This window comes from Melanostigma gelatinosum, assembly GCF_949748355.1.
Source record: "Melanostigma gelatinosum genome assembly, chromosome: 12".
Lineage (NCBI taxonomy): Eukaryota > Metazoa > Chordata > Actinopteri > Perciformes > Zoarcidae > Melanostigma > Melanostigma gelatinosum.
Window position 1 is genome coordinate 10,770,556 of NC_136645.1, and position 70,366 is coordinate 10,840,921.

At 41.7% G+C, this 70,366-nt stretch overlaps 7 protein-coding genes across 9 annotated transcripts; 5 read left to right on the forward strand and 2 right to left on the reverse strand.

Annotated features, from left to right (window-relative positions):
• Positions 1–6,378: 6,378 nt before the first annotated feature.
• Positions 6,379–7,345, forward strand: LOC306785808 (DNA damage-inducible transcript 4 protein-like; the record flags this gene model as incomplete). Its single annotated transcript, XM_079280312.1, has 2 exons — positions 6,379–6,642; positions 6,840–7,345. Exons 1-2 carry the CDS (start codon positions 6,483–6,485, stop codon positions 7,343–7,345), a joined length of 666 nt encoding a protein of 221 aa, XP_079136438.1. The 5' UTR covers positions 6,379–6,482.
• Positions 7,346–8,214: 869 nt separating this feature from the next.
• dnajb12a (DnaJ heat shock protein family (Hsp40) member B12a) lies at positions 8,215–12,803 on the reverse strand (the record flags this gene model as incomplete). 2 transcript variants are annotated; one of them, XM_079279825.1, is made up of 9 exons in its annotated part: positions 8,215–8,795; positions 10,238–10,380; positions 10,697–10,872; positions 10,963–11,072; positions 11,179–11,258; positions 11,499–11,669; positions 11,763–11,908; positions 12,145–12,322; positions 12,671–12,803. In XM_079279825.1, the coding sequence occupies 8 exons, from the start codon at positions 12,801–12,803 to the stop codon at positions 10,259–10,261; spliced, it is 1,116 nt and encodes a 371-aa protein (XP_079135951.1). In that variant the 3' UTR covers positions 8,215–8,795; positions 10,238–10,258. The 2 variants fall into 2 exon arrangements, with proteins under 2 accessions (XP_079135951.1, XP_079135952.1); XM_079279826.1 differs by having other exon boundaries at positions 10,963–11,068; positions 11,175–11,258.
• Positions 12,804–13,194: 391 nt separating this feature from the next.
• trmt2b (tRNA methyltransferase 2 homolog B) lies at positions 13,195–15,578 on the forward strand. Its single transcript, XM_079279911.1, has 2 exons — positions 13,195–13,947; positions 14,862–15,578. Exons 1-2 carry the CDS (start codon positions 13,312–13,314, stop codon positions 15,483–15,485), a joined length of 1,260 nt encoding a protein of 419 aa, XP_079136037.1. The 5' UTR covers positions 13,195–13,311; the 3' UTR covers positions 15,486–15,578.
• Positions 15,579–17,388: 1,810 nt separating this feature from the next.
• Positions 17,389–23,704, forward strand: scdb (stearoyl-CoA desaturase b). The gene is made up of 6 exons (XM_079279597.1): positions 17,389–17,481; positions 18,422–18,662; positions 19,474–19,604; positions 20,235–20,440; positions 21,051–21,283; positions 22,494–23,704. The coding sequence occupies exons 2-6, from the start codon at positions 18,428–18,430 to the stop codon at positions 22,691–22,693; spliced, it is 1,005 nt and encodes a 334-aa protein (XP_079135723.1). The 5' UTR covers positions 17,389–17,481; positions 18,422–18,427; the 3' UTR covers positions 22,694–23,704.
• A 4,144-nt stretch (positions 23,705–27,848) lies between these two features.
• Positions 27,849–32,955, forward strand: wnt8b (wingless-type MMTV integration site family, member 8b; the record flags this gene model as incomplete). The annotated part of the gene is made up of 6 exons (XM_079279986.1): positions 27,849–27,919; positions 28,964–28,997; positions 30,074–30,212; positions 30,810–30,935; positions 31,027–31,169; positions 32,386–32,955. 6 exons carry the CDS (start codon positions 27,849–27,851, stop codon positions 32,953–32,955), a joined length of 1,083 nt encoding a protein of 360 aa, XP_079136112.1.
• A 5,087-nt stretch (positions 32,956–38,042) lies between these two features.
• On the forward strand, positions 38,043–45,184 carry hif1an (hypoxia inducible factor 1 subunit alpha inhibitor). The gene is made up of 8 exons (XM_079280632.1): positions 38,043–38,396; positions 40,876–41,126; positions 41,711–41,859; positions 41,977–42,122; positions 42,599–42,705; positions 42,806–42,869; positions 42,960–43,070; positions 43,377–45,184. Exons 1-8 carry the CDS (start codon positions 38,217–38,219, stop codon positions 43,431–43,433), a joined length of 1,065 nt encoding a protein of 354 aa, XP_079136758.1. The 5' UTR covers positions 38,043–38,216; the 3' UTR covers positions 43,434–45,184.
• Positions 45,185–45,369: 185 nt separating this feature from the next.
• On the reverse strand, positions 45,370–49,001 carry cuedc2 (CUE domain containing 2). Of its 2 annotated transcripts, none has more exons than XM_079280640.1 (9): positions 48,897–49,001; positions 48,461–48,543; positions 48,211–48,354; positions 48,058–48,119; positions 47,734–47,855; positions 47,411–47,578; positions 47,263–47,327; positions 47,114–47,174; positions 45,370–46,989 (listed from the first exon to the last, which is right to left on the reverse strand). In XM_079280640.1, exons 2-9 carry the CDS (start codon positions 48,532–48,534, stop codon positions 46,843–46,845), a joined length of 843 nt encoding a protein of 280 aa, XP_079136766.1. In that variant the 5' UTR covers positions 48,535–48,543; positions 48,897–49,001; the 3' UTR covers positions 45,370–46,842. The 2 variants fall into 2 exon arrangements, with proteins under 2 accessions (XP_079136766.1, XP_079136765.1); XM_079280639.1 differs by having other exon boundaries at positions 48,461–48,546; positions 48,897–48,937.
• Positions 49,002–70,366: the final 21,365 nt, after the last annotated feature.

The window sequence follows — 70,366 nt, forward strand, 5'->3', positions numbered from 1 at the left end:
CAGATCTATTTCAATTTTATTGTGGGGGGTTGGTGTTTACACGCTGCACCTTCAAAAGTCACGTGACGCCCTGCACCCCCACTCATGGTTGCTCAGGTGGGACAGTTCGTTTGGTATGTGGGGCAGTCTGAATTATGGGCTTTTTCCTTTTTCTAGGATTAATTATTTGGTCTTTGAGATGTCAGGAAATTGTGAAAAATACCAAACAGTCTCTCCAGTAAAAAAAGAGACCCATATCATATAAGACAAAGAAAAAATTGACTAATATAATAATGTTGATTATTCATTTTCTGATAATCAACCAATCTACTCTGAATTTAAAAAACAGCAATATATTCCATCATGTTGTTTTGCGTTGTTTATCTGTAACATTTATTTTTAATTACAATATTTTACTCAATAATTAACGGTCCCTTACGAGCTTATTCCAGGCCTTTCAACCACAACACTTGGTCTTCATCGTTGGATGGAATTCACTCAGTCGTCATGGAGACGGTCGTGTCGACACTGCCGTTCAGATTTCATCCACAGCATTTAAATCATTTTATGTGAATCAATACATGCAGATTCAACTCAGAACAACTGCGTTTACGTTTTAATTTTAAAGTTGTCCGTGAATACCAGACGTAATATGTAAAACGTGTTGATTTATTTATTGTAACTTTATCTGGAGAGCTTTATGTTTGGATGTGTATAATTCACAGTCCCTGACTCTTTTGATGAGGCCAGACCAGTTCAAAATCCTTGTTTTATGAATGGCCTCTGAAATAGTCCTTTCCCCAGCAGACGTAGCAGGAGAAGCACAGGTGCAACTAATAACATTAACGAGGCCTTTGTCCCAGTAAGCCCTGACAAGGAGCTTGTGCCGTAATACCAGGGCCTTGGAAGTGGAACACCTAAATGCAATGTTATTAACGAGCTAAATCAACATCTCTAGCACACATCGCAACAGAAATTGAACCTTTGATAACTCACAAATTAATTAGCAGGACTATTGTATTGACGTGTGATTTTACTGTGAACTGGTGGTCTGGAATAAACTAAATTGATTCATTGCATTAGGCTACATTTTATTGCAGTATGTCCACCCCTGCATGAAGAGAGAATAACTTGACAAACGTTTGCCCGAGCTGCCACTATAACAGCGACACATATCTGAATTGTGGAGCAAGACCTCATAAAACTGGTGAAGTCTGTGCTGCCGCTCTGCCTCTTGTAACTTGGAATGACAAAGAGACGACACAAAGAGGAGGTTAGTAGATTAGTTTGCTGTTGAGCTCTGTTCTGCTGTGTTCAGATTGCCCACAGATCGTGGCAGTGCTTTCTGATTTACAATACCGAGCAGCAGGGCTCTTTATATCGTGCCACGCTACAGTATCTGACTGTATCTGCCCTGCCTGCTGTATCTCTCCCTGCTACAGTCGCAGTCGGTCCCCAGAGACACAGTAAATCACAGCTTGTAATTGAAATGCTGGATTAACTGATGCCATCTTTATTTCATCCTGGAGAGAGTGTCGTTGAGGCCCTCTTAATAAAGGCGTGCGTGCAGGAAACAGGGAGTCATCTAATCTCTCAGCAGAAAGCAATCAAATGTACGCGCAAAGTAGGAAGTTGTTGAAGTCGAACACAATGCAGAGATTGTGACGTGATAAAATCTGTGTTTTTAATCCATGCACATAGTATGCGATACATTCCGCAAGTGTGACGCTCATTTTCTGCAACACAGCTATGCACTGAGATTGGTAAAAATATCATAGTGACGTTCATACTGGTGCATTTTAACACGTCGCTCTGCAGCTGCTGCAATCAGCCTGCTTCATCCTCAGTGACATTAATCAAACTAAAAGCGATGAGTTAAATTCAGCAAAATGGCCTTGGTGATTAACATTACGCGTGCTTTAAGGCACATACTAGGGGAAAACCTTGATGTGGCTGCACTGGGAGTCAGGCACAGGCCCGGTCGAGGCCACAGACAGATGTGATGTGACAGTCACAGAGCAGGCATCCAGAGAGAGGAGGGCAGACAGAACATGGCAGGCCAACAATGTGCATCTCATTTATTGGAGCAAGTTAAAGAAAAGGGCTGGGTAATCCTAGTCACCGAGCCATCGGGGGTTTCAGGTAATCCCTTTATGAAAGCTAGGGAAAATACGTCCCTGTCAGTCATGCGAGTGTGGTGGCCTCCAGGTCTGATGCTTTGTGAAGCAAAGACAGGGAATCTAACTGTGTTGGCAAGAAATGTAAAGATCAGATGATGCTCAATGAGAAAAGATGGTGACTACTGTCATCAAGAACAGGCGCCTTGCGTGCTTAGAAATAAGATGATGCTTGGTAGCCACGGGCCACTCATTGAGTCGAAGTCAATGGTGGACTGTAGACGCTGCTGAGATTATGAAGTCGTTGCCTTGTGTTTCATGTTTAGGAACCCTAAGGAGAAATAGCTACTGTCATATTAACAAGGGTTCATCTTTTCAGGTGCTAGTAGGTGGATTATGTTGCACAGAGCCAGGCTAGCTGTTTTTTCCTGTTTCCAGTCTTTGTGCTAAACTAAGCCAACTGGCTATCGCGCTAACTTCATATTCATCTTACAAATAGTGGGATTAATCTTCTCACAACACTCTGCAAAGAAATCCTAAATGTCAAACTATTGTTTTAAGGTAGAATAATAGAAACTGTAACGCACATTTAATATTAGTCTCATAAACATATGAATGATATCCAGAATACTTGAAGAATCACAGAGCAGTCACAACGAGCCCTACGAGTTTAATTCCAAACCAAACACAAAAAGCAAAACATTGGCAGCATTGCTAAATAATGCACATCGTTCTAAAATGAGAGATAGCTTCACTCAGGGACAAGTCACGGTAAGAGTACTTATAAATAATGATCTGGATCCTTTTCTCTGTCTGATGTCATGTGTTTCATCATATATGCATGGCCTTTCTCACTCCTGCACCTATCAAAGCAGCTGCTGTGTGACATTCAATCAATGACGAGGCATGATAACACAAACTGGAAACGGCAAATAATCCAGTTCCTTTGGGTGTTTTATGTCAAATCGCATTATTTTAAAATGCTCTCAAAAAAAGTACAACTTCTACGTTTCCTTCAAAATGGCAAAATTAAATTGCTGTTATTCTACATGAGCTTTGTCAGCATGTAGCTTGCACACCTTTATTGTTTTCCACTAATCAGTGAAGTGGGAGTGCGGTTCCCTGTCAATGTGCAAGTTTATTGATCCAAAGCTAGGAAGTGATACGTCATCGAAAAGAGAGGAGAAAAGGGGAGGGGCAAGAGGAGGTGCGTGCGTGCTGTGCGTTCCAATACCAATACTACCATAATATGTAGTCTGCACAATACTTAGTAAGTACGTCCCAATACATATGTCATATGCAGTACGCCAAAAATACCACAATGTCCTCCTACATCTGATCGTATTTTGCAGTATGCAAGCCTGCAGGATCTTCTGGCAATTTTGACCCACAGTATTCTGCAAGGCGGATATATGAGCAAGAGGGTCAAAGTTCAATGTTATGACGAATATGTCCCAATTGCATACTGCATGCAACAGTACACACTTTGTAAAGGCAGCTGCAGTACTCAAAGTAAAACGAAATAGAATGTGATTAGGAAGGCAGCTTTGTGTCAAAGGGCTTTTTCAGTTGGTTTAATCTTAGCTCATGAACAAAAACCTCACACTCATTATTTCTAATTCAAGGTCAACCAAAAAATGAAGTCCTAACTCTCCATTAAGCTAATATCCTAAAAAGTGTTGGCTATTTTGAAGTTGGTGTGTAAATCCTTACTGCTTACTCGCCAAACATCACAGTTTCTCTTATCTCCCTCAAGAGTGCGGTCTGTTTCTGCTTCCTCCAGCAATAAATCAAAACCTAAATGGAACGCTGTACAAGCTCCAAGTTCAGGTGACGCAGTGAGTCCTGCACTCAGAGCTGAAGGATTTCCAGATGAACACAGGGCTCGGGTGACACAGGAATTAGATGCTACATGCTGGAATATTTATCATGGAGATGTAATGATACTTGATTTCTTCTTTTGTTCGATTCATATTGCCAGCGTGGCCGACAACCGCCCCACTTTTCACGTCATGAGCGATGATAAAAACACAAGGCAACCAAGATTATCACACAACAGCTTGGACCTGGCTCACAAACAGCATGTTGTTGCTATAGCTACACAATCCAGGGACCCTTTTACCCCCTCCTGAATTAATTAACAATGTGAGCATATTTAAGAGTCTGGAGGAGAGGGCTGTATCTGAGCGAAATCAGGTGTAAATATATTGCATTCTCCATTTAAGTGGCTCATAATGGCTCCCGTTCCTTTCACAACAACTGGAACAAATAGTTCTTAATATAGGAAGCAACGGGTTTTCTTTGTGATGCACTACAGTAGAGCACCTCAGATAAAGCAACTTATTCCCAAAAAAAATCCATTCTTGAGAATCCATTTGGTAACTGATTTATTATATATGAATTACATAGCCCGAGGCTGGCTCGCCGAACAGCCCTCTCAGGCCTATTTGAACTGTAAAACACAATGCCTGTCAAGCTCTATTTCCTCTTGTCCATTTGACTTTTTTCCACATGACATCATGCAAATAATGTTTTGCCCCCAAAATAGTGTAGGCACAGAAGCTTAAGCACAGTTAAAAGACACATTTTTCTTTTCATATGCAGTGACACAGTCAAGAAGCAGGATAAACACAGTTGTGACTGTCAAAGTGCACATGCGTGTAGACGGATGCATGTCAGAGATCGTGTGTTCAGGCGCATTCACTCATAACAACAGGTGCACTCAGGCACAAACATTTTACATGCAGTCATGCACACACAGATGCGTTTTGATTAAAGCTTCTTCATTGTCTGTTTTACAGGTGGTGCAAATGCGCCCCCATCTGGATGGGCAGTGTATTACATCAAGGAGGACAGACCCAACTGGACTAAACGCGGTCCTGCTTTTCCACCTTTGGTTTCCACCCGATGTAGCTTCAGAGTAAAAATACTGACACAATAAAATCCTGACTCCATCTATACATATTCTAGATGTCATATATCCTACAATGTATAGCCAGTTTGTGTTCATTGGGACTGGGGCTGAGCCATAGTGTGCGGAAGCAAGTCGTTTATTTGTATACCACCTGCGTTTGCCCTGCAGAACCCCATTAAAGTCCACACAGTAGGCCGTATGCTCTCATCTCTATCAGACCTGGAACACAAAGCAATAATTCAGCTTTCGAAGACCACAAGAGACCGTATCAACTATTGATTTTTGTGGAAAAACAAAAAAACACATACTGTAAACTCGTTGACCAACTGATGATGATAATGTTAATGTCGATCCTAGACAAGAGGATTGTTTTAAAGGGGCGAGGGAGGGTCCACGTGTGTGTGTGTGTGTGTGTGTGTGTGTGTGTGTGTGTGTGTGTGTGTGTGTGTGTGTGTGTGTGTGTACGTGTGTGTTTGCATGTGTTTAGGTCTATGTGTTCAAAGTCTGGAGTCAGAGGAGTTGATCCTGAAAATGTAGGATTGGGTAGCCTCTGTTTCTCTAACAATTTTTGGAAATCCTGAAAAATATTCTCCCACATAAAATAAACTGAAGCATACATTTAACAAAAGTATTGATTCTATGTTCAATAATCTATAGAACTACTATAACCTTTTCCACGAAAATGTAGATCTTAATTCTTTTTTTTTTAGTTATTTACGAGGTTACCCTTCCCGTAAATAAATCCTTCTGACATTCAGGGTTTTACCCTAAAAGTTACCCTAAATAAACAAGTATTACAATAGTATATTGTGACCCTAACTTCACTGGTCTGCAACCTAAAGGGACTATATTGAGTATGCTTCTCTTTGAGAGACTCATCAAGTGACTCCTACGCATTGATTTAAAAATAAAAGGTCAGCACTCACGTTCCCGAGCAGCTACAGAGAACACGAGACATACGTGTCAGTTTAAGCTGCCATGGACAGAACTGTATCTTTCCACAGCTCTTTCATCATATCTTTTGTCCCAAAACGGAGAGGGTGTGTCGTAATATCATTTCATTGCATTTCGACGAAGGGTGCTGACTGGTCTGTCGGGTTGGACGTTTAACCTTACATTTAAGTCAAACTATTGTAGAAAAACATAAAGTTATAAATACAAGTTCGGTTGGGGGGTCAGATGCCTGCAGGGTCAGACGGCTTAGCCTTTGCCTCACCCAAGGGACCAAAAATGTTACCAGGCTGGATGGAGAGCAGAATACGTGAGCTGAAACCTCATTGGTTGATAAATACAGTGGGAGGGGCATCCTGGCTTGTGTATATAGCGCTTTGTTCCATTGTTGCAGAGTGTCTTTTCTACTTGGTCTGGCTCTGGGGGGGGACCCACCGTTGGAGGACACCATAGCACTTTTTTATTTTTATTTATTTTTTACAATTGGATCCTTTTTTTGTTTTGTTTGTTTGTTTGTAAAGATGTCTTTTCCTTGCAATCACTTCCTGGACGGCAGCTTTCCTCCTCCTCCAGTAGAGGACAGGGGGCCAAAGCGACTGTCCTGGGGCAGTCTGCTGCAGAGGCTGAAGGGGATCAATCAGAGGATCACAGCTGACCTTCAGTTGAGCAGAAGTGAAACCAGTGAGTGTTGCAGGCTTTTGTACGAGGAGGCTCCATTGTGTTCATTCAAAGATGTAATCTAGTTTGATTTCAGTTGACTTGAACTTGTTAGAGGGAGCGTGAACTGACAACGAACAAAAGGGTTAAAGGAGGCAGAGGCCTCTTTTTAGTGAGTCCTGCAAAACCAGACGACTTTAACCTGTATTCTTTTGTTTTAGGATCTGTGGCCGACCTGTCCCTGTCAGAATCAAACAGCAGTTTCTTCTGTTATCCCCTGGAGGAAGCCCTGGCTACTGAGGCCGTAACAACAATGACACAAAGTCTCAATGACGCCTCAAACATCCTGGGCTGCTCCAAACTCATCTTACCTGACTATCTACTGCACAATATCAGCCAACAGCTGCTGCACCTGGCTGTCAGCGAGCCATGCGGCCTCAGGGGAGCGCTCATTGACCTGTGTGTTGACAGGGGGGGCCAGGGCGCCCCATGTACTGTGGACCAAATAGCAGTGGATGCCACCCTGGTCCCAACCTTCCACGTGACCCTGGTGCTGAGGCCCGAGTCCAGTGGACTATGGTCAAAGGTTCAGAAGCTCTTCAAGGGTAGAAGGTCACCAGAGACATCTGCAAGGCACCAAGAAACTCTGAGGTTCAGTACCAGCTTTAGGGCCATCAAGAGGAAACTGTATTGTTCAGGGGCGCTGCTGATTGAGGAGTGCTGCTGACCAAGCACTCCTGTCCCTGATTAGCTGAAGTGAATTCACATGTCGGCCGACTGTAGGAGGCTGGTGGGTTAAAGCTTAAATCAGTGAAGACTCATGTCTGAACATGGGTCAGTGTCTTTCTATTAATGTAAAGTCACCCAGGAACAACTTGTGTATTTGATAGTCAAATATGACCTGAAACGTGTGTTTTGTATATTCAACCGAAAGAACATAAACAAATAAATTATTTTTTTATGAAAAAATGACTCGTCATATATCAAAATGAGTGTGTAACCAGCGGTGTGGCATTAGGGATGGCAACATCAATCGGTTGGTCCACCACTCAACAACAATTATATGGACTGCACTAAAAGATACTCATGGTTCCCAGAGGATGAACCCTCATGATCTTTGGTGATTCACATTTCATGTAGTGCCATTGTCAGGTCAAATTTAAGGTTGAAAGTGAAATGTCTCTACAATTATTGGTTGATGTGCTATTAAATCTGGTTCTGATGTTCATGGCCCGCACAAAAGAATTGTAATAACCCGTCATCTTTTGCCATTATCAGGTAAAAATGTGTCGAACACTTTGTTTTCTGAACTAATGAACTTCAGCTGTACCTTGTGTTTCGTTCTCTTAGCAAATGTTAGAATTATCACACATTGGACTTTTAATAGTTACATGAAAACCATCACATCTGCAGCAGCAAGTTAGCGTCATCATTATGAGCATGTTTAAATGCTAACGTCACATTTAGCTTAAAGCAACGCTGTGAACAAGTACAGCCTCGCTCGACCGCTAGCGTGGCAGTACACTCGAGAAAATATGCACTAGTTAACCATTGGACAAATTTAATTCAAAGAAACTTTTATACAATTTTAGCATGTTAATTTAATAAATATGGTTTACTTTTATTTGTGCAACGATTTTCAATACTTATGATCCAACAGGCTACAAGCAAATCCACAAAATAACATGATAGTAAATGATATTAACGCCAATAAACCCTGCACTGTTAAAAGGAAAATTAATATTTACATTGGTTAAGAACTATAAAAATTACACACTTTCCTTGTGAGTGGCTCAGACATTTGTCTATGAGAAGGCCATGAGGTTTCTCAAAATGTTTAAGGAAAACAAAAAAAGACTGGGACAGAGAGAGCTAATCTTAGCAGCTTTGTTTACCGTTCAAATAGACAACTATGCTCTTACTTTCCACCGTGACGCCCAGCGGACTCTCACCACACTGACGACACGAGAGTAAGAAAGTGTCAGCAGTCAACTCAAAGCTTCTCACAGTTCTACAGGAAGTCAATCTACACCAAGTTGCAGAGAGGTTCCCTGATGAGGTCTGCTGCCCACTGCACGCAAGGCATTTTTGATTCTCTTGGTTTGCTGCAGAAATATGCTCCAATTTCAGTGGGCTCCAACCGATTTCTTCTAATTAGATTCAAGTACCGACGAAACCTGCGGGGGAAAAACAAAAAAAACTGATTAGATTTCTTTACATGCAAAGACAACCACAAAACATCGACACAGACCATTCATTATCACTACCACTTGTGCAATGCTCAGTAACAGTTTAACAGCTGCAAGAAGAAGTTGAGCACACTGGCATTTTTGCACGTTTTACGCAATTTCAAACCTCGCATAGCTGTGCACCATTTTTTTTCCAAATCATACAATGTGTTTTAAAAACAAGTATGTCCCACCTTCCAGGCAGTCATAGGTCTTTGTTAATTTCAGTGTTAAACCTGCAGACACTTGACCCTTGCTCAAGATAGATAATCCATCAAAGTGACTATTAAGTTGCCTTTATTGATGGCTTTTTTTAAAAGAATCGGTCAAAGTTCTGCTTTCACATGGTAATTCTTCTGTGTGCAGAACCTGTTTTAAAAACCCTTCCTGCTGGTTGCAGTAAAGTTCACAAACAGGACATCTGAGACAACATAGCTGATTCTTAAGCATCGGGTATCAGTCCCTGCTTAGAACCGCATTACCACGCGTCAACAAGTAAACGAACAAAAATAAAGTGGAATAAATGCTGTAATGGATTCCATATTAGAGGCAAGTAGTTCAATTAAATGAATGGCAACAGCAGCCGTGGAAGTTTGGAGTCAATCCAAAAACATTTGGTATGCTTTTGGAAAACTATCAACTGTAATGAAGAGTGTGTAAATAGCGGGGTAAAAAGAAACAGCTAAATACTGGAGTTTTTGCAGTTCATGTACTGTATTCTTGGTTTCATACAAGTCCTTCTAAGGAGGGGCGTTAACATCTTAAACCAGAGGTCTTCACCAGGGGGCCCGCGAAATTTTTGGATGATTAGACTTTTTTTAAATTTTTTTCCCCAAACATAAATCTGTCCATTATTTTAATAGTTCAGTATTGTATGAAATATAACAGGTATGTTTATACATGGCAGTGAAACTAATAGGCAATCACTCATTTACGTTTCCACATAAAATGAAACCGTCAATTTGAATAGCTTGTATGAAGGATTATCATGCAATTGACAGACGATGTTGATGTTGGCATTGGTATCAGCTGACAAGGTATGTTTATAAAAAGCAGTGGCACGGCCTCACTACTCACTGTACCTTGCACATGTTTAAAATAAAAACATGAATATATGAACCTGTGTATTATTTGAATAGCTTAGTATTGAATGCACAATAAAGAGGTATGTTTATACATGGTACTAGGCCCAGTTTAATATAAAACAATATAAATATAGTCGGGGGTCCCTGCTCCATCTCTCTATCAGTTTGGGGGTCCTTGGCCTGAAAAACGTTGAAGATCCCTGTCTTAAACACTGCAATACTTGCATTGGGTAGCTGCTTTCAGTTTGTCTGTGTATACAGTTGCCGTTATACTGTAATGTCACTGTGATGGTTGCGGCAACTTACCCGTATGTGCACAAGTGGTTTCTAGCCATCCAATAAAACCTGAATCTCAGATAGTCTGGAACAGCTGGGAGTCCCCATCCTCTGTGCCCTTTGGTACAACTCAGAATCCCCAAAGTAACGAGCACGGTACAGCAAGCCTTCCTCTGAAAGTACAAGAGAGCATGTCAGCACGCTAGGTCTCAGGCTACATCCAATAACATTCACGAAAAACAATCTCCGTACTCACAAGTGTTCTAGCACCGTTTAAGAAAAAGCAAAAATATGACATATGTTAAGTTAATCATTTTGTATGTATAGTTATTTTATTTCACCAATGAACTAAGGACACACCAAATTTAAAATGAAGGCGGCATACTGTAGAGTTGCAGAACTGTAAAGTTCAACTGATTAATTGAGAAAATACCTGGCAGATGAATCAATAATGATAATAATTGTTGGGTACAGCCCGACTGTACTTACTCTGCTGCTTCTCCTTCCAACAGTTGTTTCTGAGGTTGGAGATGTAGTCTTCTTCAACACTTCTCTCGATATTCTTCAGGTTATTATTCCCCGAATATTCTTCATTGAAGCGATCTCCCACATAGAAAAGCACCTTCAGGTTTGATGTATGCCTTTTGTGAATATGTCCAGCTGACCTGATGTGTAGGGAAGACATAATAAGAGAGTGAGGCAGATGAAACATTTAACGCAGCCTCAGAAAGCTCTCAGAGTGGTGAAACACTTACGGGCGGTAGCTAAGGCTGTAGGGAGGCTGGGTGACCATCATCTGGCTAAGAGCAGAAACTATGATGAGGATTAAGATGGGCATCAGCTGGATAAACAGAGCCAGACCTCCCTGTCCAGAGACAGAAAAAACAAACATTTGATTAGTGTTTCCTTGCAGAGCATACAGTAAATCAGCTGGTATCACGTGGTATTACGGTATTATAAACAGGACTTGCCTCTCTCTGCTGCTCTCGTCTTTCTGGCCTATTATGGTGTGCAAAGTGCATTCTCCCATTTCTGTAAACATGTACGTTACCTGAAAAAGAATTGAAGAAAACCCATAGAGTAGCATATTAACGACAAGATAATAGCACAATAAAGTTCTGTTTAGCCTGGCTTCGCACTGGGATCATAATCAAGAAGCCTGGCTTGCTCTCCAATGGGTTGCCGAGGCGTGTTCTCCAAACATGAAAACTAAAATACTCTCGGGCCTCCATAGCACTGCACGAAAGAACAACATCCCGACTAAGCCTAAATTCATCTGCGCTCAACTTACTTGATGGGAAGCCTCCACCAAAGAACATGTTGAAGAGGTCCTCGGGTGAGATGTCTGCTTCAAAATCACGATGGTTTCTCTGCCTGGTTGGGTTTGATTTCTCCTCTCCATACTGGTCATACTGCTTTCGTTTGTCAGTGTTACTCAGCACAGCATAGGCATTACCAATAGCTGAAAGACACACAAAAACGTGTGACATTTACATAAAAGTTACATTTGTATGTCCTCTATAGAACAGCAGTGGAGGGTACTTTTTAAATTTACCTTTAAATGCCTCCGTGGCTCCAGGTGCGTGATTTTTATCTGGGTGAAATTTTAGAGCCAGCTTTCTGTAAGCTTTTTTAAGGTCCTCCTCAGAGGCCGTCTTTTCAACCCCGAGAGTTTGGTAATAATCTTTACAGCTCTTAATCCTGCAGTAAAAACAAAAAACACAACCAGAGACAGTTAGCAGATTGAGAGGAAAGAAATGGAAACACAACATATAAAAACAACTCCTGTGATATTAATGTGACATCAAATACCTCATTATGGTAACGTCATGGTAATGACACAAACAAACACTTTTCATTGTATGACCAAAACACATGAGACGTTATTCAATCTGTACATTCTGCATATGTACAAACAAAAGAACAGATTCACTGACTTTCTGACAGCATCCAGCTGATCTGCGGTGTATGGTTTCCCCGAGTCCGTGGCCCCCTGTCCGGACACATTGGGCTCCTCTCCGTGGCTGCGGTGTCTCATCGTGGGTCCGTCTCCGTTCACAGGACCGCCATTCTCATCTGGAGGCTTTCCATTTTGCGCTAACAACTCCAATAAGTCTGAAAAGAAGGTAGAGTCATATTATTTAAGGATAGCGCCTCAGTCTTGATCATAATCACATCATGCATTAGCTTAGCGAGCTAACGGCTAGCACTGTAACGGCTAACAAGGACGCCAATGATGTCAATGCGACCTGCGAATAAGCACCAATTTAAGACATCAAGTAACCAAATACGTTGCAGAATTCGCGGGTGGGGGTGCTGAAAAAACTACAAATACCAGTCTCGGCTTGAAGCAGCTGGTGTAACGCTAAGATGGTTATGCTAACGCTAGCTGATTTGGTTGTACAGCGACGGCCCACCAACCGATATAAAATCTCTGCCGAGACAGACGATTATTCGACATACTTTTTGCCTTATCTGTCGGAAACAGGCGCTGCGCTTTCTCCAGAAACTTCCTGGCTTTGTCCGGCTCGTTGTTCTTGACCGAAATTAGTGCTATTTTAATGCACCGCTCCGCTTCGTCCTTGTTTGAGTCCATCGCGACACAGCGGAAATGTTTACTTGCCACAGGACGCACGGTGATGACGTAGGGAAGCTCTCGGGCTCTATAATAATACGGCTCAACGGTTGAATAACCGACAGCATGCCCTTCGTACACTCGACTGAAGATAGGTTTTAAAACTCTGATACTTATAAGCGGTGTTCATTTTATACATATATATATATATATATATATAGAGCTGCTCTGGTCGTCTTTGCGACACTAGCTGCCACTTACAGAACCCTCAGCCATTATAGCTACTTCCTTGAAAGTCGAAATGGCTTTGGCAGCTTCACACAGTAGGTCAGTTATATTTGCCAAACGTTATATTCGGTGTAACGTCACAGTAAGGCAAACCTGTCTGTTGTTTTCTACCAATAACACTGTCTCAGATGGCCAGAGGAAACCACCATCAAAGAAACAATTGAGAAAAAAGAAATCTCCCTGTACTGATCATCTGTCCTGGGAGGAAAAGCTGGCTGATGTGGTCACTCCTCTGTGGAGGATGAGTTACGATGAGCAACTTGAGCTCAAGCAAAAGCAACAGGAAAGGATACTCTCTCAGCTCTCCGGGCATCTTACAGGTGACTTCCAATCCCAATCATCAGCTGTCAGAAGTAAACTCAGCTTCCCTGTCTTGCCTGTTCTGCCATCGCCGGTTAGGGATGGCTACCGCAACAAGTCCACGTTTTCTGTTAACAGAGGAGTGGATGGGAATGCAAAGACAGTCGGTTTTTACGTGGGCACAGGCAGGAAAGGAAACATTGTCTGCGTCAACGGGGACCACCTGCTCAACATGCCGGAGAAGCACAAACTGGTAGGCCGGTGTTATCAGGACTTCATCCGCCTCTCGTCCCTGGAGCCCTGCCTGCTGTTCCACACTGGGGGTCACTGGAGAGAGGTCACGGTGAGGACCAACGCAGAGGGCCACACCATGGCTATAGTGTACTTTCATCCACAGACGCTCACCCGAGAGGACGTGGCACTCCACCAGGCTGACTTGGTGGAATACTTCACGCTGGGGCCTGGATCAGTCTGTCAGTTGGACTCACTGTTTTTCCAGGAGAGCAGCATGACTCGCTGCAGTCATGAGGAATCCCCCTACCAGCTCCTGCACGGTCAGCCACACATATACGAGGAGGTAATACACCATCAGGGCAAAATTACAGAGAGGGACTTTACATAACCTACTTCCAGAATGTGTGGTGAATATATGCAGCACAGACTAGCAGTGGTGGAGGAAGTTAAATCAGCAATTCCACAGTGTAAAAACGATCTGTTACATGTAAAACTCCTTCATTTCTGCAGTTAAATAAAAGTAAAAATATATTAGCATCAGAATATACTTAATGTACCAAAAGTAAAAGTATTAATTATTTATAGAATGGCCCATTTCAGACTATATTACTATATTATAAGTATGAATCGACTCATGTTTAACGGTTGGATCTAATTACTTTATGTAATGCTAGGTAGCTTAACCTGTAATACATCATAATGCGTTAGTTGATTACATTTTTTTATGAACAATCTAAATCCAGAATGTAACTAAAGGTTTTCAATAAAAGTAGTGGAGTAAAATGTGCAATATTTCCCCATGAATATTAGTAGAAGTATAAAGTAGCATGAAATGAAAATACTAGTACCTCAAAATTGTTCAGTACAGTACTTGGGTAAATGTACTTACATTCCACTACTGAAGACCAGGATATCCTGAATCTTATTCATGAATATGGATCAATTTCCAGAAACACTGTATCCTACATTTCCCATAATGCAATGTGATAGCATCTTCCAGACAGACCCTACTCATCTAATAAATGGCTGTGACTCCGTACGCCGTTTGTAATGCAGGCCTTCTGGTACAGTTCATTAGTTTATTAGTCACACAATTTACTCAACTCATATACTATCATACAACTATTTCCACAGCCTTTGTTGAACATGACATCAACATGTAAATACTGAATTTGTGATGATAGTAGACTAAGCGGGTACCACAAAATCCATGTATGTCTATGTATTTTTTTATTGTTTTTGATTTGTCATTCACAGGTGCTGGGCTACAAATTCCGCATTTCTGCCGATGCCTTTTTCCAGGTGAACCAGGCTGCTGCTGAGGGGCTGTACAGCACAGTGAGAAACCTGTGCTTCCCGAGCCCTGAGGACGGTGGAGGAAGAACCAAAGTTGGCGGTACTCTCCTGGATGTGTGCTGCGGGACAGGTGCCATTGGCATTACCATATCTCCCAGAGTGGACAGAATCATTGGTATAGAGCTCATGGAACAGGCGGTGGAAGATGCCCGACACAACGCAGCTCTCAACGATGTACTGAACTGTGAGTTTGTCCGGGGGAAGGCAGAGGTGGCGCTTCCTGGCGTTATGTCCCAGCTGAGCTCCGCAGGTGGAGGCCTTGTCGCAGCTGTGGTGAACCCTGCTCGAGCTGGGCTGCACTACAGAGTGGTCCGAGCTCTGCGAAACCAACCTGCTATCCGCAGGCTGGTCTATGTGTCCTGTAAACCGGATGGGGAGGCTATGAGGAACTTCAGGGAGCTTTGTTGCGCCCCTGACCCCCAGAAGAAACTCACAGGAGAGGCGTTTTCTCCGACTCTGGCTGTGCCTGTGGATATGTTCCCACATACTCCTCATTGTGAAGTGGTGCTTCTTTTTGAGAGGTAGAGGATGCTTTTTGTTCAGAGGCGGGTTTCAACCCTTCAGCAACTCGATGATGATGTATGCTAAATGATTATGGATTATCTTACACCCATGGTTCACCCACACAGGTGTTTTCTCTTATTTGCTTGATTAAAACTTTTTTTTTCAGGCTGCAACAAATGTTTTTTTTCTTTTAATAAATCTTCTGATTGATCTTTTGCTGTGTAAAATGTCAGAAAATAGATTGCTTTGCTACAGCAGATGGACAGGTGGAAGGTGACATTAGAGTCGAGTCAATGCATCTGTTACACAGTGTGTGTACATTTTAAGCTTCACAAAGTTAACATTTGCTGCTGGGCTATCACATTGGATGTCATTATATTGTGTTAGATGTCCACGTTATTGTGTCCACCTCCTGTTGTAGGTTGTAGTACTTTCCTTCGTAGTAGCTGTATTTGTGCAGCAGATGGTGCCATTACAACTTCTTCAGAGCCATCCTCTTAGGAGAGACCCCATTCATTCTAGTTCACTAAAGGTCAGTAACATCATGAGTGTATGTTATGACCGGACAATATTTTCCCTAAGAGGTTATCACCGTTTATGTGAGGCCATAGATTGGGACAAGCCGGCCTTGCCTTTTAGATAGGGAGCTCCTTTATCTCTTGAGTTAAGTAATGGTATGATAATGCAGGCTTAGCAGAAAGACTGGGAAATCACCCTTTAACCACCCTGACATAGTTTACATCTATGTGCTCTCTAGGGGTGTAACTGTTCACAAAATTCACGGTTGGGTTCGGTACGATACAGTGGAGCCACGGTTCAGTACGTTTCGGTACAGTAGAAAACTATAAATGCCAGAGAAATGTACTTTATTTTAAAATATATTTATTCATTACAACTAACATCATAAAGTTATTCTTTGACTTTGAACAATGATGGAACTATACCTGAGTGACCCGTCTTCTGGGGTGTCTTCTTAGCAACACATAAGCTTAAAACACAAAAACTGCTCCTTAATGTTATGTAGTATTGTTACTTACATCTTGCTTACATCTTGTATTGTTACTTACATCTTGCAAAAGAGATTTTTAATCTCAATGGGACTACCTGGTTAAATAAAGTTTTTTTTTTTTATTCAAACGTATTCGTTCGTCATGCGTACCGAACCGTGAGCCTCATACCGAACGGTTCAATACGAATACGCGTACCGTTACACCCCTAGTGCTCACTATTCTCATATTGTACTCAGTTCTGGCTAACCTTGCCAAAATTAGAAAAGACATTTCGGAAAAAAAAACATTATAATCACAATACATTTGTGGTTTAGTCACCAAAAGTACATGCATGAGAGAAGTAAAAAGTCTGATGCATATAATAATCACATTAGTTTCATAAATCTATACATTGTCAGTCAGATGTTCTGCCTCTTCTTTGTTTGCGAGTTGATATCAACATCTGAGGGGAATCTTTTCAATGTAGTTTACTGGAAAACAATATTGTGTCGACAACAGTTGGGATATATTTGATCAGAGTTTCACAACCATCTCAGACTAGACATTGTTAACTGAAGCTTGTAAAACAAATTTCCTTTTGCACTGCACATGGTGACAGACCAATGGGGCGACAGGGCGCAGTCATACCAATGAAATGTCAGACAGTCATTTGCTGTATGACATAATGAGTTGACCTGTGTTTACAACATCTTGCCACGTTTCATCCGATTAGAGAGCCATATTAAGATCAAGAGTTTGATTTGATAGATTTGATTAGATTAGAATGATGCAATTAAAAATAATTGAGACATTCTGATAGTGAAAAAAAAGGGTGGTTAACAGAAGAAAACAGCCAATAGGGTGTAATCACAGCCTGTGGCATCAATTTCCTCGTCGACCAGTTGCTTTAAAACGACCTCTGCACAGCAGTGACGACTTCAGCAACCGGAGACCAACACACCAGTGACTCGCCTTTCTTTTTTCATCTTTACCGGAGCTCCTGCAGCTTTGGTGCCTTTCTCTACACGGTGAGTAGACTCTACTAAAGCAGACATGTAAGTCAAACTAATTTAAACGGACATTACTGAAGAGAAGACAGAGTGTCACATGCAAATTGTCAGTGTTTAATTTGAATAGTGGCGTCGCTATCGTGTTTTGAGCGGACAAGTTTCCAACACCAAGATATTTATTTTCATAACATTTATTAACATGCTGTCGTAACTTGCATCTTCTAATCACACCACTGCCGTGTGACCAGGTTTGACGTTATGTAATCTTTAACTTCCATGTAGGAATGTTCATTTATTCATTCATTTAACTTTTTTAAAAAGCGTTATACGGCCGAACACGCCACGCCCACCACTCTGCTAGCCCCGCTAGTTTAGCAACCTGGAGCCGTTAATAACGTCTAGCCGCTACACCGGAAGTGTAGACTGGTGGCGTTAGTCTCACACAGGTGGTATCACCATGGCAACCATGGGTTTTTAGACTACACGGTAGGGTACGTGTGGGCGCAAAGTGGCATCTTCCGGTTCAACAAATAGTGACATAACGTTACCACTTCCATGTGAAGAAGTGTTGCCAAACCGCTGGGCAGTGAAGAGGAGTGGCATCCTGTTTTCACGCCTGCAGTTTTTAGTCAATTAACGCTACGTCACCAATAATCAGACATACGGCACTAATGAGATGGGGGCACACAACCGTTGTGGTAACGGTTGAATAGTGAAATATGAGTGAGCAGTTTAGGTGGCGTATCCAAAAAAACGCAGCAGTGACTCATCACCCCAGATTGTGCCACACTTTCCGCCACTAGTGCGATATCTCGTTCACCGCGCACACTGCTGTGTGGACCCAGCCAGCCGCCGTACTTTCCTCTCCTCTCTGTTTCTGCATCCCGCCGTGCGCATTTAACTGAGCAACATCTCTCCTGTTGTGTTTTTTTAATCCTGCTGCGCACTACCGTTACAGAAAAAAATGACTCAAACGGAAACCCTGAATCATCACGATGGCACGCAACAGTTCGGAGGAGCCGTGGCAGAGACATCGACGGTGGAGGATGTTTTTGACGACAGCTATAAAGAGACAGAGGGTCCCAAACCACCGATGACGCTGGTTTGGAGGAATATCACCCTGATGTCCCTCCTTCATGTCACCGCTCTCTACGGACTGGTTCTCCTTCCATCCGCTTCGGTTGCAACTCTCGCATGGAGTAAGTATTTACTATACTGTAGCAGGCTGAGCGGTGCAGCATTGTTTCTGTGGGCCACAGGGTGAAAACAGAATGTGCTGATGTTGTCATTGCTAACTACAATACATACAGACTGAGGGGGGGTCGGTCATGTCTATGTCGCATGTAGACTGAGTCACTCTGGCCTTGTGATTTTTTATTTATTTTACAAATCCAGATGCATGTTAAACCCTCTTTGAGAGCTCAAACCTGTGGCTGATTGTAAAATAGTTGGGCTTGTTGGAATGTTTTGAGTGTCCCAAATTAGAAGTATTTGAATTTCACTGATAATAGACAAACTGTTAGCTGAATATTTACAGTGTGTGCACCCCATATATGTAGACTACTGAGGCATGACTTGAAATCCTGAACAGTCTTAACTTTGTTTCCACTCTCGCTGCATAATTGCCCCCCTATCTTTGCAATGCTGCGCTGCATATTATTTCACCGGGGAAGACAATGCACAATCACCATTCCCATAGACATCCCATTGTGAGCTGTGTGGCACCACAACAGAATGCTCTTTGGCAGTCAGAAGCCCCCGGGTCTCAAATCCTGGGTAGTCTTGTCTGGGCTTCACATAGAAACACATTCAGCAGTTTTAGAACAACAAATCTGTAAGGGCCGACCTGCGTGCTCCCAGCTCCCCACATAGAGGACTTTCCTCTGAACAAAGAGGCCCGGGTGTAATGGAAAGAACATGGTGTCCTGGTGACTTCTGCTCTCACGGGTGTGAACTTAATCTCAGTGTAGTGGTGACAGTTTCCCCTAAGACGTCTTTTCGTTCCTCCAGCTGCAGTGTGCTACTTCATCAGTGCGCTCGGTGTGACTGCCGGTGCACACCGACTATGGAGCCACAGATCCTACAAGGCCTCTTTTCCTCTGAGAGTCTTCCTCGCTCTTGCCAACTCCATGGCCTTTCAGGTAAAACAGGAACTAATGTAAATACAAGACACACCTTTTTTGATCCCCCCCCTAGGGGAGGGGGATTTAGCTGTTGCACCAGCACATTATCTCCATGTGTATTCCTTGGCAGCTGCTGCTTAATCTTTAACTCGCTCCTAACTCAGAAAATGTGTTTTTGCTTATTGCCCCATGGCTGATGTTTGAGCTTCACTGTGCATAATGATGTTTGACACTAAAGTCAGTTTCCCCTTCATCTGCTGAGTTTAACACATTGTGTGATGCCACAACAAGCCATTCTTGATGCACTGTGCAAAAAGTGATTGTTGATTGTGAAAACTTGATGCTCTCTTATGAGGGAAAAGGAGTAGATATCCTTTACAATTTTCAATCAGGCAATTGGAGAAAAAAACAACACATGAACACTAAGTATTATTGAAAGCAGAGCATTTCTAAATGTCATAAAACACGCCGGAAGGAGATCTTGAATCTGCCTCAATGCCTAATTTTAATCACATCAGCAAAAATATAATGTGGCAATGGTAGTGGGATTTCAGTATCACTGTGTATCATATAGTGCTATGCATTTATTGTTTTGTTATCTCTGATTATCTGAAAGTCTCACTCATATCTCTGTCTGTGTGTGAGCAGAATGATGTGTATGAGTGGGCGAGGGACCACCGTGTCCACCACAAGTACTCGGAGACGGACGCAGACCCCCACAATGCCACACGGGGGTTCTTCTTCGCCCACGTTGGTTGGCTGATGGTTCGCAAACATCCCGATGTCATTGAAAAGGGAACAAAACTGGAGCTGTCTGACCTGAAGGCAGATAAAGTAGTTATGTTTCAGAGACGGTGAGCAAACATTAACCAGGATGTTGTGTGGTGTGTGTGTGTGTGTGTGTTTTTTTTTTTTTTTTTTTTTTTCCCTCAAAAGTAATTTCCCCTTCAGCCCAAACTGTACAGGATGTTGCAGTCCGGGTTATACTGACTGTGATAACGCCTGATATTCATGATCTACTGATAGTGGATGCATTTTGGACCAGGGATCAAATCACAGTGTGTCTATCCCAGATTGTCACTTCTGCGCTCAGGCAAAGGGGGTTAATTATTTACTGTATGATATAATTATGACTTGTTTATAATTTCCCTCATAACAATGTAGGATTACATTTGTGTCAGATGACTTTTTTTTTTTTTTTTTTATGGGACCCTTTAGCCTGGCATGGGTACAGATATGTATGTTCTAACAATCAAATTGTGTAAAATACACACATGAGATGCAATATTCATTCTAACCGAAGTGTATTGTGGAATTATATAATGTATAAATCTCCATAACCGACCAAAAAAGAATTATTCAATGTCAATTTACATGATGCTAAATCTGTTTTATTTGATTGAGTCTCAGATCGAGTGGGAATGGATCCGTGTGAGATTCATTTTTTTGCTTTTTTTCTTTCAGCCACTACAAGCTGTCCGTGGTGCTCCTTTGCTTCTTCGTGCCAATGTTTGTGCCCTGGTACTTCTGGGGGGAATCCTTTGCTGTGGCATACTTCGTCCCTGGACTCTTAAGATACGCCGTGATGCTCAATGCCACCTGGCTGGTCAACAGCGCTGCACACATCTGGGGCAACAGGCCTTACGACAACACCATCAACCCGAGGGAAAACCGACTGGTTGCGTTCAGTGCCATAGGTAAGGAAACAGCCTTTTTTTTTTTATTATTGTGTATTATTTGTCCTACAGTAATGTGTCACTGTGTTGTGACTACATAAGTATTTTGTCAAACTTGGTGCCCTTTTATGCGCCTGAGGGATATGTGACTGATCGTCGCGTCCCTTGTTGAATGCTTGTCAAGTCAACCCCACCCCAGTGTGTGCTCCCTCAAAGCAGGTTCAGTCTGGCATCTTTAGTGGGACAGTTTGCCAATCTGGTGTTCAATGTTTATTTTGTCTCTCTGCCAGTTTAAGCTTTGAACTTCAGAGGTGGCCAGCTGTTGAGCTGTGTATCTAAAAGTTTGTTTTAGAGTTGGACACTGGCTTATTTCAGTATCATTGTGTTCCACAAGTCGAGACTTTATTTGTGGTGGCTGACACCGTGGGCGTGTGATGCTGCAAACAGCATCGAGCATTGTTAGCTGCAGAACGACATCAAACTCACAAGCTAACGAGTGATTGCAGAAGAATGCGCAATTCTGGCAGACGCTTCTGTGCTTTCAATTGTACAGTATGTCCACGCAGTCTTTCCAGATTGATCATTGGCCGCCACATTTCATCTGTCAGGATTGAAATATAGATTGCTTTTTTGTATTTCATTGAAACAAAATTTTAAACTGAGAGCCAATGGCGGAAACTATTACGTTACCAAGTCCAGCTCACCTATTGTGTCATTTGAATTAGTTTCCCCATGTTACTCGCCTTTTCCTACGCACCCAGCACAGCTGTAGTAATTCTCATTAAATGTAGCAGTAGAGACTCTGGTATTACCTGTGTGGGCTTCATCCTTTTTAAGCTTGTTGATGAGATGTTTTCTGCTGCGGTGGCCCGTGAGATTCTTTGGCATCGTATCTCTTAAGGCTGCGGCCACACCCATGTTGTTACACTGGCAACTAAACTGGTTGCAATGATAACAAAAGACTAATTAAACAAATCTGATAGCCTGGTTTTTGGTAGCTCGTAAATTGCATTACATATCAGTCAGCATTTTTTAAGATTTTCAAATCTCAAAAAAATGTCCCTAATTCACTTTGCATCAAATAACATTATCACTAGGCGTTTGTCCCTGTGCTGCCGTCCTGTGATGTGTTTAAATTCACCATGTGACTGTTTCATGCACATCTTCATTCATGCAATTAACTTGTTGACATTCAGCATAAACACTTGACGTCTTTCATTTTGGTTTCCAGGGGAAGGCTTCCACAACTACCACCACACATTCCCCTTCGACTACGCCACGAGTGAGTTCGGCTGCAAGCTGAACCTCACCACTGCCTTCATAAACACCATGTGCTTCCTGGGTTTGGCCAAGGACCTCAAGAGGGTGTCGAAGGAAGTCATCACTGCGCGCAGACAGCGAACGGGTGACAGCAGCAACAAAAGTGGCTGAGTCACGCTAGCCGCAAGCTCTGAAACTGATGCCTAATGTGTCGAACCGAGACAGAACGTAGCAACGGGTATAGCAGAATTTCAGTGGTGGTTAGGGGTGATTACCATGCTTCTGAATATAAGATAAACTTCCTCCTGAGACTAATATTGGCTTTTGAGAGTTGTAGACTTTCCTTAAATGTGTAGGTCTCTTTTTAAGTTTTCAAGTGTCCTCACCAACTATTAGTCACAGCCAGTGACCTGGCTACATGTGCAAGCACAGCTTTGTATGTATGTATGTATGTATGTATGTATGTATGTGAGAGAGATTAAAAAAAAAAAGGCACAAAGAGTGACAATTGGGATTAAAGTCTCTATTGGCAGCAGTAGGACAACCAGAATAAGTCTGTGAGCATTGTGTAAAAGCAGTGCTTACAGAATAATTGACTGTATATCTTATTTGTTAATGTGCTATTTATTAAGTCTTTGGCACTTTGAAAGCTTTATTGAAGCTCTTAACAGTGAGGTTTCTCTACAGGCGATACTGAGGGCCTTTCGCGCTAACTTCAGTCAGTACTGCTTTGTCTCACTCCACAACGAGTGGCGTTTCATCTTTATTGTTGTCTGTCTGTTATAAGCTACGGTTGTCTTTATTTTTGGTGAGATAGTCGTCTCACTGAATCATAAGCTGCTGTGTTAAAGGCCAACACCAAGACAGTCAATACTCAATTGAACTGCCCTTATTTATCTTACCTGAGTGGGTGAATAGAGTACAGATGTGTTATACTTTGGGATATTTTCACACCCACTGTCCTCAACTGTACAAGAGGGGTTCTTAATGAGGATGAAACTCTGGTGTAAATTTGTATACCTCTGGTTGAGTAGTGAAGCCACCTCGGACTGAAACATATAACCAGACTGCTCAGTCTTAACTTGAAAAGAGAAATATATATTTACATTTATTTTGTATTCAATTGAAATACACTCAGAGAAGAGGTCTCCCTCAGACAAGGCTAATGAAGGATTTACCTTTTGTGCTGTGTGACTATATATTATTGAAACATGTGTCAGGACTCTTGCCCAATTGCCTTATGCGAGTTGCACGCCTGATGAGAAAATTAAAAGTGCAAGTTATGGAAATAAATTCGGGCTTTCTGTTTAATGACAGTAGTTTTGTGTCTGTTTTTTAAGGAACACTTCTAAAATTAAAATCCCTTATTTATAATTAAAAAGAGGGACCATTTGACAAGTCTTTAAGAAAGGGTTACTGTGATTTAATATTTGTGTAACCAAACAAATATTTTGCTTTAAAACAAGATCCAAACTTGTTCTATCATTAATGATAATGTTGTGATATTTGTCACACTTCCTCTTTTACAGCGCAACACTTTATTTTTTTTACAGTGTTAACTTCTTGATGATTGAATGCCTTAAAAATGGCACCTTTTTTTTTTTTTTCAAAGAATATTTTTGCCCAATGTATGTACCGTAAATATACCAAATGACAAAACCTTTGTTGAAAGTCTGTAATATTCGTAAACTGAATAAATATATGATCATAACATTTGTTACATTTATCAGTGGCTTGTGGATACCACAATGAGTGCTACTGATAATGAACTATTTTAGTGAGTATATTAACTATACTAAAAAAACTATTATTAGAGCAACAAAGGGCTTTGCTATGTGTGACAAAAAGAATAAAAGATAAGTCACTGTCAAAAATAATAGAAACGTGGTGCTAAGTTATAAAATGAATTGGTGAGGGATTCATTTTTATTCCAAATCCCTCACCAATTCAGGTTAACGGCGAAAATCTCCGTAAAACTGACGAGTTCACATATTTGGGCAGCACTGTCAGACACGATGGGGGCACAGATAAAGACATCAAGAATCGTCTTAAGGCAAGGAACGCTTTCAAAGTACTAAATAACATATGGAGGTCACAGCAGTACACCATCAAGACCAAACTTAAATTGTATCAGAGCTGTGTGTTTATCCACCCTGTTGTACGGTTCTGAATGCTGGAGAATGACGCAAGAAGATCTCAACAGACTATCAACCTTCCATACCAAGAGTTTAAGACGAATACTGCACATTTTCTGGCGAAACACCATCTCAAATAAAGAACTATATGACAAATGCCAACACAAAAGCATGGAGACCATCCTAATGAGATGGAGATGGATAGGACATGTGTTGAGAAAAGATCTTGCTGATATCACATTGGACACCAGAAGGGAAAAGAAAGAGGCCACACAAGAAACACATGGAGAAGAACTGTGGAGAAGGAGATGCAGAGCCTAAACCACTCATGGGGCACCATCCAGCGACTGGCCCAGGACAGACAGGAGTGGAAGACTGTTGTTGCTGCCCTACATGCCAAGAGGCATAAAGGGAAATGATGAAGTTATAAAATGGAAAATGAAGGTTGTCATAATTGAAACTTATGTTGACAAACACTGACATACAATATTATATGTTAAATATATTTAATATGTTAAATGTCCCAAAAGCTTAAGTGCAACTGAATCATGTAAAAATATGTTTTCATTGGATGTTTTAAACACATTCCTTTAGTGCAGTATACTGACGTAGTATTGGACATGATTGGAATACTTGGGATAGAGATACAGACCGTTGTGTCCATCTACACAATGTGCTTTTCGATACTGATCGCATGAGTACACAACAGGAGGTAAAACATCTCTTAAATGCTTTTATCTTCATCTCGCCGCTCCTTGTTTTTGGACATGTCGCGCTTGTTAATAGACAGCCATGTCTCCTACATGGCTATTCTGATGGGGATCTACCTCTGCTTTTCATGCGTTACTCGCCCGTCTCACCCATGCACATGTAACGCTGTTGCACTTGTAACACCAACATACATATTTAAAATAGCTGCAGATATTGTTCGAACATTCCTTAAGGGTTCCTGGAGGACAGACTTCTATTGGTACAGACGGTGCTTAGTGTTGTCCAGCTTCATGTGTCCACTCTTGCAGACTTAAAACTTGAAACAGGCTGATTTGCTCAGCAGTGGGTGAGCAAAAAGATCATTTCCTCCCTGTGGTTCTTTAAACAAAGAGGATTTAGTGTATGTCATCAACACATCTTTCAACCATTTGAAGGAGCTGTGAACAGGCTCCCTCTGCTGGTGAATGACTTCATGGCAAGTCAAAGAAACGAGCGACACGTCTGCTCTGTGTAAAAGCAGTAAATGCGATTTGCTTGTTGCAATTGGTTGTTTTGGCACAAAATGCTGCAGTCTGCTCCAGAGTGCAGCCGCAGCTCTGAGTCCCGTCCAAATGTTCATGTAAGTGGTCCCACCGCCGATGATCTGTGATGCCCCAACAGTGACATCAGCCTGTTGTCCATTGGCTGCTGCCTGTCAGGCCATCCTCTTCGTGGCATGTACCACCTCGGTGTTGATCACATTGCCAGTCAGAGTTCAGACTCATCACTGCGGACAGTCACGCACTTTCAATTCTTGCAGACTTGTGCAACATTGAGGACTTGTTGTCTGGTGTAATACTGCTGCTGCTGCTGGCAGCCTTTCTGCTGTCTCAGACTTGAGATGATTCAGATAGTCTTACTGATATAGGCCTACATATTTTATTCACATCGGCGCCAAAGACGCACATTTCAGCGGGCTCAAGCGACAAAATATGTACAAAAGACAGAAGGGCCGCTATGTTTCACGTTGAACGACAATTGCGGACGTTTACTGACACCTCGCTCTTGGGAAACGACTTGTTATAATAACATATCGGCATGACTGCGCAATTTGGTGACGCTTCAAGGGGTCATTTGTCTTGTATAAAAAATGCTAAAACAACAGGATGGATCCTGCTGTTGTCTAACTTTACTTGTCATTCCTTTGTAAATCTTAATCCAAAAACATCCCTCAGAAGTCCCCCCCCCTCCCATCCCCTCCAAATCACTTTTCTTTAAACCTAATTTGCACACAAGAAGTTTGCTAAAGGGCTGCCTGTGCCAAAGGAAAGGGTCCGAAGGGTCAGACGGGGTTATTGGGGAAATAACCCTCCATGCAGTGTTAGATAGGGACCGTCTGGATTAGTGATGCAAATGCCCCATATCTGATCAATGGCTAGGCCTTCAACCTGCCGCAATGCACCTTTTATTTTCTGTTGGAGGGGTCATCATCGGAGATAATCTCTCATTTTAAATTCTCATAAAATCATGATTGAAATATTGCAGGAAAACGTGAAAATGACAAACATGCGATGCAAATGTTAAGTCTCATTCAATCAAGTGAATCGTCTACCACAAAACACTCTCTTCACAAAATCACACATTGTATGCAATAGGAAATTACGCATTTTCTTATTTGCACATGTCCGAAATAATAACCAAAATAGACCTATCGTCTCATCCAATTAAATTCGGCCTCTGTAACTGCGCAGATCGGTGAAAAAACGAGACATGATACCCCCGGTGATTATTCTAAGAAACAGCCACCCGCAGTCGATCCTTTTGTGGAAATAGCTTTTTATATGTCGCCGATTTTGTAAATATAATGAGCCGGTTTGATCCCATTTTAAATGAAATGATCAGGTGACACATTTGAGGCTGTATCGGGCTCCATGTGATTAATAGTCTGTTTCAGGGTGATAAACATTGATTCAATCACACCTTTGTTATTAAACCACGAATTACTTCCTCGAGAACGAACAGTATTTGTAAACTATATCAAACTGACAATTCTTCATCCAGAGGACTATCGTCCACTAATCCCCGACAATCAACATGCGCGTTAGATTGCCTAAATACACTTTTTTTCTCCGGCCAAAAATTCAAGGGATCAGTGTTACACTTTTCCTATAGGATTAAAGAGATCTTCCTTTGCTCTTGAATAGAGGCAGGGAACCTACCGTTGCCCGGCCCTGAAGGCCCAGGGTGCCCTTTTGATCATTTCAGTCTCTCCTTGGTGCAATACTTCTGATTGGCCAAGAGAGTAAGAAGGGGGAAACTCTTTAATTAAGCAGATAATCTCTTGTTGGGACGAGAGCAGCTCCATTTCAGAGCCCCCTCCTTGAATCTTGGAAGCCCTGGTGGAGTTGCATGTGCTGGTAGCTCAGTTTCCTCTCCATCGTTAGACTGTCTGCAGGCTTTGGACGGGCTCAGAGTCACCGTCACCCCCCTCACCTGTCAGGATGTTCATGCATTTGGAGGTTTTCTATTACATTTTCGTTCTCCTGTCTCACATGAGGCCATACTGCTGCTGGTGAGTTTAAATGATCATGAAATATTATAAATATGTTCTTAATTATGCAGATCAATTTGGTGTCCTGATGATGTTCATCTCTCAAACTGTTCATTTCACAGCAGTGGCAAGGGTTGGAATATATGCAAAATACGTATTTCTTTTTTTCCTGTGTTGTTTGTAAGCCCTCATTTATATGTTTTTTTTCTCTCATGTAGTTTTGTTAAAAAGGCACAATCTGACCTATAATATCACTTACCGCTCATTCAACAATTTCGCAATTGGAAATAAGGAAATGTAAATTATGGATTGCTGGGTCTGTTTTTATGCATTTCACCAACACCACTTTTCAATAAGGCATCTTGTATAAAGGATTTATAAGTTGTAACTAATGGCTTTATTAGTGGTGAATAAGTAATTTACTAATTCTTTATTTCAGTTGTAAGTCAGTTCGAACAACTTTTTGGTTGACAGGTTGTGAAGCTCCAATCTACCATCTGAATGCTTATTTCTAGAAAAGAAAATCCATTTATTAACTTATCAACACTTTAAACTCTGGACATGATGAGTTAAAGTAATTTATTCAGGACTTGACATTTTTTTTTATATTGACAGAGTTGGTGGCTTTTTAGAAAGTGAGAAACCCATGAGCATATACAATTGGACTACTAACATTTGGAACAGAATTACTTTTCAATTATAAAGGATGAACACCAGTCAGGGAGGTTTTCAGAACATGGCAACCCCAAAATTGTAAATAATCAATTGTTAATAAAACAATTATTGCCATTCATTTTAAATGTTATACATACATATATATATATATATATATATATATATATATATATATATATATATATATATATATATATATATATATATATATATATTTTATTTTTATTTTTTTTCTAAAAGAAACTTAGCAGTGCAGTTAGTCACTAGGTTCGGATGGCCACTGGTGTCACGGTTTAACATGTTACAAAGCGCACTAATGAGAGATGTTAGCAGAGGAATTTGTGAAGGACACTGAGCTTCCCTGAGTGAATAAGCTGTCTCCTTTTCCAGGTCAGTGAATAATTTCTTGATGACTGGACCCAAGGTAAGCCAACTTTCTTTTGATCTTTTCTCCCTGTCCTTTCCCCAAAAGAGAGACGGAGAGAAAACATGGTTTCTGTGTTGTCCTTGTCTGAACTCAAGTGTATGGACAAGTTCTACCTGTATGTATGCAACAATGCAACAATGGCACCAATGATATATCGGTGATATTCTTGGTCCTTTGTGTCCCCCCCCCCCTCCGTACACTTGACCTTATTCAGAGGCTCTGCGTATCTGCGGGTTGAATTTTTTAAGAGGCGAGGGCAGGCATTGCTGTAGTGGGTGGTCATCATTAGCGAACCAGACCCCTGTGAAAGAGGTGGTACTCTATCTCCCCAAAGGCCACTTGAGACATATTAGTTATATTATCGCTCACACAGTGTGAACAAGCCACAGAGAGGCGGGCGAAAGCCAAGGACAGAGCGTATACTGGTCTAAGAGAGCTCAACAGTTCTGCATATTCACTGCGGCTGATAGGGTTTAAAAGGAAGAATCATGTTTTAATCAGTTCACATTGTATTTGTCATGAGACAATGAGTTCAATCTACATGAAGGACCTGTTGATGTGTTATACACTTTGAAATCTTTCAGAAATTCAATTCTTGGAAAGTGGCAAGGCACATTGAAGAGTACAACATTTGACCCTCCAGTAGGGAGATACAAATGTTAAAGCGATTGAGACATGGTTCACATCACCATGCCTAGTTTTCTTCCACACATAACATTTGACTTTATGAACCCTGAGTGTGTTCAGAAGTACCAGAAGGGCTCTAATGATTTGTTGGATCTGTTGCCACTGACTGTCTTCAAGTGGCCTATGTCTGATCTCTATCTTCTGGGCTCTGGCTTCTGCAATTTAATCAAAATGATTTACTTTCTACTAATTTGGTTGGATCAGGTAATTATTCCCCGAAGACGATGCTAATATATCATCTAATGAATATATCTGGGTATCAAATCATGCCAGATGCTTCAGAAACATCTCAACTTCTTAGTTATCATGTTGTGACTGTTGAAGGATGAGGGGTGCGCGTGCATTACCTTGTGGGTTTAATATAGCCAATGTCTCTTCTGCTGCAGGCATACCTGATCTACTCCAGCAGTGTGGCAGCAGGAGCTCAGAGTGGCATAGAGGAGTGCAAATACCAGTTTGCATGGGACCGCTGGAACTGCCCCGAGAGAGCTCTGCAGCTGTCCACGCACAGCAGCCTGCGCAGCGGTAAGTCCACAGCCCCAAGACACCAGCTCCAACGCCGCTACACTGCAGCTCGGCTGAGGGGGAGTCCTCCTCTAAACGGGACATGTTAGCTAACGGAATTTCAAAGATGTTTCAAATGCGTTTTGCAACTGCGTGCTTGTGTTTCAAGTTTCTGTGTTAGAGGGGAGGTTTGTTTCCCCGCCTTTGTGAAATAGAGATGTTTCCTTAGTGGATGCATTCATCACGCTTTGGGATAGTTACAGTGGTGGCACGGTCGCTGGAGGCAAAACAAACACACTAATCCATTTCCCAACATCCTCCCAAATCACTGCCTCTATTTGCAGCTTATGAAAACAATACACTAACAGTGAAATGTGTTTGGCAATACAAAATGAACTTCATGCAGGGAAAGTTTAGAAATGCAGATACCATTAGTTCTGGTTTTTTGGGCCTGAGCAGAAGATGGGAAATTGACTAATTAAGTCAAAGTTTTTTTAAGCTGTTTTATAAAGTAAATAAAATAAATATGCAACATAAAATGCGGGTAAATAAACTTACTTCGGATAGGATAAATAGATCTGTGCGAATTCGATAAGTAATGAGTCTTTCTGTTGACAGCAAATCGGGAGACTGCGTTCGTTCATGCCATCAGCTCCGCTGGAGTCATGTACACGTTAACCAGGAACTGCAGTCTCGGAGACTTTGACAACTGTGGCTGTGATGACAGCAGGAACGGACAACGAGGTCAGAGAAATACCAAAACGTGCACAGAAATACCCACTTTTGAATCAAATGGCGCAGATGATTTGAACCGAATTCTTCTTCGTTCTCCCAGGCGGTCACGGTTGGCTCTGGGGAGGCTGCAGTGACAACGTTGGCTTTGGCGAGGCCATCTCCAAACAGTTTGTCGATGCGTTGGAGACTGGACAGGATTCACGAGCAGCCATGAATCTCCACAACAACGAGGCTGGGCGCAAGGTACGGTGGCTGCTCCATAATTCACTCTGAGCCCTTGATATAAGATGTAGCACAAGTATGTGATGTTAATGCCTTGATTTGAACCTGACAATATTTTAAACTGGGTGGCGGCTCGCTTGATATTTTGGAAATGTCTCCTGGCCCTCCAACTGATTGCACAGTGTAAAGCACCTTTTGAATAATTTTCCCCTGCTCAGAATTACACTGAGTGTGCCACCCAAGCGTCCCTTTCACGTCGCTATAAGTGAGGTGCCACTCGTCCCCAATAATAACAGTGTGTTCGGTGTACCAGAAGGGCCTATTTACTAGTGCTGAATGCCCCTTATGACAATACCTCAACTCGAGAATCTCAGGATCACTGGTGCAAGCTTAATTAGAGATCATGGGGAGCCAGACATTGCACAGCATTCTGTATTATGCTGCTTTTTAAAATAAGTGTTTAGTTTTATTCTTGCAATAAGGATCCCACATTTATGTTGGTCTTTGTTTGGCCCCGAGGGAGTCTGAGGGGACCACAGGCGTGCAGCTGAAGTGCTCTTTGTTTACGGTGCCTTCGCTCCCCCCTGTTGGGCCCTAGGATCCCCATGGCACCTGGAGCATCATTGTAACAGAAAAAAATGGGGATAGAAAGAGAGAAAAAACTCCTTTTTTTCATTTCTCTGCTCAATGGGACTCCATTGGGTCTTCTCACACTGGAAAACATGTTGATAATGAACATGCTAAATAAATACTCCTATTTCTTCTGGGGGGACAATAGTACTCGATGTGAAACTTTGATTCAGCCTTACCTCAACAGAAAGTTCATCCCCTCCTCACCAAAAGAAAACGTCCCCTTTCAACCGACAGCTGTTTTGTGTCGGGTAAAGTCAGGAAACACTGAGGACGACTAAGGAACTCAGCCATGGACCTTGAAGCTATCATTTCTTCCTTTCAATGTATTCATCCCTCTTTTTACTTAACTGGAAAACCTCAATTCAATCAATTCAATCAGTTAATTTGACAACACATCAATCAAAAGACAATGGACATCCTGTCTTTTACACACACACACACACACACACACACACACACACACACACACACACACACACACACACACACACACACACACACACACACACACGCATGTTTTGACACTGTTTTTCATATGAAGCTGACATTCTTTGACACAGTAAACTATAAATACATTTTAACAATGTTTTTCTGCCGTCTCCAGGCCGTGAAGGGGACCATGCAGAAGACATGCAAGTGCCACGGGGTGTCAGGAAGCTGCACCACTCAGACCTGCTGGCTGCAGCTGCCAGAATTCAGGGAAGTGGGGAACTACTTGAAGGAGAAGTACCACAGGGCTCTGAAGGTGGATCTCCTCCGAGGAGCAGGGAACAGCGCGGCCAGCCGGGGGGCCGTCGCCGAGAACTTTAGCTCCATCTCTCGTAAGGAGCTGGTCCACCTCGAAGACTCCCCCGATTACTGCCTGGAAAACCGCACACTGGGTTTGCCGGGCACAGAGGGCAGAGAGTGCCTCAAGAAGGGCAAGAACTTGAGCAAATGGGAGAAACGAAGCTGCAAGAGGCTATGCGGGGAGTGCGGGCTGGCCGTGGAGGAACGCAAAGCTGAGATAGTGTCGAGCTGTAATTGTAAATTCCACTGGTGCTGCACGGTTAAGTGTGAGCAGTGCAGAAAGACAGTGACCAAGTACTTTTGTGTAAAGAAAGGAGGTCAGAGGGGAAGGAATGAGAGTGCCGGTAGCCGAAGGAAGAACCTCAGACTGAGGAAGAAGCACTGAGCATCTTCATCGTGCTGTCATCATATTCGTACCACTGCAGCTCCTGTCAACACTCAAACTCTCTGTGCATGTTCAGAAAGTGCGTGTGTGTTTTGGACAAAAGCTTAGCAAAACTACAAGTTCAGACCATCTTCATTGTCAAATTTGTATTAAGAGTTAAAGACAGTGAGATGTGCACAAAGCCACATGATAGAGAAGTTTACAACTTTGTAGAGTTTTTGGTATTAATGTATTTAAGATATATTTTTTTATAAGTTTTTTTTCCACTGGGCATTTGAGGAGTAATTCTCTGACTTCAAAATTCTCCACAAGATGATTTATTTATTTTCATACATACACATAAACCTTGGTAAATTGTTAGGAATTAGTGATTCACTTTTGAGTGATGGATGATCTGACCGTTGAGAGCTGGCAAAATTAGCTTCTAGAATCACAACTTTTAACAACCCTTCAGGCTGTTTTCCCATGAAAAGACCTACCAGTCATCTTTTTCAACTGTCACTGCCAAGCTTTGAATTCATTTAGAAATATTTGTTTACATTTTTGGGGCAACGTCTCCTCTCCCATCATCTCGCTCGCCCTGACGTTTGCTGCCCTCCTGTATGTATTTAATTGTATATAAATTGAAGCACTTTGTACTGTACATTGTTAATTTATTGCACGACATTTCCCAGTTCTTTCTTGATGTTAGTTGCCTCTGTGGTTTGTTTTCTATTAAATCGTGATGACAAAATAATAAATCCTTCAATCTTCATTCCGCTCATCCTTCTTTACTTGTGGCAGTGATACCGGATGGTTTGCAGTAAACACAGCCTTCCTTTCACATTGTTCACATCGGGGTCAGCATACTCTGGGGCAAACCAGCAAGAATAGAAAGCTTTCCAGCGTATACTCTTCGTTCCATCATGCCTTTCTCAATTGCGCCTCAACAAATACCTCCCCGTTCTTTCCCTCATCATGGTAATCCTCAAAGAGCCCCCTAACTCCCAAGCGCTTGGAAGTTTCTTTACTGTTTAATACTAGTTTAATTAACTTTGTCCAGACAGAGTAGGGCCTTGGGGGTGGAGGGCATGAGGCAAGTTGCCCTTAAAAAAATCATCCCGCCTCTAATTTTGTATGCTAATCTCCTTTTTCACGCCGCACCTCCTTAGGAGAGGGGGAAAGAAATGTTGGGAAAACTTTGGGTTGCCTGTGCAGGGCTTCCTGCGGCTGTTTTATTTCTGGGCCCACCTATTTGGATCCTTTCACTCCTCTAGGGCCTTCCTTTGCTCGATTTAACAATGAATGCAGAGCTAATCAGCTCTCTCGGAAATGCACCACTGTCGAGGAAGGTAATCCCTCCTTCTCTACTCTCAATGGGCTGTCGCCTTCTAAAGAACTTTGGGAAAAGGCTTTGCACTGATTCACACTGTTCTCTCAAAAGAAGTTAGTTCAAGTATTGTGCCCAAACAAGTGGGTTTTATAAACACATGCTTGCCAGGATACTCACCCCACCTGCAAGTAAGAAGTGCCAGGCCCAGGCAAACTAGCACATGGCAGCCGAAGCCGAAACCCTTCAGACGAGATGGGACATGAAAGGGGAGATTAGAGTTCCCATTGAGAAGGGGGAGTTCATTTCTGCACCTTCCTCCTTTTACTCAATAAAGTGTCAAGGAAACACCTTGTTGACATCTTATTTACCAAATAATGATCATAATCAAAACTCCTCCCTCCTCTGATGACCCCTGTGGCTGGGTGGATTGCTCTGCCTGGCATGCAGCAAAACCCTCTCACCAACAAAAGAACCAGCATACCAAGCTGTTTGCCCTGCGGCTCTGTGGAAGTTCTGCAATGTGCTGTGACAGGGAGTAAGTACAACAGGGCCACATCAAAATGTTCATTCACAGGATTTTAAAGGTAACGCGAAGTTAGAAATAGGACATGCATTTTGGATTCAACTGAACAAAGCCACTTTGAACTCTGCGTGCAGAATGAATTGATTCTCATGTGGACTTTTTCGTTGGTTCAGCATGCGAGTCACGCTGTCATGCACTGGCTCACTATCAGCAGAGAATTGACGACTTATGCACAGATGGAAAAATACATCTCACGATGGAAAGCCTGTTGACGTCCATTCACGTGTGGGAGAGACAGACAGAAAAACGTGTTTAACTGTTTTAAAGATCAGCAGTTTGACACGCCTGTGGCACTGTTAACGTATTCTGACAAGATCTGTTAAAGAGAGGAAATTCCTCTAGTTGGCAGTATATACAGATAATACTATGCTTAAACTGGAGACCGAACGTCAGGTGGTTCAACTGAGAGAAGCAAAAGATCTCCGCTTTAAAGAGACAAAGTAAATTAATGCATATATTGCACAAAATTGCCACATTCCCTTCAACCTGCTGCACTATACTTCTCTACTAGTCTTTAATCAGCGGTGTGTTTGTAATGGACTGCTATAAATAGACGATGAGAATCACATGAAGAACCAGAGGCCACAGTTGAGGCAAAAAAACTGAATTACAGACACACAAACGCGTGGCTTTATCATCAGCATTCTCTCTGTCAATTGTATTCCCTCGAATGAACAACCACACAAATGTGAAAACGGAAGGGGGATGAACTGAATGACACACACACACACACACACACATTATAATGGCGTGTGAAATAGCACAACAATGTTGATCATGACACATAATTTCCCAGAGAGTGACACGACCTCCGACCGCGCGGGGGTCTGAACTTCCGTCTCTTGGGCCGGCCCTGCCATGTCCAATTTGCCGTAAGGTGACGGAGGGAGAGGGGACACCACAGAGGAAGAGTGGGGTTTTAAGCAGATGCTTTCTCACAGAGCTTCAATGATCAATTTAAACTTCTGTAGGAACAGCAACAATTATTGATAGAAATGCGTACATGTTTTTTTAGTACTGGCAGAAGAGAGAGGTAGAGGTGGAATGTGTTTGAGTTTAAATTCGTACTTTTGTGGCTCTGCAACAAACCACATACATATAAATAATTTAGGGGCAGATTTCGCTCAGGTAAGTGACAATGCAATCACTGGAAGATGGGAAAACGACTTATAATGCTTCAGAGAATCCTTGGCTAATAGGATTTATGGCTTAAGGGTTCTGGACCGACAACACCTAAAGGGGCGAGGGTCAATATGAATGTGAGAGAAAGCCAAATGAGTACAGATGAGTGGGGCCTCCACCGAAAAGCTCTTAAAACAAAACAAAAATCAGCGAAATAACTTTACCTGTGTGTGTATTTGTGTTGGTTTGTTAGCTAAGATTACATTAGCCATAAGCTCATGAAACATCAGATGCTTCCACTCATCAGGAAACTGTTTCATTGTAACAGTATCTCCTCAAGAGGGTCTTTGTTTTGACAGCAGTCCATCTGCTGGGGAGAAGGCGGCCGTGGTGCATGTTTGTTGCTGTCAGCAGGATTGAGATACAAGCTTCTTGAGGCTCACCAGGGTGGTCAATCTCCTGGTTCTATCTGCAAAGAATGGGAAGAGGGGAGCATCGGGGGATCAGCTCAGCTCAGCTCACTGATCTGCACAGGAAACACAGAGCATGGGAACCCACCAGGGAGCCTCAAACTAGTCCCCGCCGTGGAAACCTGCTGATAAAGCCTGAATCAAGAGAAAACATACAAGATGTATCAGGCTTTACAGACACTTCAGGAGATGCATTTGAGCTCAAATTCTGCCTTTTTGTGGCTCTAAAAAGCTGTCAGAAAAGGTTAAAACCACAGAGTAGCAATGATCAAAGTGATTGATCAGGTTTATCTCCATCTAGTTTAATACCAGTATGACAGAGTGAGACTCCATCAGCCGATCGGTCCAGTGAGCAATGTACTGTGTGCACTGTGTTATCTCATGAAGAGGGATCAATACAGCAATGCTGAGGCAATGATGACAAAAGTTAAATATTGGATCAGGATTTCAAAAGTGTTTGCTCAGTCTTTCATTTCCATATCTTCTCATAGAAAGAGCGAGAGACAGAGAGAGAGAGAGAGAGAGAGAGAGAGAGAAAGGGTGAGAGCAAGGTCAACTTCTCAACCTGTCTGATGAATGAATGTTGTACTTCTTCAGCTACATGTGCATTGTTGCTTCATACTGTTCAGCACATTGTTCAGACCAACACTAGTGCAAGAAGTATTTAGATTCAAGTTGTTTAAAATATGCAAGTATTACCAGCAGAGTGTACTTCGTGTCAAAAGTAAAGTACTTATAATGCAGAATGGCGCCTTACAGTGTTATTGTTGTACTTTAATATTGTAGTTGGTCCAGATGGAACTGATTTTAGCAGCTTTAGGGTTGTTTAATGCAAGACGATGCTTTGTAAAGGACTTGTCACTATAGCTGTGAACTGAATGTAGAGGAGTAGAAGTAAAAAGTAGCATGAGATGGAAATAATACTGCAAGTAGCCCAAAGTACTATAACTGAGTGAATTTACAATTTCAACCCCTGCATGAAACGTAGATCATGCTCACTCAGAGTGTAATGTAATGTATTATGTAGAGTGGCCACTTTCAGAGTTTATATATAATGTTTATATTATACAATGTATAATATTAATTATTGATTGTTATTATTTGTCTAATAATTACAAGTATTATTATTATTGTTATTACTAAGTTAATTATATGTTTTGTAATAAAAATGTATCTGCAATGTCTATTTTGTCGGATAAATGCAGTGGGACAAAAAAGTACAATATTCCTCCTGAAATATACAAAGTAGGTTCAATTCTCAAGAAAAGTACCTTTTTTAAATGGACTAAAAAAAACTATTTCAGATTAAAATAGTGATGATCATGACTTTATTTCTATCACTTATGATAAATCAACTGACTTTCTGGCGATCAATTTTCTGGAAAAATAAAAACTGCAAGAAAACAAAGTACAACAGCTCTCTCTCGTGGTAAGAGCAACGTATTACAGGATGAGCAGTGAGTCCCCCGGACCACTAGGTGTCGCTGTCCGATATCCGGGGCATTAACGCGGTCGAGGTGTTTCCTCTACTGTCTGAGCTGGTGTCCTTTGTTTTCTGTCTGAGAAGCCGGAGTGTAAACACTACGGAACAGATCCAGAGAGAGGAGCTGCCGCTGCTGCTGCCGCTGCAGGACGGCACATATTTCCTCAATTTATTTAATAACCGTGAATGGGAAAGCTCGTGTAAACGTCCCGCTGCTGACTCTGTAGCCCAGCAGGGCAAGGTCCCGGAAGAAAAGCGGGTTATTTCCTTGTGAGCAGGACGGAGGCGACCATGGCAGCGGCGACCGTGGCGGAGGCTGATCCGGCGGCGAGCGAAGGCGGTACCGGTTTCACTGGCGTCCAGAACTGGGACTGGGATGAGTCTCAGCTGCGGAAATATTCGTTCCCAACACAGCCCATTCCCAGGCTGTCGCATACGGATCCCAGAGCAGAGATGCTCATCAACAACGAGGTAAACCCACTTCATCAACGTTAGATGCTGAACGTGTAAACACCTTTATAAGAACGTACAAAGGTAGACCTGCACCACTAACCCTGTTTTACATCAGTAATGCGATGTAGTAATGTAGTGCAATGTAATGTAGTAATGCAATGTAGTAATGTCGTGCAATGTAGTCATGTAGTGCAATGTAGTAATGTAGTGTAATGTGATGTAGTAATGCAATGTAGCGCCATACGGAGCTCCAGACTGCGGCTCCACACACTTCCCTTGTCGCTAGAACTTGCAGATTGATTGATGGGTGGATGTCGTGATATTATTATTGGCTGAAATTACTTGGTACTAGTTTACGTAAGCACGCGTCATAGTTTGATTTACAAGAAATAATGGTGATTGGATTTTTCTATAAAAAGTACGAAGAAAATTATGTATTTATTCGATTATGTTTGTTGCTTTATTTTTTAAATAGGTGTATAATAGGACGATGTGATCTAAAAGGGTTAGAAAGTAATTTTTCATTTTGTCTTGACTTTAAGAGATACATCTATAGAGCTGAAACAACAAGTCAATTTACAGAAGTGTAGATATTTGACACATTGATGAAATCATCTTTCAATCAAATATTAGTGACAATAAATGATGCCCCACATCATTGTGGCTTACTCAGAAATACATCATGCTACCGAGAGCAGTCAGCAGCAGTTTTTTCAAGCCTTTGATTCTCTCCTCTTTGGTGAAACAGCTGTTTAGGTTTATGTGTAAAGCATGATTCAGCACTAACCTTTTGTATGGACGACATAATTACATTTCTGAGTGGTATTTGTCTAAAGCGGGGAACAAGCTTTATTCACTTCCTTAAAGCCGTCGAGCAGGCGTACAATAGATGTACAGGCCTGACCGTATTGCTTCCACTTGTGGAGACAAATCTCGCTCTCATTGTTTTTTGTTCAGTGTCAATGCCAGCCGGAACGTAAGGTTTACCTGTTCAACACAGACAATACGTGGCCTTTTCAGGAATCTCCTGAAGGGGCATGTCATCATGCACATGGCTCACATATAGAAGTGCACGACTTCTTTATGACTACTTTTAGGGGGGCAATTCACTCCACCCTAAAATGATATGTTAACATAGCAAAAATAGATTCTGCATTAGAAGGACTGGAACCGTCCCTTCTATCTAGTGATTATTAGTGCACACAGGAAGAGAAATGTCTTCTGTCTTCTCAAAATTGACCAGGTTCTCTATTTCCACTCAGCTCTTGAGTAATGTTTCTCAAGAATAGTACCATTCCTATGAAACTACCCCACGCACCACCTTTCAACTAACGTGCAGAAGTTCAATGTGGCTCAGGTGAAAGAAGAATTTTAATTAAACACACATCACATAGGTAATCAGAGCCGCACCATACAGACAAAGGCACACAAATCCTTGACACTATTTCATTTACCATGTTTCCATGCAGCTTGAATCAGGTCAACAGGTCAAGTGCAGTGAAAAACATCACACTTTCAAACCAGTACATCATTAGTTTGACATGTTAAGGAAAGGAATATTCATTCCAAATGATTTCAAAAGCTAAATAAGAATATAAATGTCTCGTCCATGCTGGCTCATTATGAGATATAAACTATATATAAACATCCCTGTTAAACAGTGAACCGTGGGGTCACATAAGTCATGCTCCTGAAAACCTGCAAGTCGGATCAAGTCTGAGTAATGATGCTCAGATAAGCTATCATTATTAAAGGCGACACGCGAACCCAACACATTGTTTAGCTGTTCGGGACCGCAGACTCGCGCTCTCTGGTGAAAGTGAAACCGAGATCTGACGCTGAGCATGGGGGTGCAGAGAGCGCGCGCGAGAGAGAGAGAGGCAACGGGAGCGCGCCCAGCGGTCTACGTTCAGTTAGTCACGTAGTCCTCGGAGCTCCGTGTGTCCAAAGCCATAAACCACTCTATGGAAGTGGTGCGCGGGCGTGTGTTGGGATTTATGTTCCCTTTTTTTTGCAGAAAAGGTTATGAAAGAAATATAAACACCAGTATTTTCGACATGTTGTGTTGAAAAACACTGATGCAAACAAGATGATGTACAGTAATGCTTAACATGTGTTTTACTTTTTAAAAAAAAGTCTTAATAAAATGTTAAAGAACAAATGAAAAACGAGTTCACCTGTTTTATGTACTCCATTAACGATAGTCTGATATGTGATACAAGTAAACTATTAATTGCAGTTTTATGCTGTAGATTAAGAAACAAAATACTTACATCCTAAAATCATGATAGTAGATCATTAGGAACACTCACTTTAAATGTAGTTTGGACAACCAGTAGCATAAGCCCTTTAGCAGTCTTGCAGTGATTATGTAACAACGCATTGATCGATGGAGATTTGCTTGTTCTTGCAAGTGTATAGGCTCGTTCTATTGAATTAAAATAAATATCAGTTTTTGTGATATGACTGCATTGAAATGTTCTTCGTCTGTTTCCAGGAACCGGTGGTGTTAACGGACACAGACCTTGTGTATCCAGCTCTTAAATGGGACATTGCATACCTCCAGGAGAACATTGGGAATGGGGACTTCTCTGTTTACACGGCAGAAAACCACAAATTCCTCTACTATGATGAGAAAAAAATGGCTACTTTTGAGAACTTTGTCCCCAAGTCTCAACGGATGGAAATGAAATTCTCTGAATTTGTGGATAAAATGCATATAACGGAGGAAATGGGTGGAGAGGAGAGGTAAGACGCATTTCTAAGGTTATTTTAAGTTGGAACAGGAATATGATGCAAGTTATGTTTATGTCAACCCTGTCTGGGCTGATGCATGATCTAAACAAAGTCCTCTCGTGGAAACTTAATCAGTCTGCAGGTGTGTTTGACAGCGAAGGGTGTTTTCTCTCGTGAAATGTTGTTGTGCACAGGAAGGTGGAGCAAAGGACTAACACAGGAGAATCGGGGGAGAAGCATATTACTGGGACCTCTCTCACACACACACACACACACACACACACACACACACACACACACACACACACACACACACACACACACACACACACACACACAGATATCACTTAATGAAGTGAAGTCACTGTTTGGCTCACTGACGCTCACAGAGGCTCTCTATGGATTTTGCTGTCCACTTCCTTCAATATCATATTGTTCTTCGTGGGCTAAAGGAGTTGTAGTCCTCTGAACTAGAAGTACACTGTAAACCTATAACTAAGTGAAGACATATACAAAATAAATAAAAAAAAGAGCTGCTTTGGGTAAAACAAGGTGGCTGATACGTGTTGCACGTCTCTTTTCTCGTGCATTTCAAGGGTTTATCTGCAGCAGACCCTGAACGACACAGTAGGGAAGAAGATTGTTGTTGACTTCCTCGGTTTCAACTGGAACTGGATCAACAAGCAGCAAGCCAAGAGAAACTGGGGACAACTGACGTCCAACCTGCTGCTGATAGGCATGGAGGGTGAGGGCTCTCACAGGAGTCATCCACTGTGAAAAGGGATTCACAGTTTCTGCTGTATGATGTTGTCCTTGATGTTTGTCACGCGTCACATTTCCTGTTAATGTTCTGTCGCCACAGGCAATGTGACACCGGCACATTACGACGAGCAGCAGAACTTCTTTGCACAGATTAAAGGCCATAAGAGATGCATCCTCTTTCCTCCGGACCAGTTTGAGTGTCTCTATCCATATCCTGTGCACCACCCCTGCGACAGACAGAGCCAAGTAAGCCACAGATAGGAAGTCCATTGTGATTTAGCTCTGTTATCTTCATCTATAGTGGTAGAGATAATTCACATCAACGCTCTCAAAGGGAGACGGACATCATACAATTATGTCCACACATTTAAAATGACTGTGAGGAACTTTTAACTGGTTATGGAACAATAGAATACAAAGTAAACGGGACCATCTGGTACTTGGAAACTCTTCCATTTCTGTCCACAGGGACCGCCAAAATCAACACGAAATGAAAGTTCCTTGTGGTAACTTTAAATACAGGTATTATACAGATGAATGTGTTAAGATGACTTGAAATATGGACATGCAGAAAAACTGGCACATTATTCTGAATCAACTTATTTTAAAACAAATGTCAGAATAGTAGGAAGCAATTAATGTCTTGCACATTTAATACAGTTGGATGCACAAGGTTCAGCATGTTGATGATTTGTAATGAATCCATATTTTTCATTTTATAGGTTGATTTTGATAACCCAGATTATGAGAAGTTTCCCGATTTTAAAAATATTGTTGGTTATGAGACTGTTGTGGGCCCAGGAGAGGTGCTCTACATCCCGATGTATTGGTAAGAAGTACTTCTGTTTGGCATTTCGAGAGAAAATCTGTATTCCTGCCAGAGTTTGATGAAGAGTTTAGCTCTTGATATATTTTTCTTCTTTCCTCAGGTGGCATCACATTGAATCACTGTTAAACGGTGGAGTGACGATCACTGTGAACTTCTGGTACAAAGTATGCACATTTGAGTCTTCACAGCCGTTATTTGAACACCGTACATGTTTCTTCATGTTCACTGACCTTTTTTTTGACTCCTTCGATCAGGGCGCCTCCACACCCAGAAAGATCGAGTACCCGCTGAAAGCTCATCAGAAGGTGGCCATCATGAGAAATATTGAGAAAATGCTGGGAGAAGCACTTGGAGACCCACATGAGGTAAAAAAAACCACTTAATTTTATATCCTCTTCACAAAAACAAACTTTTTCATCAGTTGCGTAAGTCACACGTGAATGTCACTCTGCCGCTTTCTAGAACATTAAATCTGATTTAGGTCACCTGTTCCATGGAATCCCCGGGGCATGCTGACCCCCCCCAGCAACCCAATTACTGTGAATATTTATGGCGTACCTGATTTAGCACAAAGGAAAGATAAATGCAGACTGGGACAATGAGTAAAACAATATGTCTGACACTTATGAAGTAGCTTAATCCTCACCAAGAGTCCCTTTGTGTTTCTGTAGGTTGGACCTTTACTGAAAACCATGATCAAGGGGCGATACGAGCAGGATCTCAGTTAGAGCCCCGATCTCAAAACTCTTGTTTGTTTGACTGCTTCTGAAAGTGAGACTGCTCTGCGTGCGTAACGCACGTTCTGATGTCGGAGCTACGCGTCACTGCACGGCAATGAGCGGCCATATTGAAACCATTCTGCTTCAGTCGTCTCCAAAGTGCCATGGTCATTGCAAATACATCAATCGGAGAAGAAACATCTGACTAACTCACGGGAATCCGCCCTGCTTGAAGAAGTGTTTTTTAAAATCTTTTGTCTTTGAGAATAAGGCCCGATTTGGCTTTAGTCCAGATGTATTTATGTGAATTAGTGTTCTCTCGACATAATTCAAGCTAATGTGTATTTGGGTGCATTTGCTCACCCGGTAGAAGTTGTCTGAGGTCGGTACCTGTTGGAATAACTACAACATTTTGACCACTAATGGATGAGGTCAGGGGTATTATACACGCATCAGTTAAATACAGAACATTTCTTATACACGTGTAATAACGCAGCTGTGGGTTGATTACTAAGTGTGGAGTGATCATATTGTATTCTCCATCTTTAACACAAAGACAGCTTTAAAACTGACGTGGTGCATACCTTTAAAGACGACCGGTCCTTTAAGTGTCTTTAATATATTTATCCACGTAATCTGCGTCATCTCCACGCCAACCTACATGGTTTCAGGGAGTGATCAGCAAGAATTCTTTCTGTTGCAAAGAGGAAAGTCTAGTTGTGGTATTACTCACAGAAGTAGAGTCAATTAAAAACTGCAATTAAATATGATCAAAAATATGTGCGGGTGCTCATATAGTCAGCCGAAGGAAAATGTGACTGCTTGCCGCTAAATCGTTTTGACTGAGTGATGCTGCTGTGTTTATTTATGCTCTCGCTCGTTTGATTTGTTTGAAAATGAAAAGAGAAATAACTTTAAAAGGGGTTAAAGTTAACAGCTTCAATGATCGATTTATGTTAAATCAAGGGACTGAAGTAGCAGGGCCATCTGCTGGGATGTAGCTTATGTACCAGCTATCGCAACACAACGTACCATCTAGTGGTCAAGTTGTACATGAAATACAACTGTTCAATACGCTGTATTAAATGCAGCAGATCTGAGATGAAGGGACGATGAAATGTGTACACAAAAGTAATTCCAGATGGGAACCTGTACTTTTGCTCTTTTGATTAAAAATCCTCAGAAATGCAGTTACTTTCACTGAACATGCAGCCATATTTTGAAGACCTAAAACTGAGAGCAACTTAAAAGTTGTCTGTCTCTGTGCAAGTTTACCGTGCTCTTCAGAAGGGTTGTAAAAATGTACATGAAACGAAAGGGGAGGATCATTTCACATGTGCTGTATGTGTGCCAAACCATCACACAAACCAGTGGGTGGGTTTGTTTGCATGTGTCATTGGATGAATCGGTGAGTGTCCAAGGAATATCCAAGCACTGAATTCACCTGGGAATAAACAGGTCTTACTTATGATTGCGGTTTAACTTTGAAATAGTTGCTATCGTGCAGATCTATTTCTATTCACGTTGCACCATGAGACAGAGATACTTCCTCTGTAAAGAGTTTACCTGATGTAAGTCCTCTTCTATTGTTAACCCCGTCTACTGCACGTGTGTGCCGCGCTTAACAATGGCATGGCACTAAATGTTGCAATGACTTGATTTTTTTTATGGTCAAAAATGTTTGTTTTCACTCTGGCCTTAAACAGCTTTAAAGGTGGGATTGACAAGAGTTCATAGAACTAGAGGCATGTTTTTAGGGATGGATGCCTGTTTGAACATACGTGTGCTCTGATTAAAGTCCGTTTGCAAAGTTGTACAGTACTGACTTCTGTGATGATTTCTTTATAATCAAGTCACTGAATCAAATATTGGGTGCTTTTGAACTACCGGTAGTATCTTTTGGAACACGAGTGAACAAATCAAAGAAGACAATGGAAGTGATCTACAAAAATTACTATTTATTTACTACAAATTGTGCGTCAGCGGTTTCTCAAAGCGCAGGGTTCAAACTAAACTTCATCGAGTGATTAAAGACAACATTGCTGCTGATAATCAGGAGCATCTTTTCAACAGTTGATTGTGTTACATCTACACTCTAAAAACTAGATTACCACCAATCAAAAACAATTGCTTTTAGTTCCTAAAAATAGATGCAAAAGGGGAACACAAACCACCAACAATATATATTTGTTGAAAAAAACAACCTGACCAACCCATTTGTCATAACATACAACAAATAAGAATCCAATCATAAAAACCAACAATCACCAGCGAAGCACAATTCACAACACCAATGAGATGAAAGGAGTCGTGATAGAGGACCACTTAGGGAACACATTTGTACAAACAGACCCTGAAAGCACACAATAAATATGACCGGAGACAAATCTAAACATCTTATTGCAAATCTAAACATCTATATCAAAAATAAAGATAATGCTGTTGGAGTGAACTTCAAAATCCAGCAGTATTTTCGCTTAACATTTAGGGAGCGACCGCGGTCATCCACGTTATTATGCCAAAAAAACGAGTGCTGCAATGGTATGTACTGTACTCTTGAGAATTGAATTTGTTGTGCTGGAACATGTATTACCAATGAATTTATTGGTGGTTTGTTTTAAAATTGCTTCGACAAAAAGATCTCTCGGGTTGTAGCCACAGGCAAACAAATCTCACTTTTTTCCCCTTTATTTGCACTAAAGGGTGTGATGGGAGATGATCTTGTGGATTCAACTGCAGCATATTTACTTGCCATGAGGACAGTTGAAGGTTGTGCTAATATGCCTCGAAAGCATAGAATCTCCTTCATTATTAAAAGTTATGTTTTCCATTTGAAAATCATTTTACAGCACAACAAATTGTCCAAATCACAAGGCTTGACCACACATCTTCACAGCACTGTATCTCGGTATGATGTAAAAATAAATTGATATGTACATAAAAAAAGTAGTCGAGACTTGTAAAATGTCCAGAAGGATCTCTACAGCACCACAATAACTTATTGACAGAAAGACCACAGATTCATCTCGACGTCATCACGTCATGATTATGAATCTATATATCGTCTACTGGAGGTTAAAATAAATATAAATAAAAAACGAAGATGTAAAACAGCCCGATGTTAGTGCAACATCAAACCTGCTGAAATGGCAAAAAGTAGTTAGGTTAGGCTGTCACAACAACCTCACCAAAATATCACACAATGTCAAAAGCTCCTCAAGCAACTGAAACACATGTTGAATGTTTTAACCAAGGCGTATAACGGCAACAATATTTAAAAATAAGCCACTCGCACACCAATAAATATGTTCCTTTACTTGGAAAGAAATCGGACAAATTGAGGCCAAATTAACTTAATAAATAAAAAGAAGTGTAAACAATATTGTCAGTAGCTGCTCTTACACCGTTGTGCACGTCATCAATGGAATCTATACTTTCGTGCAGGCTTGACGGTGACATACGTCTTCTTCATGTCCTCTGCTTCGTCTTTCTTCACCAGCTGATACCGCTCTCCTTTTGTGGTTACCACCTGGTTACTGTGGTACCGAACTAGCTTCTTTGGAGGCTGTAAAAAAAAATATATATATATATATATCACACCAGAATGCAAGTTGTATTGCATTAAACATATAAAATGTATATAAATACTGTATGATATGGTTACATAGTGAATAGAGAGTATAACTGACATCTTTGGGGGCGACAGGCCGGTGTGTTTTCTTATCCTCCTCCCTGTCCACCAGCATGTACCTGTGGAGATGAAACACAGTCATAAACATGGAAACTAAAGAAGTCAGGCCAGCTCTGCTCCACACAGGATAATAGCAATCGTACTCACTTCTCGAGGATGCTCTCTTTAAGTTTTTGGTCTGCTCGTGGGGAAGCGCTCTTCCCGTGGTTTACCTGAGGCAACAGGACACCATCAAGTCAGACTCCACAAGGTGACATGCACAGTGGCGGTGTTAGTTTGTGTAGCAGAGACTCACGTGGTGAGGAGTGGGGCTGAGTTGGACGTCACCCTCTATGATAAGGCGCACGGCCTCCTCCATGTCTCCTTTGGCGATCGACAGGGCGCTGCGAGCCTGCGACAGACCGCACTTGGGAAACATCTCCAGCAGGTGCTGCTCCCGGGACTCCCGCTCAGACACTGGTGGCTGGACATGAACACACTTATATTAGCTCACATTTTGATGAATTTGAACTACGGGTATCAGCAGTAGGACACACAATGAGGATACGTTAAATTATAGTCATTCAAAATGCTTCAAGAAAGGGAAGATGATGTGCTGCTGTATGCTGGAAAGATTACCTTGGCTGTGGCACCCTCTCTCTGTGCTGTAAGGCACTGCGCTTCTTCTCCAGGTGGTGGTTCACTGGGCAGGGGGGCGAGTTTCAGTGAATTGTCTTCCGTCCTTGCCTTGGGCTCAACGTCTTCATCGGTTCAAAAGGAAACAAATCAGCACACTGTAGTATAAATGCTAAGCTGATGATCTACATCTAAAATGAGTGGCACTGCCCAATAAAGCTTTGGCAACTCATTTAGTAACAAGACAATGAAGGCACCGTTTGGAAAGGGTAAGACTGCCACAGTAGGCTGCTGCATGCATTAGAATTAATAATATAAAAGCACTACCTGAGGTCCGAGCGATGGCCAGTTTTGAAGCCAGATTGAACATCATTTCACAGACCTTGACGCTGCAAAATGAAATTGTTTTGTGTGATAAACATTCAATAAAAGTACAATCGGAACAGATAAAAACAAAAAAACGGGTCTCTGTCTGTTTACCTGTCAATTTCGGCAAAGCCAGGTATGTAAGCTTCCAACATCTCTGCACAGACCTCCATGTCAAAGTTCTCCTCAACACTCTGCTGGGAGCCCAGATCCTCCAGGACTCCAGTGATGTAGGACAGGAGAACATCGTCCAGCGTGCTGCATTGAGAGGTACAACAAGAAAAGAGGGCTACCTTTAAAAACGGAGAGAACTTTTATGTAAGGTTGAAAACATGGTGGGGGGGGGGGGGGGGGGGGTATTCACCTGAGGTCAGCATCAGGGATGTAAGCCTGAATAAATTCCTGCAGGGCACTGTGGATGATTTTGTGGAGGTCCATCGCGTTCTCCTGCTGTGCAGCAGAGGAAATAACAAGAGTCTGAGTGCTGGATTTGCGAGGCCAGATACAGTGTGCAGCAGTTACTACACACCTTAAACGACCAAACAGCTCTCCCTCGTGTACCGAATGCGGTAGCCTACCTCATCAGGTACAGCCCTACAGGGGCATGTTACAAAAGTATTTGTTACGAAAGCTTCGCTTGTGCAAGCTCGCTGCCGCTGCAGCATCTTCTGCTGTCGCGGGAGGTCGTTAGCACGAGCGCGGGTATCTGATAGCTCCTAACCTCCTCACAGCTGACGCTCAATGCCACAACCAATCTACGGTTTATACGTCAGTGCGACTTTTAATGGAGTCAAACTTACTGTGACAGATGTTATGGGGACATGAAGCGCTGTGTTTTCCCCAGATGTGATGGGGGATGTTGGTCAGTGCAGAGATATCCGTGCTACTTGTTAGCCCGCATGATTCAAAACATTGGCACGTCATTTCCTGTGATTGTGTGCCGTATGGCTGAATGCAGAACGTGTTCTGAGTGGCTGTAGCTGCGTGTGGTACACTTCTTTAGATGTTTAACTTTGTTGAATGCATTAAAGCATACACCAGTGCAGCTGAGATTAGAAACTTAAAGCTTTTTTTTTTTTAGAGCTGAAACAATTAGTCGATTCATTTACTAACTGACTAATCTCGCGACAGAATAAATGTCCTGCAGACCATTTCATTCGATTCACTGTCTGGCAAAATACCTGCATAACTACAGGAATTATTCACACCTGAAACATATACTGAGGGACTTTTTTGTATAGTTGTTGATCAACAAATATTTTGATATTAATTCATAATTTGAGGGTTTTCTGTTTTCTATAGTTTTAAATTGAATATTTTTGGGTTTTGGGCAGGACGATAAATTAAATGATGTCACCGTTGGCTCTTTGAATCAGTGATGGGTGTTTTTCATAATTGTCTGTCATTTTATACACCAAACAACTCATTTATTGATCTCGAAAATAGTTAACAGATTCATTGAATATACTTGCTGCTCTAAGTTACCTGGAAAAACATCTGTAAACTGTGAAGACTATGGACATGGGCTTGCAACCTCTTTCTCATCGCCTTTTTCAGTTTTATCCTTAACAAACTTACTAAAATGATAAAAAAAAATACTGCTTATTATATAGCTAACACTTGTCTACATGATAAAAGCTGTTTGGTCAACAGTGTTTCATTTGTCACAAGTTTAGAAACTATACATTTTAAGCAAGGCTTGGCGATAGAGAGAAACCAAACATCACAATATTTTAGACCAAATACTTCCCGGTGTTGCGACAATATTACAGGGTTGACTGTTGGTGCTTTTACAAAATATTTACTCAAAGCATATTTGATAAATCATTAGTAAAGTGGATATAATATAACTAAGTGGGTATAGAGGCAAATAATAAACAAGCTGGAGCAATCTGGTAAGTTCAGAAAATGACGTCACTTAACTGTAAACTTAACTGTATTCTCCATAAACAAGCCCTAAAAACACTTGATAAAAAAAACCAAAAGTCACCATCACTGCAATATTCTCACCAAACATCATATCCTGAGTTGGGAGAACATCATTAAATTCACTGATGTGTGTCTGGTTTTTTAAATGTTACATGGTATGGCCCCATCCTCCAGTGATTTTATTAAACAAAGCGCTCAAAGCAGCAGACTCACCAGATCTGCTTCAAGAGGTGATTGTGTCATTCCACAAAGGTCAAGCTCGTTCAGTAAATCTACGTTCTCTGTGAAGGCAGCTCACTCGTGGAATGCTGTGCCACCACACATACACACACAAAACACGTATATCAAAGATTCAAGCATCACTTAAAGAAATGGCTTGTTGCCAATCAGGTGTGCCAGCATTGATGTACTGTCTGTCCTGCCTGCTTGTTTCATCTATATGTGCATTTGTCTTGATCAGTGTTGCTATTTTCCATTTTTTTGATGTGTATGTTCAGTGCTTCAGTGTTACATGTGCTTGTCCTGCAGGTGGGTCCGTTCTGCGTGACGCATGCTGAAACCTGTTATGTCTGCTCTGCTTTAATGTCGTACACTTTTCTTTTGCTGTGTTTCGGTTTTGTCCGTATGTTGCTGTCTGTTTCTCTATGAATTTTAACTCCGTTTCAATCTGAGATTTTGTTATTTTAGGCTGCCTTGAAACATCTGGCCGGGGACAGCAGATGGAAATTAGCCTCTCTGGCTAACTCTGGCTCACTTACAGTGTAACTGTTGATTAGTGTGCATTGTCCCTGAAAAATAAATAAAATAAATGAATAAAGCAGCCTTTAAAACACTGATGCCACATTATGATACCCAAAATCAAAAAGACAATTTTGATTATATTGATATATAGCTCAGCCCTAGTTTGAAGGCAACACAAATATGTCAGTCAACTTGAAACCTATTCCTTATGTTAATGAAACAAACACCGTAAAATACAACAGGCTCAAACAAACAACAAGGGACCTCTGCATTAATATGTGATTCCACAATCAATTTGACTGCTGCTCAATGAAAGCTGCATCAGAACCACATACGCTATAATGGCTCTAATGTGTGGAGTCCAACAGCTGTTCAAGGTTATAAAACCCTTTTGTAAAACATTACAATCTATTTCATGCGTTCCAGCTGTCATCAAATATTAAACCCAGGCTTTTACAGCGAACATGTTTGATGATTCGTTCCGGAATAAATGTGAAACTTTCTGTGACCCACCTTCCCGACTCACTGTCTGAACACCGGTCAGTAAACATTCTACTCTCACTTGGATGTTATCTTATATCTTTTGCCAGATCCATACATAGTTGATGAACGAGGTGTTATCTGAGGCAACATCAATGATGTCATCAGATCCTGCTCTCGGTTACCCACCGCCTGTGTTGGTATTATAGCAGATATGTACCTGTGAATCATTAATGCCCGTTCAATTGTTTCCCTTCTCCATTGGCAGTCTCTCTCGCCGGCTGTAGTATTTCATGGGGGGAAATATGGTACACGCCGCTGATAAAACAAGCAAGAACAATCCTCGACTTGGCTGAACTCTGTTTCAACTCTGAGCTCATGGCTAGACAGGTACTGAGGTATCAGAGGAGAGCGTGTTAAATCTGCAACAAAGGAGAGCGTCTCGGTTTTCTCTTACACTGACAGAAACCTGCAAACCACATAACACACACTCAGAAGCATCAATATACTGTTGTATTATGTTCACACTTGTATTATAATCCTACAGAGCCAAGCTTCAGGCAACGTTTGCTCACACTTATACATAAAGCCAATTCTTGACCGCACTGTCACATTTAGCCCCAATCAATAATGAATGATCCAAAAGCCACCCTGGTTCCTGCATATTCATGTTTTTCATCTCCACCAATGCAGAGTTAAGTGGTAAATATGAACTAATTCTGACAAAGCTGAAACAGGGTTCTTTTTTTCCTCCTTCTTCTTTTTAAAGTAAAATGTTTCCCAAACACAAGGTGGCAGCATTGAGTCATTAGTGACAGCAGGACCTCAACCACTGTTCACTCTGGACTCCTTCCAGTAGAAACAGAACTAAAGAGATTTCCTGTGAATATCAGATCCACAATAGTTCATAGCATCTCTTGGGGATGAGAGCCTCTGACTGAAATTTTCAAAACAGCCCTTTTTAATCTGTAACGCACCTTAACCTTAAAACACAGAGGTTGTGAGTGGAGCTCACCAACACACATTCTTGAGCATGAATTTAATCAGCTGGCATTATCTGATGTTTTTGTGGTTTTTCAGGGAACTACAAATAAGATTGCAACAGTCGTTAATGTTTGGTGATTTTCCATGATTTCTCAATGTCTTTTTTTTTTAGCAAGGACTCCACATCTTTGTGCATGCAGTGGTTGAGCAGTCCATGCGTTTGTGTGAGTGAGTGAGAGAGAGAGAGAGCGAGGGAGACATGCATGCATTTACTGACTGACTGTACCGAAGCATCCTCTGCCAGTGATGCACTTATCCAATTTTAAATGAGAGTATAGCAACACAATGCAAAAGAGAACATTTCTGATTTTAATTCTCGAAGATGAATTCTCCGGTGAATTTAGCCTCACTTAAAAGATAGAACCACTTAATGATAACGGTGAAAGTATTCTTTCGGGGCGGTTTGTCTTGGTCACAACTCGTCAAACTCTATTACCTGAAACTAACATTCTGAGAGACGCCAGGCATTCAGCTGTACAATCATTGTATAACATATAAACAGGCACATAAGTCAAATTATTATACATCATACACCTTCCATAACAACAAGGCACATATTGCACCTATAGCCTCAAGCAATGTAGATAACACAAATTACCTTTCAGGGAGGCACAAACAATGCCCAGAATAGTTGAGTTAAAACGGTGTGACAGAACTTCCTTGTGATTGTTTTGTGCTTCTGTGTGACAGCAAAACAGACAATAAAATATATTCTCATAAAATGTATTTGATGTTATTTTGAAATAGACAGCTTTCGTTTGTCCAAAGCACATATATGAAGGCAAACTAATTTGAAAGTTAATGCATTTCTTCTTGTTTCCGGCATAAGAACAAGACTGTTCTACAAATGTCTAAGATGTATTTGATTCAAGAATGGAATAAATCATTAAACAACTTATAAACTCATACATTACACATTGATAAGTATGGAGGACAAACCTTAATATGTGCTAATGGTATGTTTACACATTTCCGTTCCTGTATGCCAGGGTACAATCAAGCATGTCATGCAACAATGTCGAGGCAGGGCACATAATGTGGATATTGTACTGGTGGCACAGATTTCCATTTTCACACAGACAATGGGGACTGGGGGTTGGCTTGGGGGATGTCTGAGTGAAAAAAAAGATCACAATTCTCATCAGAGTCACCCAAACGCTGAATGATTTACTGCCAAATTAATTACCCTTTACCCAACTTTAGACAATAATGCTCGGAGCTGTCTGTCTGAACAGTATTATTCTATTAACGGTCGATTTGCAGTTCAGCCAGAGTGACTTCATATCTAGATTTTATTGTATTTTTGCATTATTGCATCCACAATAGAAAGGCACAGACTTATCTGATCATTTCAGTTGAATCACCTGAGATGGGACCCGCACATTATTTAAAGAGAGAATTTGTTACAAATTTTAAACACTTAACATATCTTTCTAAAGCATTACAAAAGGTGCATTTACAGAGTGAATTGAAGCACAGTACAGTTTAATTAATTAAAACTTTTACAATATAAGGCCTCCTTTACAATCATAACCCATCGTCAAATCAAATCAAAGACTCACTAATCAGTTCACCTCTCTGCTTGGGCTTGGAGGTTGTGTGATTCAAAGCGTCATTGTCTCGATTAGTACAGTACAGTTAACACAGTATTAGCAACATTTGTGAAATCAAAGTTGGCACGTTGTTAATTCAATTTTACCCGTATACTTTTTTATTCACAAAGAGCTGCAGGTTCGTGATTTGAAGGGACTTGGTGCATGGCCATGAGATTAGCCGGCTGGTGGTCCAGGTTGCGCGGCTGACCTGATCCAGATCCGGGCCACTTGTGTAGGCTAGCCTACCCTCCCGTCTGCCTCCCGTACTGTCTCTGCAGGAAGTTGTCACCAGGCAGCCCGTTACCACTTCTCCCCTCCACTTCAACTTTCAAGAGGGCAGGGTTAGGCAGGACGTGTAGACCATGACGCCTGCATCGATTTGTCTCGAATCAAATTGAACAATACATTTAATACAGAAAGAAAATAGAAGCATATACAGTGGATGGATACTTCGATACATCTATAAAAGTAAACAATGTAAGATGTTGGATATTTTAAATGCAGGTTTGCAGTAAAAAGAAAAGGTTTTGTTGGGCATAATAGGGAACAGATGGGGGGGGGGCAATAAGTAGGGTTCAAAACACAGCGAGCTTAGGTTCATCTCAGGAAAATAGGTTGGTCTCCCTTGTCTTGGTCTGCGTGTCTCTGTTCAGCAGTCGATAGGTTAACCTGCCCGTGTCATCCATCTTGTGTGTGGCCTCCCTCGCATTACCATTGATCTGAAGGAAATAAAGAGCACACGTGCTATTATATACAGCCCAGAAAAACACCCTCTCACAGTGATGGAGTGAACAGGCCAAATGTATGAAATATTGCCCCTCCGACATATTCTGTCTTCCTGTCAATAGTGCAGCCTTTGCCCACAACCTGGATCAATAGGGACTTATCTTTTCATGATAACACATAACGATGTTGTCGGGTGTCTTTTTGTGGTATTGGAGTTCTAATTCTATTCCTCCGCCTTTTAAAATCATCCACACTGATATGTATATCTGGGCATGCCTCGATAACGATCTCTCGTTTTGTTCCTTTGTTTCAATGCTGAAGAAATAGAATTGGCGCGGGCCTGCTAGTCGGAGACATGGCAGTTACAAATTTACATGTTGGTTTTCTGGACGTTTCTCTGAAGCTTTTGGGGGTCTCTCATGTGTGAGACTGCTCAGCGGAGAGAAGACACCCCTCTGTAAAAACATCTGTTGTGGAAATGGCTGTCAGACCCCTTTTGTGGGCTCCGTCTCTTCTTTTCGCAGAGATTGTCATTTGTTTTGATCATTTATGTGGGTGAAAGCATAATGATAAAAAAAAAATCTGGAGAATGTACCCAAGCAGTTGAGCAGTCTACAGTTGCGGTGTTTTTTTTTGTCAAGGAAAGGACGATTCCTCTCTGATTTAGTGGCTTCGTGGTCGGCACATTGAGGCATGTCGTGAAACTATGTTATTTCATGTAAAACGAAACAACAAAACGCTGCGAGTGATATGAGAAAGTGTTGCGAAATATTTAGCAATTAAACATTTCAGTAAGCATACATTTCCTGTACATTAGTGTACAATGGCAAGCTGCTTAAAGACGATAACTAAAACTACTCCTTAATTATTCATGATCTGGTGATTGTTGTCATGTATGGAAGAAGCCACTGGAAAAGAGAAATTGCCATTGTTTCTTCTAGTTCAGAGTGATTTCATTGTGGAAAAATGCAATTTCTCTTTGCACTAAAACTGTACTCCTTTATTCTGTCTGTTTTTTACAAGTGAATGAAGGAGTTGGTTGAATTTAAAACAAAGTAAACAAGTACAATAGCATTTATAGGAAGCGATAAGTATAAAAGGTTGCTGTCTTGGCTGTTGAAATTTATTGCCCGCAAAAGCTTTGTGTTATGACTTTCTTTCAGAAAGGCCCAGGGTCAGGTGACGCCACTGTTCTCTGCCGACACAGGAAGTGTTTTCAGAGTACCTGTCCAGTAGTGCCACAAGGCCCATCACCTCTATGTACACCCAGGTCGGCTGCCATTTGTCTCAGTCGGTCAAGATGCTCTTTCAGCTAATTCCCTCTCGCTGCTCAACAGTATTATCCACCTGAAGCATAAAACAAATTCATTCTAAATAATCCACCTTTGTATGTTTTCCCGTGTTTTAGAGGACTTAGACAGCAGAAAGAATCACTGCTTTGTTCAATGATTGGCGCTAATTAAGGAATTTGTGTCATTGCATTGTGACAGCTTGCTAATCCAGAGTTGAATCTATCTGGCAGTAACAAGTAAAACATCTAGACATTTAACTTTGACAACGTCTTCTTATAACATTGTTAGAAAACAGCTCTGTGTGGACATACTGTGTTTCCTGTGAGCCCCAAGAGCCTGCTCTGATATGTTTTCACCAGTTTCCAAGCACAGCATCAATTCTCTTCCATGTTCGACATGAGGCTTTTTCTTAGTTTACACGCTGGCTGAAACCAGAATGCCACATGGGTTTACAGTGTGAATCCTGCTGTTATATCTTAGAGTTATGTCAATGATGTGTCTTACTGTAGGTACCATACCATTTTTCTTCATAAAAACATGTAACTAAAGTACAAATGAAATATGTTTTTTTATTTTAAATAGTTTTTCATTAATTTGAACAAAATTGAGCTAATTCTGTATAAAATAATCTAAACATTGTGTATGAGACCTGGTTTAAAAGGTGTACAAGATATTTACATTTATGTGATCCATAACAGCAAGATCCCTGCATGATTTAACAGGACGCCCGTTTGTGATTCTCCTGCAGAACAGGTGAGCGTTTGAGCGGAGTGACACCTCATAAACTAGCTGATAACCTGTTCCTGTGTCTTCTTATCTGTCTTCCAGACAATCCCTGGTCCCTGAGCACGTTGTCGTTTCCCCTAAGGCCCATTATCAGATCCCCTCTGCAGGCTCCAAGCAGCTGCAGTTATTGTGGAAGACTTGACTTTTATAGCCCCATGATGTTTGTGACAACGCCAGCGTTTATGAGTGAGTACATTTTGTCTTGTGTGTCTCGTTTCCTTTTTTTTTTTTTTTTGGACTGAGAAGCTTTCCCCTAATTTTCTCTCTTTTTTCCTCATCAACAAACATCTGATAAATCCTTATTAAATTCCTTAAGAATTTACAACACACCTGACACATCCGTTTTTTGGTAAACAACTAGACAAATAGAAACAAATAAAATTCATCAGTGTCTAATATTGCTGTTCTGAAAAGAGTGAATACTATAATAAACATAAAAAGAAAAAGGTAAATAAAAGCCCATTGAAGAATTTAATGCTGAATTTAATGTTGAGGTTATTTACGAATATGGTATCATTAATCAGCCATTTCCAATTGTGTTTCAGCACTGATCGGTCCCTCGCACGATCTGTGGGAAACGTGTTATCTCCCTCTGCCATTCATGTACACATTTATTGGATTCCAAGTCTCTGGGATCAATCTTTTGGCCACCAGAGGAGCATAACTAATGGCAACATTAGAATGGCTTTGTGAGAGGGACTGGCCGGATGCGGGTTAACCAAGCAGGAAATAATCTAGGATTTTATATCCTGCATGAATGGCCATAGGATATGCTGAGAATGAATTAATCCCCCCCCCCCCCCCACACACCCAAAATTTTAGCAGTGAGGTTATCTTTTAGGGACCGGCGGTTTGTTTGGCTGATTATTTTTTTTCTTGAAGGGGGGGGGGGTAGTTTTCTCCTCGCTTGCACACATTTGGAATTTCTTGCCAGATAATGACCGTCATCTTAATGCTCAGTCCGGGTCAGACTATCTATTCTGTCTCTCACCGCAGGTCTAGACGGCCTTCCTGTGGAAAGCCTTTTTCCCCTCCTTTTAAAGACCCACTTCTATTTTTCTGTTGTGCCCAAACAAGGATTTTATAAAATGGGTGACATCGCCACACAAGCTGTCTGCCGAATCCCCCTTAATTAAAGTGACGTTTAAAGCCTTCCTCAGACACTAATAAACCCCCTCTCCATTAAGATCCTCCTAATTACTGTGTGCAAAGGAAAGGGGGACACACACAGACAGACAGTGTGGAGGTAAGCCTGCTGGCATTTGGCCCCATAAGCTGAGCGCCACACAAAAGAAAATGTCCCCTGGGTTACCCATCCTACAAGAGAGAGTCCTATTTTTTTTCTCTCTCTCCCCCTCTCGTTGTTTTCTTCTTTATGAATGAATGTATATGACATGTGGGGCTGAGAGTGTCCATTCATGGAGCTGGTGGAATGTGTGAATACGGGCTTTGAATGAGGCATGAATCACAGCCACCTGATTAGTCATTAAGTAGTCTTTTGACGTGACCCTTGTTTAAATGTGCATGGTGGAAGTAAGAGTGCTGTCATCTATAAACACCCGTTCAGTCAAGTGAGGCTGATTAGAAAAGATAGATATTTAGTGAAAACTGAGAGATGCAGGAAATCAGAACGCATTAGTTATCAATCATTTCTCCTGGTGAAACGTTGGTAACAGCTGACAAATTAAAAAAACATTATTATTAAAAAAAAATAAAATCTTACTGTTGTATTTTAGTCCCATGTTAGTCCCACACAGCTTAATAGTGGCTTCAATTGATGCGGACAAGAGAATCTCATATTGTTACACGTCACACTGAGCTACAAGTACAAGAGCGTGTGGACAGTCACTACAGCTTCGGTGGCAGAGGCCTGCCCAGAGAGGTTAAACCTGTTTGGTTCATGTCCTGGTCTGCAGATTAATGACATTAACGAAGTTTCCATTAGTCGTGCAACTGGGGGAGACATGGGCGTCCATGCGGAAAGCCACATGACCGAGGCAGAGATAAGAGAAAATGAAATACGTCTGCGTGGACACAGGAGGGGCCAGGAAGTGCCACTCCAAATTAGCCGCAGGCCCGGTTTGTTGTTACTTCATTAACCCAACAGCCCCGGGAAAAATAAAAGGAGGGGTCACAACCTTAAGCAACGGGGAGGCCTGAACTCTGCAAAGAGAGGCTACTTCTTTGGCTGGATGCAACTATTGACACAACACAGACAAGTGTTTATTAGGGAAAGTCATAATTTAGAGGAAAGTCCAGTCAATATCACCATTGTTACATTTTTAGTGTTTTCCCTCAAACAAGTCTTAATATTTGATAATTAAGTTATATTTGCTACAGTGTCATACAGACCATTAAGGTTAATGACCAACAAGTTTCATTAAATTCAACATTGAATGCTACTCAGTTCAGCTTTGTGGCATATAGCGACCCGTTTCTTTACAATGCCCTGACACGTTGTTGCAAAATCTGTCTCATCTTTTACTTCTTTTAAAAATATTAAGTATAAAAAATGTACACATTGTTAACATTGTATTTAAGTGAACTTACCTTTAAATTACACTGTCCAATCTGTCGGTGAACACAATGACATCATCGCTGTGATTCAGATCTGACAGCACGTGGGTGTAAAAAGTCTGAGTCAGTGAACCAGCTTTAGTGCATGAATCACTCGAAAACACGTATCCAACGCCAGACAATAGTATCAATAGCTGTTCTACAAATAAGAATAGCATAGGGTGAACCGGGGTCATCCGTATTGTACATTGTGCTGTGTTTGCTGCTCTCTAACATTTGGTGGTGGTGGTGTACTTCAAAACAAAGAGTCGAGTTGTATAATGCCGTCCTTGTTGTTGTAAGGCGAGCTGCGCGGTGACTCTTTATTTGCAGGCAGTGACTTTATTAGAGTCTATGGTTACAGACCCTTGGAAGAAGGGCTATTGTATTCTCACCCCTTCTCTGGCAAACATGCCTCTGCTGGTTCTCTTGCTTTCTACACTCTTCATAACAAACAGGCCCGATGGATTCTGCTGAGTGTCAGTAAAAATGTGAAGTTATCGGTATTGCTTTAAGAAATCTTACATATTCATTACGTCAGATCCATACTCAATGTTTATTTCTTAAAAAGTCAACTCATTTCATACTACCTATTGTCTAGTTTTTTTCCATCTCTCTCTCTCTCTCTCTGACACACACACACACACACACACACACACACACACACACACACACACACACACACACACACACACACACACATACCTACTCAGCAACGTGGATCAGCAGCAGCTGACTTGGCTAGAAACTCTGTGTCACAGGTAGACAGAGGCAGGGTCCAGCGAGTGTCTACCGAGGCCGCCGACACATGTGCCTGCTTGATTTCACCTGGTAACTGAGCATGTAGTATTTACTTCTCGGCTGAAATGCAATCAGGGACCGGCAGCTGGCAAGGAAGCAATGAGCCTACGATTAGGTGCAGCTTTTTTACCTTCTCAAAAAGTAAGGAAGAGTTAGAGTTATAAAACAGGGAAGGCGGAAATGTAATAGTTTAGCAACTCACACAAAACTGTATCAACGTATGTATCAACTTATAATACATATTATTAATACTAAAGCAGTGGTTATAATAACATCTTAAGCTTACGGTGTAGCTCAAACTGTAAACAAAACGGCTTTGTGCAAGATGATTGAATGTAGAATGAAATGCATTAATATGAGCCGTTTCATTGCTGACGTGAATCCTTGTGAATTCCTGGTGGCAGACGTAGTAGTGACACTGCTGAGGTTCCTACGGTAGAGTGCTCCCCTGTGCGCGTATAAACATTAACATCCTCGAGACAAGAGTCACCTCTCTAATCTGGCTGAAGAAGTGTGTGGAGAGGCCCTTTATCCCGGCCTGCTTTAGCCGGTTGGTCACAGAAGAGCCATTTAACTCCACTAATGGAGAGTGAGTCTTTCACCGGGGTCTGTTTGCCTCTCAGCCCTCTGAAAGAAACTTCGCCAGAGAGGAGACATTAAGAAAACCAGTTAATCTGGAGCATTCTGTCTGTCTACCCAGGGAGTGGACCGAGCTCCTTGGTGCCTTCTCAAGAGGCTTCTCCTCACAGCAAGTGTTACATCAGCACTTTACTCAGTTGCTCTGATGAAGACAAAGTGGTGAAACAAATGAGTGGTTTGCCTTTTTGGTCATTGTTTAATGTTTATTGAGTTTGAAGGCTTTACAAATATGTTTCTGATTAAAAAAAGAAAAGAACCACACAACATTCACCATTTATTGTGTCCTATCTTAGCACCCTTCAAATTTTGGAAAAGTCAAGTACTGAAGTTACATGATGACCAAGCAGCTCCGTGAGTCTCTACCGAGGCAAAGTGCTTTCAGTTAAATGCTGACATCATGGTAAATGTTCACAATGACACTGCTAACATGTTGGTGTTTTGCAGGTATAATGTTAACCATCTTAATTTGGAGCGTTAGGATGCTAAAACTTGCTAATTAACGCTAAACAGAAAGTACAGCTAATGCTGATGGGAATGTCATGAAATAAGGTTTGCAGTACAAATATAGACCTAATGATGGCGCTGCATGAAAAGTTGAGGGATCATCAGCGTTTGTCCTGAGAGGAACATGAAAGGCACGAATGTCCCAAAGAGGGGTGTCGTGACTGGTATTCGCAATAACCGTGGAATTTAGAAATTAAATATTTATATCATGTTAATAATACATGTATGATAATATTGTATTAGTAATCCAGCACCTTTAAAATTATTTTATGGTTTCAGACTCTCTCCCCACCTCCCTACACTTGTATTTTGAGTTTAATTAATTTGCCAAAAATGTGACAAATCGCACTGCAAACAAATGCTCCAATTTTCTATAGGTATCAAGATAATATTGTGTATTCTTAAAGCCTAATTGTGTGGTGAAAATCCGATATGGGTGTGAATGGGTGAATGACATGTAGTGTAAAAAAGTGATTCAAATGGTCAGTAGACTAGAAAAGTACAAGTCCATTTGTCAAAGTTTTGCAAGAACGCACAAAATACAGATGCCATACGAAACAAAAACAAACGAGGAACAAAACAAATTTGTTCTCTTTTACTTCTTTGGTGTTTAATTCTCACTCTAGCCTAGAGAGAGCAAATTATTGATTTTACAGCAGTGGGTAACTCTCTGAATCAGGCAATAAAGGCTCACTCTCCCCCTAAAAAGAGCTGAGAACACAGTTGTCCCAGAAGGAACAGAAGCCCCACTACAATCACAACCAAGTGACTGTTAACTTACCTTTGTTTGTGAAAGTGGAGGCTTTTAACCCCCAGACACTCCGTCTTTACCTGTCGTTTATGGAGCAATTCTACTGTGTCAGGAGTGCTGGAACAAGGTCACCAGTGGCTGCCACCAGAGTGACCTGTTGTTAAAGATGGGACAAATAAACACAGGAAGAACTCTGGAGATTGGGGCTAATCAGGGAGCCACAATGGCAGGTTGGCTGGCAGGTTAGGATGAGCAGGAAAGAAAAGGTGTGCAGGGTGGGTGTTGGAGATCAGATGAGGGAATGGGAAAAGCATTTTCATGAAACTGGGCATTGCAACAAGATGTCAGAAATGCACACACAAATGTGGCCACAGAGGCATGTACAACAAAGACACGCACACTCGCTTGTGTTTCAGTGGGTACGACAGATGCCGTATGGACCGTTGTATTCTCAGCTGTAAAAGAGGGCCCTGAGGCTCTCTGCTGTCTGACAGTACACCAGGGATCAGCTGTGACACAGTGACACCAATCCCCTCATGTCACACGCAATGCTGTCCCAACACCACCGTGTCTGTGTGAGTGTGTATGCATGTGCGTTGTGGGGTTTCATCATGTCAAATATACTACAGCAGATGTATTCATGTCAGTAGTATGACATTGTCTTGTCCACCTTTATGCACCTTCACAGTTCAACGGGTCTGCCACACTGATATCCCTTTTTTTCATTGCTTCAAAATGAGTTCAAAAATAAATAAATAAAGGCATCAAAAGTACTGTTGGTTGTTTTATAGTTTGCCAGGTTTTATACTGCCTTGTTAGTGTCTGTTCAAACAGAGGGGCATCTGGGATGTTCTGTGTGTTGTACTGCTCATGTTTGGCCAGTTGAGGCCATGCTTTCCTCAGGGTAAGCAGAGTCTGACTCCAGCCTCAACATATACTGTCACTTTGGCCCACTTCTCTCCTTACAGCTGTATGTATGGGCCATGCGATTGGAAGCATTTCCAATCATCTTGCATTGCATACACTTTGGGCAGCAGTGGAAAGTAAAAAAGCATGTATCATTTCTCAGTATTTCTCAGTGTTTTGACTGAGTATTACCAGTGTATGTATCTTTTCCTTTACTCCATTACATTTCACTTGTTTTTTTTCTCCTCTTCATTTGTAGTTTCTGTTCTGTAGAATACATTTTTTCTGCAAAACATATTCTTTACTAGTCTTAGAAAATAAGATGCTTTGCACAATGTTTCTTGATATTTTAATATTCCATATGGAGCCATTCTTTAGAAAATGTACATGTACTTACTGCAAATATCTTTACACTTGTTTGGAGTGTTTGTATTATTGCATTGTTAATTTGACTTTCTAAGAAATTCTTAGTTTCAATCACCACATTAAATCTTGTGTTTACCAGAGATTTGCTCATAAGATTCTTGGAAATAAGTCACTCAGCATTAGAAAAGGACTAACGACGAAATAAATCTCCGTCCAAACTGACCAATTACTCAACTTATCGACTAAGAGGAGGCATCCCCAGATCAGCATTTAAGAATGTTTATCACATGCTGTCCTTTCAAGAAGTTACTACAACAAAAGGGAAGTTGTGAGTGAATAACCTTTTAAGAGATACCTTAAAAATCGGAACAATCTCCACATTTTAACCAGAGCTGTAGAGTTTATGGTTGTTTGTTAACGTTTTAGTTTTAACCTCTAAATGGCCATTTAAATGTACTGAAATATGTTTGATATTATATTTATATAGGTTGGTCCATGTGGTTAGCCGCTTTCCAGGTGCAGACCTTGTCCACTGAAAACCACCATGAGCCTGTCAAATAAGTAAAGTCAGGGAGATGTGTGGCCTGTGAAAGGGATATGCTCACCCTGCAGTTGGCACAGAGACGCTCCTTTGTTTGCTGGCATGTCTCACATACTCACATACTTTCAGAGCCCAGATAAGCCCCAGCACCATGAAACACTGCTTTATGTTTGGCCCTGGTAACGTACCAGAGAGGGCAGAGTGGACTCAGAGGAGAGACCAGTCAGTGAGCAGGTAATATGTCCCCAGTGTCGCACCTTATTAAAGGGACAGATACATATATGAGCCCTGGTTATGTAGTCCCGCTGAGAAATACTCCAATGACCAAACCAAAGTTCAAATATTCTTCCCTCCAACGCCTTCACTGTCACTCATGTTTCTGTTATTTCCTTTCTGTTAGGAGAAGGGGGAAGCAAGGGGGGGGGGGGGGGGGGGGGGGGGGTTGGAGCGTAGGGAGGTGGGAGCTTGGCTGTTTCCTGAAATCGGATTAGCAGCTACTCTACACTTGGATTGCAGGGACTGGGGCTTTGGTTGAGCCCAGCTCAAGACCACCCAATAGGTAAACAGGTACATTACTGTGGAGCAAAAAGGAAAGTGAATGGTGAGGGGATAGAGGATGAAAATACTCATGAGAGATGGATACAGAGTGAGTGAAATAAATACGGGACTAGCTGGCTGACTGGTGAAAGTGGATTTCTTCGTGCGGTTAATCTGAAATTAATTCCAAAAAAATGCTCGATGAAGTGCTGGAAATTTACAAACTGCAATGAAACAAACAAAAAAGTAAAGAAGGCCAAAAAAAAAACGAACTTTGGAAATTTATTCTAAACTACCAATTTGTGAACTTCCTCTTTTTTGAACCAACTCTCTGGACCTTCACAAAATACGTACATATCTCACCCCCAGCCCTCCCCGCTCACCAAGATATCTAAACCTCACACTGTCATGCTGCTGCCACTGCATCCCACAGAAAACCTCCTGAAAATTAGTTTTTGGCAACCGGCTCGCAAACACACTCTCCTGTCTGCTGCAAGCCACCAAGGCTTTGTTAGGCAGGCCTGCTCTGAGCACAGAGCCTTCAAGACCCCCATTATGCAGCAGGACTCAGCGGGGCAGAAAGAGCAGGAGTGTTTTCGCCAGTCATGTGGGCATACAGGCATTATACACTCTTCAGTGGCACTGTAGATATTTTGTGAGTCTTACAAACAGAGGGGAGGCCTGCAAAGGTTGCAAGAAGTTTTGATAATTGGGAGTTATATAAGTTCCCAAATCCTCACAGGAGGAGTTTAAGTTTTTTCCCCTCCTTTTCCCCTATTGTGTGTTTTGAAAAGCTGTGTGTGAAGGCCCCACTGCGAAGGTGACAAATCCTTTGACAGGAATCATTGTACAAAGGTTAAAAGAATACAGTCAAGTGCTCGGGAAGAAGAGTCTCTAATTGCCTGCTTTGCTCCAGCTTTGCTGAGCAGTGTTCTACAAATTAAATAACAGCTCTTGCGCACTGCAGAGCATTTGTCAGTGTGTGCATGCACCTCACGCACGTGTGTTTGTGTGTCTTTGTTTAGATGTGCCTTTGTGTGTGTGTGTCCACTTTGGCTTATTGTAAAAAAAAATAAGCTTGTTCGGAGCGTGTGTCAAGATCCACAGATGCGCATATCAGCTGCAGCTGGGCCAAGAAGAGCTGGAGTTTTTACTAATCAGTGATGGACAAACTCAGGGCTCCTGCATCTCAAACATCCCCGCTTCTGTCAGGGGCCCCGAGTGCAGAGCAGGCGGGCTGAGCAGCTCTGATCAGCAGTGTTGTGTTATTTTTTTCTCCCACTGAATCACACTGGGGAACATGTGTGTGTGTGTGTGTTTGAGATGCAGGGATGCATGGTGCTAACCCTCCCCTGAGTAGTAATGCATGAACTGTTAGCAAAAGATTGTTGCTGCTGCCGTTGCCTCCTATGTTAATAAGACGTGGATTGAGGTAGGGAGTGTGTGTGTGTGTGGGGGGGGGGGGGTGCACAGATGTAATTCAAGGTTGACATCACAGGATTCATAATGCACCTATTGTGAGGGGTATCCTGCATTTGGCAGACCTTAGAAGAAGTTTCAAAGTCAATGCAGAAGACACGCCTGCAGATGATTTCACATCAGGCAGCTCGGATAAATGATGACAAAATCATTTTCGATTAGATATTTTTAATGTTTAATTCTCAGACATGGTGTTTTGGGAATCAAATTATTTTCGTATATGTTCAATAACATTTTGACACAGAAAGCCCTTGAAGCTCATTACAACCGCCCTGTATTTGTAATCGGTGTGCCTTTTATGCAGCAGTTCAAGCTGTCAAGCTGCTCGCTGCCATGTCACTCAGTTATGTGTTGTAGAGAGAAGAGTTCATTTGTAAATGTATTTATGAATGCATGCTTTTGTGAAAGTGTGTACTTGGCGCTCTCCTCTTGCTGTCTAATAACTGGTATCCCCAGCTGTGTGTGTGTGTGTGTGTGTGTGTGTGTGTGTGTCTTTGTTTGTGTGCCTGTGTAAAGCTGAGGCTCGCCGGGGCACTGAGGCGAAACTTGGCCCCAGTCAGGCCAGTGCGCAGAGGGCAGAGACCAAAAAGCCTCCATGCTCTCTCTCTCTCTCTCTCTCTCTCTCTCTCTCTCTCTCTCTCTTCCACTGGGATTTGAAAATAGGTAGCCCAGAAGATGTAACAAGTATTTATTTTGTTCACAACACTCAGGGATTTTTTTTGCTCTTTTGTAAATGCACATGATGCAGTATATTTTACCTACCGTGCATTGGATGGCTAAAAATGACCCCATCAACTTTGTCGATGATTCGTTAAGATTTGTCAATTTCAAGTCCTTAAAAATCAAACAGCAAAATGCAGCGTTTGTAGCTGCCCTTCAGAGGGACACCATTTCTGATCTTACATACATATCAGCAAGATGGTGTAATTTGTCTGTGCCTTCCAGAACAGTTACAAATCACTGCAGCACATTTCATACAATTGTCATTTGGTCTTACACAGCTATGGGTTTGGTTAGGTTTAGGTACAAAAACTACCACTTGGTTAAGATTGGGGAACAAGAGTCATCATGGGTAAAAGAAAGCGACGCTGACTATTGGAAGGAAACAGGAAGCGAACAGTTCAAAGTGTTGTTGATCGATCCGTCTACCCTGACCTCATCCGTCTGTCAAAATTTCCTCCTTTACTCCGAATGAACAAGAGTCATAATTCCTCTGTCCTTTGAGGGCTTTGTCACTTGAACGTAAACAAATGTTGTTTTTGGACATTTGCTCAAACGACTGATGCTGCTTCTTTGGAGTACAATCTCCTTTTTCTGACATCTTCTCAGTGATTTGATTATCGTCACTCTATCCTCAATCTCCTTCCTTCCTCTCAGGACCCTGAAGAGGAAAACCAGCATGGAGCCGCTGGTTAAGCCACTGGTTAAGCATTTTCATGCTAGATTTGAAATCAGATTATATATGTGCCTGCTCAATTGACTTAATGGATTTGAAGAGACTAGATCCTATTAATAAAGGAATAAAAGAGATGGAAGAAAGGAGAAAAGGGGCGCCTTTGCCCCCGAGGCTGTGGCCCCACCAGTGGGACTAGAAGGCTAATCTGCCATGCAAATGAAATCCTGCCTCAATGCACTGGCCCCTCTAATGTCCTCCATTACACCTTTTATTTGTTGTGGTCTGATATTGCAAACAGATATGGTTCCAGCAACAGTCAGGGACATCAGACTGGTATGGGTGTGATCACTGAGGAAGAAGGAATTTGCAACCTTTCTCATCCTGGCAAAGTGCTCATTACAAGCAATGGGAATATTCCAAGATGGTCTTCAGATTGGGACTGACACTCGTTCTTTTTTGTATCCCCTTTTTTTCACCTCTTAAAGAATCCGCCTTCATGAGTTCCAGGCAGGATTATGAAGCATTTGAGACTGAGAGGTTTAATCAGTGAGAGTGGCAGTATTTGGGCCATAACAGAGCTTACCTCACCGTTTTCTCTTTTGTCTTAATGAGGTTGTACTTTGCTTCATTCCAAGTCTACCTCTCACACTCAGTTCCTGTCGCGCTGTCAAAGGTAGCTGTAAAAACACATGTGTCACATGACATGATGACATCATGACATCATGACATCATGACATGGATTATACTCTACGTACAGTAGCCACAAAGCTGTGAAACCTTCAGTGTTCTTTCTGTTTTCCAGCAGCCAAATTCACCTTTCTCTGTGTTTGGTTCCACTCTGCAGGGCAGACAATTTCTCTCAGATTAGGATTTAAAGCTAAACAAGGCTACGAGAAGAAAAATCCTAAGAACTGCTGCTTAAGTAGCTTATAAAGCTTTTTCTTTGAATAATCGCCGCAAATGAGCAGATGAAATGCAGGCTCAAGTGTTTGTTTGTGCATTGGCTAGTCGGTGGGAAAGTCTGCCCTTCTTTGCTTTTAGCAGTGTCAGTAGATACAACTGATTTTTTTTCAGTTTCTCAGTTCAAAGCAAATTAAAAAGAGTACCGGTGTGATAAACACATACACACAAATGAATATCTGTATCAAACTCTTCCGCATAAATCAACATTTCATTAAACTTGTAAACAAAGGCAATTGCTGGCACACAAAATAAGCCTTTGTTCCAAAATATATGGATACATGTATCTTCATAGATGTTTCATTATTGCAATGTGTGCAAAATATTAGGACCATAGAAATGATCTGAACATAGTACATCTCAGCACATAAAAGATATCGCCTCTCATCCTCTCTTTGCACTTTCACTCCCTCTCTGTCACACAAGAAGAGAATTCGGACCTTCTTTTTCCACCACATAATGAAAACAATGTTCTCCCCCTTCTGTTGCCTCCTGTATCAGTGTGGGAGCGGCGTTATTTCTGTCCAATCACAACCGAGAAAAACACGACTGAACTTGAACGCCAGCGTTCTTGATCCTATTATAAGTGTTTGACTGTTTGACCAATCACTGCAAGAGAAACTGCTTCTGCAGGATAAACATAAACTAAATATAGAATATATCCTCTGTCTTTGATATCAACATCCTGCCAAATAAAAACGAATATCCACCTTTCAAACAAAGGTATGCCTGGGAGTGTGGACCTCATTTCAAGCACAATTAACTTGAAATGGAGTGCTGCAAGATCAATAGTCCCCAGTTGATCCAGAGGGAGCTGTCAGTCTATGGAAATGGCACACATATGGTAATATCCCCAGCTTAACAACAATTTAGAGGATTTACTGTTGCTGTTTCCAGACCCACATGAATAACAAACAGTGGGCCACCCCCTGGGAACCATTTTGTTTTATCCCAGCTTCAATTAATCTTTAAGGAGGAGGATACCATTTGAGAGAAATGGCAGGGGGGATATGAAGAGGGCGTTTGTAGATGTGAAAGGTATACTGCTAATTATGAAAATTACAAATAGACGATCCGCTCATACAAATTCAATGATGTGTGTGTTCCAGTGTTGTCTTCACCAAACTAGCTTTTCATCATCTCTTTGTCTCTCCCTCCGTCCCACACACACATACACATAAAGTGTGTTTGCACTTTCATTTTCTAATTAGGACACTTTTGTCTCAGCGAGAGCTGCTATTGACAGGCACGCAGACATTAGCAGGATTATATGAGTTCTTACACATGATGAGTGTGATGAGATCTCAGGAGATGTGTATGGATTTTACCTCCTGCTGACTGCACTTCTCTCCTCGTAGCCTCGGGGGCCAGAAACCTGTGGCATAAAAGACGAAGCGAAGAAGATGAGAGCCAGGATAGCTGGCAAGCACGGTAGTTATACGCTCCAGTGTGATGTCATTCAGTCAGATATGTTTAGCGGAGTCAGGTGCGGACAGCCGGCACGTATAGACAATGCGTGGTCACTTGAAAGAGCGCTGGGACTTAGGTCAATCGAAATTGATTTACCTCAACTCTACGATTGATGAAGTCCGTTCAGGTTAAACTGCAGAGTTCTCCATTGGACATGCACTTTGGGGAGTCGCTATTGGAATAGACTTCTGTGTGCCGCCCTCAGCTCAAGCCAGGTGGGAAATTGAGTTACAAAGCACACTATGAGGGGGATAGATGACCTCTGTGACAGTCATACAGTTTGTGTCTGCCTTTCATAACTCCAGCTGAAGAAAGTCACTGGATTGAACTGAAAAGGAGACTACGGTAAAAATCCACATGACTCGTTTCATACTCTTGTAATCTTGCAGCAGGTTGAGTCCTCTTGAGAGAAAGCACTGGAGAAATGGCGCCATTCAAAACATGACTGTTTAAGTCCTGCTATTGGGGAATCGCAGCACTTCCTCTGCTCTTTCAGGAAGGCAAAGTGTCGTTGGAGACATGTGACAGGCACAGAGGCAATTCCCTGTCCTGTTTTCCAGGGAGTGTGTTAAACAAAATTTAAATTGCTACTATGATTTCGTCACTCGCCTCTGGTGAAGGAGAAGTGATGTTGGTAAAGAAATGAATAAATGAAAAAAAAAAGAGCCACAGCCCCGGGGCCTGTGGCTCTTCCTGACTCCAGCTTTTATCATGTAAATAAGGCGAATGGGACTGGGTTCGGGGGACAATTCCCCAGCCGCCACTTGAGCC

What these genes read in the sequence shown, in the direction of transcription:
- trmt2b (XM_079279911.1), top strand. Translation starts at nt 13,312, where the DNA reads ATGAGTTACGATGAGCAACTTGAGCTCAAGCAAAAGCAACAGGAAAGG. An exon ending in AGCCACACATATACGAGGAG is followed by an intron (nt 13,948 to 14,861) that starts GTAATACACCAT and finishes TGTCATTCACAG; the next exon opens with GTGCTGGGCTACAAATTCCG.
- scdb (XM_079279597.1), top strand. Translation starts at nt 18,428, where the DNA reads ATGACTCAAACGGAAACCCTGAATCATCACGATGGCACGCAACAGTTC. An exon ending in GGTTGCAACTCTCGCATGGA is followed by an intron (nt 18,663 to 19,473) that starts GTAAGTATTTAC and finishes TCGTTCCTCCAG; the next exon opens with CTGCAGTGTGCTACTTCATC. An exon ending in GTAGTTATGTTTCAGAGACG is followed by an intron (nt 20,441 to 21,050) that starts GTGAGCAAACAT and finishes TTTTTCTTTCAG; the next exon opens with CCACTACAAGCTGTCCGTGG.
- hif1an (XM_079280632.1), top strand. Translation starts at nt 38,217, where the DNA reads ATGGCAGCGGCGACCGTGGCGGAGGCTGATCCGGCGGCGAGCGAAGGC. An exon ending in GAAATGGGTGGAGAGGAGAG is followed by an intron (nt 41,127 to 41,710) that starts GTAAGACGCATT and finishes GTGCATTTCAAG; the next exon opens with GGTTTATCTGCAGCAGACCC. An exon ending in GCTGCTGATAGGCATGGAGG is followed by an intron (nt 41,860 to 41,976) that starts GTGAGGGCTCTC and finishes CTGTCGCCACAG; the next exon opens with GCAATGTGACACCGGCACAT.
- cuedc2 (XM_079280640.1), bottom strand. Translation starts at nt 48,534, where the DNA reads ATGGACCTCCACAAAATCATCCACAGTGCCCTGCAGGAATTTATTCAG. An exon ending in ATCCCTGATGCTGACCTCAG is followed by an intron (nt 48,355 to 48,460) that starts GTGAATACCCCC and finishes CTCTCAATGCAG; the next exon opens with CACGCTGGACGATGTTCTCC. An exon ending in TCAGCCCCACTCCTCACCAC is followed by an intron (nt 47,328 to 47,410) that starts GTGAGTCTCTGC and finishes CTGTTGCCTCAG; the next exon opens with GTAAACCACGGGAAGAGCGC.